The following is a 72,089-nucleotide window of genomic DNA, read 5'->3' as shown; positions in this document are numbered from 1 at the left end:
CGATAAGGTCTAACAATGTGAGTATCTGTACTGTGTACACAAAACTCTCCAGGGAAGAATGACACCAAATCTGGAAGGCATGGGTCAGCAATTTGGCAGCATTCAAATTCATCAGATAGCATTGTGTTTTTAATTTATGTTCATCACAAAGCCTTCTGAGGAAGAATTGGTCTTTTGTATGTATCTTGAGAAAAGAAAGCCTTGTTAGGGGATATATGCAGACCATTTTTTGGAAACTTTACCAGAACAGAGATTTTGGCTAATATTGTCTCTTGTCTACTTAGTTACTGGGATTCTTTCATTGAGAGTCTAGTTTTCTCACTGTGCCTTTGCAATACAATTTCTTGACCTGTAAGACAGACATGCTAACCCTGGAATACAGTAAAACTACAAATAATTCTACCTTTGGAGTCTCTTGGCAGTCTCACTCAGTTTCCTCTGGCAACCATACGATCTCATTGCCTCCATCCCTTGGGATTTTCTGAATCTTAAAAATAGGTTAACTTGTCTATAGGAGAGAAAGTTAAAGTCTTAAGTAGAAATCACACTTCTAGAAATACTTCGATAAGATAACTACAGGAAATATATGGATATAACAGTTGATCAAAGCAAAGCCACCCAGGCTGCAAAATAAATTTAGTTCATCCATCTCAAGTTTAGTTGCTGCCTTCCATTATGTTATGAAGGAGGCACTGTGGAATGGGAGAGAACTGGCAGTTTTCAAACATATGCTTGTTTGTTTTTTAATCCACAGGAATTTCTCCTCAAACTGAATCTTTATGGTAACTTGTCATGTAAAAATATCAGAGTGAAGTGCCTGGTCTAAAGCAGGAAGGAATAGCCAGGAGTTCTGCTGGCCCAGTTCTTTCCAAGACCCATAGTCCTCACACATCCCAAGGAGTCCAGAGGGCTCAGTTTGATAACAGTCAACAGAGTCAAGGAATCTGGGAGAAAAAAGTAAGTAACACAGGCTCTGCTCTTGGATTCATAACAGACTTGAGAACAGTTCTGGTTATTTTTATTTCCTTATTTAATAGAAATAACTGCCCACATATCTCTGGGAAAATAAAGAAGCCATCGTCATGGTAAAAAGGCCATGGGGATACTTTTAAGGTGCATGAAGCACCAAATAATACAACATTTAAACTAAACTCTTATATTTGGAAATCCAAAATCCCCTCATTACATAATCATTTTCAATGTCTTCATTTAAAAATCATTATTCCCTAAATTTTAAAAGAACACATACAATGTCACACACAGATTTATATCCATTTCTAAAAAGTTAACCTTTATCTTTGCTGTGAGCTAGCGGATTACAAGTCATTCATTCAAGAAATAATTATTGAGCACTTATTGTTTTTGAAACATTGTGCCAATACAGTAAAGTATAAAAGGTTGCCCTGACCCTTGGCCAAGACACAGGAAAGGAAGGGCAGGTGGTGGAGCGAATCCATTAATTTACGGCTAAGTATTATAATGAGTCCTCATTATAGTCATCACAGTTTCACCCAAAAATCTAGAAGTTAGGTACCTTTTATGGTTTTCTCTTTTTGTGTCTATGTGTGATCTCAATTGGTTTTCAGTGAAATGAGCCATCTAACTCTCCTGCTTCCTTTTTTTTTTTTTTTTTTTCTGCTAAAAAGTAGCTTAGGCTGTGAAAATCAGTAAGGGAAACTTCGCTAAAATGGAGTTGGGAGGTTTCGGCAAGGAGATCTCTTATACCTTACCACTCTTAGTCAATTGCAGACCCAACACGAAGAGGTGGACTTATACTACTTTACTATGCCTGTTAAAGAAAGAAATGGTTTCATCTGCCCCTTCCCCATAGTTCGGCCAGTGAAAAGTCACCGTGCTTCCAACTCCTAGTTTACTCCAACAGACTTTCAGTTTATAACAGCCTTTCCAACTTAACACTTCTCTCCTCAAAAAGTGTACGTTTCCTTTGCTCCCAGGACTTGTCTATAGTTTTGCCACAGGTTGTTTGTCCAGGATTGCAATTCTCTTTTTTTTTCCTAAATAAACCCATCTATTGCTGGTAAAATAAAGGGCAGTTTTTGTTTTGAACGTTGACTAACCTATTCTAACACCCACTTCTTTCTGATAAAATTATCTCCTTTTCTTCATTATTTGGTGTGTATCATATGACTATTATATTTCATGCTTTTTATTATGTCATCTCAAATACCATTAGGAAATATTCTCAACTAATACTTTACTGATTTATATTATGAAATATAATATTTAAGTAGGATGTTCCACTCTCTGTAAACAATCACTGGAAATATCACTGGCCAGGACCCAGTCTTATTCCATTTAGGCCAAGCCAATGTGAGGAAGCAGTAGGAAAAATAGTAGCATCTTCTTTCCATTAAATTTAAACTCAGGATTATAATTTCTCTAAGGGTACACAGTGGGATTTGTAAACTGAAGCCTGAATAATAGTTTTGCCTGGGTCTGGATGAAGGCATTGTTTTAACATTACAAAAGAAATCAACCAGTAAGACACATATATTTGATGCATACATAAACCACGTTGTTCCGGGAAGGCAGGTAGGAATCAGTACAAAGGGATTCTTCAGTTTAGAAGCCAGAGGCTCGCCGCTAGCATCTTCAAATCAACAGAGGGATTTGCCCATTTTTCTCTGCTAATCGTCCTTTTCTGTTAGGTGACTGGGTATGAAAATACTGGGTTGAAAAGAATTGAATCTAGAAAGTAAGCGTCCATTTTTTAAATGATTTTTTTTCCTGGATGGGACTTTATTTTTCCTCAGAAAAGTGATGGCATAGCCTGAATATATTTTCACCATTCAAGTTTCTAGTTTATTTATTCATTTATTCATTTTTTTAAGTTTCTCGTTTGAATTGCAGCATTTACCTTGATGCAGCACTGCAGAAAATCCCAAATCTGGTTGCCAACTGTAGCTTTCAGGAATTAGGAATATTTTTTCTTGGAACATTCTGACATGACAGTCAAGTCAACTTCAATTCATGGGGATAGCTCAGGTTGCTTGTGATGGAGTTGTATTTAAGGAAGGCTTAGATGTCCATGCTGGAGAAGATTGTACCTGACACAGTAGTAGTTCTGCCATATGCTGAACAATTGATGGCTTTCCCATTTCCCTATCTGCTTCAATACTCAAGACTGATTCACTATCTGATTCAAGAGGTAAAAAGCAAGAGCAGAGCATGAGGCATATTTACAAATCTTTTCATTTTTAAAGTCTAAAGTAGCATCAGCTACCCTTGAGATAAACAGTACCACCAAAATGAGTCCATATGCTTCTCACCCTGAGTAAGTTGTGTTATGTAACAGTACTCTTCCTCATTCCAAAACTCTAACTACCACTGGAGGAAGACTGTTTGCACGAAAAAGTGCAATAGATGGAGGTGGATTCCAAAGAAAGTGCAGAATCTAAAGGAGTCAGGATATAATTACTACTAATGTTGGACGTGTGTACAATAAAAAGTACACACTATTCCACGCTACCTGAAATGCTTGGCATAAAATTCAGCTTCTTACTGGTTATGCCAAAATGTGTTCCCTTCCCACCTCCTTTAAAAGTTCTGCGAAAACCAATTAGTGAGACAATGTCTTAACTTAGAAACTTCTGTCCCAGGAAGTCCATTTGAAAAGCTCCAAAAGAAGACTAGATATCAATATACGAAAATTAGAAGTAAAGAATAAGAGAAAAAAATAGGGACATTAAAATAGCCAAGCTAAAAACAACCAAAAGTTCAGACTTTTCTTGCTCTATGAACTCTAAAAGTCACGAAAGCCATCAATAAGTCAATGTTTGCAAAATGTTTACTATGGACGCTTTGAATTAGACACTGACCCATTCTAGCTCCCGATGAACCCTAAATCCAGAATATAAGATGACATTTACCCTAAGTGTCAAATGAAAGATTCATTAATTAAAGAATAACGGTGGAAGAGATGTTAAAGACCAATCAGTCCAACTTCTTCATCTTATGAAAGAGAAAACATGGGAGGTCCAGGGAGAAGTCACCTAGAAGACAAAGAGGCAGGGACTAAACTGGACTCCAAGTCTTCTGACTCTAAGCCATAAGCATGGGGCTATTTTTACATCATTGGCCAACCTTTTCCCCAAAGGAAGTAACAGTTAATTACCAAAAGCAGGGTGGCTGCAATTAATGTGGCTAAGAAATAGCTCCAATCGAACATTCTTGATGTCATAATAATAGGTCCTGTCTCTTCCAGCAAAGAGTTACTCTGGGAAGGCTTTTGATGGCTTAATACCCCATGTAAAACAGGCCTTGTGGTAAAACCAACTTACTGAGAAATATTTCCAATACCATAACATAATCGTTAAAAAACTTTAGCCAACCATCAAGTCTTAAAGGGCCCATTGTATGCTAAATACTATTCTGGTTCTTGCCTAGGGAAATAGCAGTGCCCAGGAAGTAACACCTTAAGTCCCTGGCAACCCCCCACTTCCTAAGTCCCGATACTGCCTCCTGTAGAACCAACACAGAGGAGCAGCTATGGATGCTTCTGATGAGTTCTCCCAGTTGGCTCCCCATCAATAAATCCCCACCTATCACCATGATCTACTTAAGACATAAGTTCAACATATTTTCTAGAGTGTTTTTCTAAAATGTTTGACTGTGGCACACATTAGGGAAAGCATCTTACATTGTGATCTGTTATACACATATACATTAAACTGAAACAAAATATGACGCACTAACACTTTACAAAGTGCAACACCTTCTGATATCTCCTATTCCTTTCTATTTTCTTTTCTTCCCCTTAAACGAAATATAAATTGATTTAGTGACTCTGATAGATCATAACCCATTTGAGAAACATTGAGAGAACATTCATTCATTAATTCCACATATGTTTATTGAATGCCTACCCTAGGCCAAATAGTGTTTCAAGTGCTGGAAAAAAGCATCAAATGGAACAATGAAAATTTACATTCTTTGGGGGCTTACGTTCCATTACCAGAAGACAGATAATAAACAAGTCCAAAGGTACATTATATTGTATATTAGATAATCATGAGTTCTAAGGAGAAAACTGAAATAGAGAGGGGTACTAGAAGCACTGGTGAGGTGCTTGTGGTTTGGGACAGAGTGGCAGGAGAGTCCCCATGAAGAAGGTGACATTTGCATAAAAACCTGCAGGAGGTAAGGGAACAAGTCTGCAGGTATTGAGGAAGAGCTTTCCAGGTGTAGAGAGAGACAGGTTGAACCTGAGGTCAGAGGGGTAGCAGATGCCAGCTTTGTTGGGTCATTGGAGATCACTGAATGTTTGTGTCTGTTAAGTTTGGCTTAGATGGGAAACTATTAAAGGATTTTGAGCAGGTAAGTGATATGATCTGACTTACAAGGTAACAGAATGACTCTGCCAGGTGGGACCACTGGTATTGCTGTCAAGTCATATATGTCCCCTCACAGAGCAATCACAAAGGTCCATGATTCCCAGGGCTTTGCTGGGGACTCTCATTCCTATACAGTTATGTACATCTCCTGACCTGACCATTTTCTCATCCCTCCCATCCTCCCCTGCCCTTTGGAACTCAGTTTGTCATTACCAAGATTCCCTGCCTCCAGAATCTCTTCCCCAAATATAATCTTCAGCTTCTTGCTCTAATAAAAGCTGGCCATCCGCTGATTACACTGCATTCCTGGCCCTCTCCAGTGGAGGCACCTTTGTTCTCCCACTCCTCCTGTGCTACTGGACCTGAAAGTTTTACAGGTGTTATCTATACCCCATGAGAAGTCAAAGATGTTGTTTGTCTCCCTTAAAAACACCTACTCCTTTGAATGTAGACCATGTGCTATGCAAATTTTTCCTTTTTTTTTTTTTTTTTGTATTCATTTACAGACCTCAGGATCAATTTCTTTCATTTTCAAAGTTTTAACGTGGAACTCTCCGTGTGTCAGTGGCCATCACAACTCTTGTCATAATTTTTCATGACTTCAAATTCCATAAGGAAAATCCATTCTATACTCAGGCCTCTTGGTCCTTTGAACTCATAATGTCTTCAGTTCTACACTTGTCTCCCAGCTCAAAATGATCAAATCATAGTCATTTTCATCAATCATAATCTCTTCTCAAAACCTTTACATCAAACATCTCTAGAATCCATCTCTTTCCTTTCCAGCAAACTCACATTACGACTGTGTGGCAGATTGCATTTTCCAAAGCTGGCCAGAACCAGAGCTCCCATTCCACATGTTCTTCAGCAATGTGACTCCGCCTCTCTCTCAACTCTCTGCCACTCTCTCGAGAGGTGGGGTCCCGTTACCCTGCTCTTAAATCTGGGCTAGACTTTGTGAATGGTACACAGTCAGTAGAATATGGCTGAGGCTATATTGAGGCTATGCGATTTCTGCGTCTAGGCCAGCCCTACGGTTTTTGCTTTGGTCTCTTGCAACACTTTTTCTTGGAGTCCTAAGTCTTCACATAAGAAACCTGACTGCCTTGAGAACACCATACTGGACAGGACACATTTAGATGCTATGTTCAAAATTCCCAGCTGAGATTCTCCTTCAGAATTCCAGACTTTGTACCAGCCATGTGAGCAAAGAAAGCATCTTAGAAGTGGTTGTTTTATCCCCAGCAGTTCCAGCCTTTGGACATTCAAGTTACCGTTGGCTGAGACTCTAGACTTTGAGGAGATGGGAAAAACTGACCTCACTGTGCCCTTTCCAAGGTACTAACCCACAGAATCCATGAACATAATAAAATAATGTTAAATAAATAACAAATAATAATAAAATAATAAAAAGTTGTTTTACGCTACTGTCTTGTGGTATTTGTTATACAGCAATAGATAACCAGAATAGACTCCGACCTAAAACAATTCTCTGATTTCACAAAAAATCATAATATTTGACCCTATCAGTTTTTCACTATGATGACAATGGGAAGAAATCCTCATCACCTTTACTGTTTGACTTAGTTTATGTGGGAAAGACAGTTGATACCCATTAAACAATCCATTTACCCTCCTACATTTTCTCTGAGCTAGCATATGGCCTTATGTGTAGTTCTGGTCAAGAGAATATTATGAGAAGTAACTGTATAACTTTGAGTACAAGATAGTTATAAGTAGGTGTGTTTTCTCTAACTATTCACTTTTCTGTGTCCACAGCTGGGACCACAAACTGTGAGAAGACAAGATGTTCCACCACAGAGGCATCCTAGGTCCTTGAATCTCTGTTAGAAGAGAGTTCCCAAAGAAAGCTTCCTGATCCACACTAAACTGTAGTGTAAGCAAGAAATCAATCTTTGTTGTGTTAATCCAACTAGATTTAAGACATTATTTGTTATTGCAACATGGTTTAGCTGACCCTAACAAGTAAAATTTTCAGGATCTGTCATTATAGTCTCTTTTGCACAATAAACCTTTTTTTCCCCCTCAGAGTTTGTTTTTTTTTCCCGCAATTAAATTCATATCAATGCTTACTCAATTCTTCCCCCAAGCAGCTATCTCTGGCTGGGGAGGGGTGGGGGGCACTGACTCAGCAACCACGCTGAATTGATTTCTTTTTTAAATTCATGAACATAAACTTCAAGTGGGTCCTTGTGCTTCTTAGCTGTTCACCTAACTTTTCTTCTTCAATTTGCTCTCCAGTTTCCAAAGTGACTCTTTTAAAGTCTCTTCAATTTCTTCAAATCAACACCTCCTTCCCCAAATTTATTCTCAGCTGATGACTTGCTTCATATTTTACTGACAAAGTTGAAGCCACAGAAGGGAATTTCCACATGCTCCCACCCCCGCATGTACCAGTCTATCTGGATCTGTCCATATATTTTGCCTTCTCTTCTCTTAACTGTAGATGAGCTGTCTATGCTCTTATATAAAGTCAATGACTCTAGCTGTGCTCTGAATCCAGTCCCATCTCTCCTACTCAATGATATTGTTTCTGCAATTTCTTCCTGTCTCTGCTTTACTATGAAGCTTTCTGTGCATCCCAATTAGCATACAATCATTATTTCTCTGTAATGCAAAACTCCTTGGAAAAATTATCATTACTCACTGTCTTCGCTTCTTATCCTCCAAGCTCTATTGAACCTCTTTAAATTACCCTCAGCAACTCTTGTCCAAGTCACCAATGACCTTCAAATTGCTAAATCAAACAACCAATTCTCAGTTCTCATTGGACACACTGCTTAGCAGCTTCGGGAACAGCTGATCTCTAGCTGTTCAGGAAACGCCTTCTTAACTTGGCTACTGGGACACTATTCTCTTTTGATTCTCCTACTCTCTCACCGCTTCATCCTTCTTAATGTCATTTTCTGAATCTCCATCTTCCCAATCTCTAAGCATTGGAATGTTCCAGGGCTCAGATCTCTGACTTCTATTTTTTTTATCTGTATTTATCTTTCTAGTTGATTATCAGATCCCATGGCTTTCATTATCAGCTATGCCATGATAAATTCAAAATTTATATTTCAAGCTCCAACTTACAGATTTTACTTCTGAGCCAGATCTACATACTGTTTTATAGCTAACCCTACATTTTCCCACTTGGATGCTTAATAGGTGTATCTAACCTACCAGATAGAAAAGTAAACTCTTGATCTTTTCCTCTCCAACTTATTCCTCTCATGACCTCCCTATGACAATAAAGGGCAACTGCTTTCTATTAGTTTTTTTAGTCCTTAAAGCTCAGGGTCATCCTTGACTCCTCTTTATCTTATATACTATATCCAGTCCTGCATCAAATCCTGTTTATTTTATTTTCAAATATATATCCTGAGTCCAATCCCTTTTTACCACTGTCTCTGCTCCCACGGTATTTCAAGTCACCACCATTATAGCCCATGAATTTTTGCAGTAACCTCTTACATAGTCTCCCTGTACCTATTCTTGCTCCACTGCAGACTAATTTCCATGTTATAGCTAAAGATGCCTTTAAAAAGTAAGGCAGGGGCACCTGGGTGGCTCGGTTAAGTGTCTGCCTTCATCTCAGGTCATGATCCCAGGGCCTGGGATCAAGCCCCACATCAGGATCCCTGCTCAGCGGGGAACCTACTTCTCCCTCTCCCGCTCCCCCTGCTTCTGTTTCTTCTTGCTCCCTCTCTGTCAAATAAATGAATAAAATCTTTTAAAAAACCCACATAAAACATAAGTCGGATCACACTCTCCTGTCACAAATGCTTCGGATAGCTTTTCATCTAAAGTATTAAGTACTCTAGGCATCTGGGTGGCTCAGTTGCTTGAGCACTGGACTGCTGACCTCGGCTCAGGCCATGATCTCAGGGTCATGGGATCGAGACCCTTTGGGCTCTGTGCTCAGTGTGCAGTCTGCTTGAGATTCATTCCCTCTCCTTCTGTACCCCCCCAAATAAATAAATAACCTCTTTTTAAAAAAAAAGTATTAAGTTCTCAGTGCCCTACATGACCTGGCTCTCTACCATCTCCCTACCTTCATCTCCTAATATTCACACAGTTGCCCACTGTGCTCCAGCCACATTCCTTTTATTGCTTCCTCAACTTCACCAAGAGAGGTCCTTCTAAAAGCCTTTGCACAATCTCTTTGTCAGAGATACTCTTTTCCCAGGTTGCCACATGGCTACTTCTTCACTTCACTTAGCACTCTACTTCAATTTCTTTTTTTTTTTTCTTCCCAGAAGGTCTTTTCTCTTACCCCTTAGGCTCTTTATCCCTTCTCCTGCTTTATGTTTGTACTTTATATCACTTATCTTATTTGTTTATTGTTGGACGCCTCCCCTTTGCAGGCCTACAATGTAAGATCCATGCAGGCAACCACATGATCAGTTCTGTTTGATACCCTTTACTCTGGAATCCAAAATACCTGGAACATATGGATGTTCAATAAATATTTGGATGAATTAACAAATAAATGAATATGGAGCTCAGTTTTAGCTGATGAATGAAAGTCTCATATCTGGAAATACTGGGTTCACCTGAACAAAACAAGACACGGGCATGTGTCCATTATCTTTACTCACTATCTTCACTACTTATTTTCTAAGCTCTATTGAACTTCTTTATATTATTCTCAGCACTGCCCCAAAGCAGTTCTTGTCAAAATCACCAATATCTAAAGTAAGACTCCTGGCATATAAAACAAACTCAAGATAGACTGTAAAATAATAGTGAACCATGGCTATCGATGTCTTTGGCCACTATCCACAGAAGATCAGCAAGATACACTAGGAGCCAAGTTGGTGCCTATATGTAATATTACCCCATATTTCTTCTTCCAGAAAGAGGAAGCACATTCACACAAAGCGAATGTAGTGGAAAAAAAAAAAAGGCTGACGATGAGTTATAAATTAAATTAGTGGCACCGTTACTGGTTTATGTTTGTATAGTGAAAAGATGTTAAGCTGGAGCTAAATGGGATCATTTTTGTTGTTTTAAAAAATATATTAGAAGTCTAGATTTCCCTTTCAGATCTTTCCCAGAGATAACACATATGCCTATAATCATCTCCTTTTCCAAAACTAAATCTGCAACATACAATTTGAAAGACACAAATTTACTTACAGGGACACCAGAACAAAATATAAAAATTAGTACAGGTTTTAAAAATGCAGGATATCAAGATACAGTGTATGTGCCTCTTAAATGGCACCAGGGATATTAAGTAGATGAGTGGTCAGAAAAAAGAGCAAGTAGATGCAGTCTAGAAGGGAGATAGGTGGTCAGAAAAAAGATGGCTGAAGAACAAAATACCATAAGCAATATACCTAGCTTTGGGGGTAGGTTATGATGAAGATAATTGGTTTGAATCTTGGAGCACAGCCTCAAATAAATCCTTGTGGGAAGATAGGAATAGAAATAAAAGTTCACCAGAAGAGCTGGGCTTCTTTCCCTTACACCCAACTAACTTCAGATTACGCAGACTTGACACCATGTAAACTGTAATCGAAGGACTGCTTTTAACCAATGCCATGTGTACCACTAGAAGATCTATACCTGCCAAACTCAACTTATTAATGCTCAATATCATCTTCCACCGCATCACCTTCATAGAGTTGTGCTCTGCATGCAAGGTTGTGATTTTTCTATTCCAAAGCCCCTCTCCCTGTCTCTGTCTCCCTCTCTCACACACACATGCACACGCACACACACTAAAAGTCAACAAAGGAGAATGGAGATTAGAGGTTGGAGGACAACACATACCTTAAATGACTTTATAAAGAAATGATCAAATTCTAACTTCAATTGAAAATGAAATAAATAATAATGTAGGATCTTCAAAATTTCAGATTAAAAAGTCCAAATCCTTCATTTAGTATATAAAACACTGGGACCCAGGGACTATATATAACTGCCAAAAAAAACATACAAAGTTAGTGGAAAAGCTGGGATGAAAACCCAGATTTCCTAGCCCTGTGGGATAACCCTTTCATTTCACTAGTTCTTGATCTTTGTATCTTTGTTATTACAGATCGTTTTACAAACAAAACAAAACACAACAAACAAACTCCCCCTTGATGGACCAGATATCTTATATAAGTATATATTGATAGGTTTATTGTTGTTATGTTTTCAGAACATACCAGGAATGTTCATTTCAGAATATTTTAAGGACTGAATTCTAAGAATACTGAAGAGCAACCATTCACCAGGCGTCCTAGAGTCTGCACCCACACTGTCCAAGGTTGATTTATGATCTTAAAAATCACTGAGACAGAAGAAAAGTGAGAAATGTGTGTGTTTCAGGGTCTGGGCATTTTCTTCGGTGTTATGGCTTTCAGTGTTATTCCTTAAGGAATAAAACACCACTTTGATTTTGTAGAGTCTATGTTATAATTCAGCATCACTAGAGACAATTTTTCTCCTTATTTGTATGGAATATGTAATTCTATATATTATAGAATTTTCCTGATGAATTTTTCCCCCATTTAGATTGCCACAATTTTAGAAAAGGCCCTACTAGGCTCTAAGGTATCTAATTTGTCATTTTGAACGAGCCAGTTTTATTTGTGAATCACAGTGAATGATTCTAGGAATTTTATGTTGTTATTTCAAGTCAAGAGACCAAGCTCAAAAAAACATAACAAGTATAAATGGTTCAAATCCAGACTCATTCTCATCACTGGTGCAAACAAATTTTAATATAGTTCTTTGGGAAAAAGAAAAACACTTGTTAACAAGATGAACATGCATTTGAAGGTGATATGCAAAATCCAGGAAGACTTTCAATTTCTTGAAGCCAAGGGCTGTTTCCTATTTATCATTGAATCCAGTGCACTTAAAGCTTGTTGACACTTATTGAGCATTTACTATATGCTATATAAGCTTTAGGTATATTCTATTATGCTCAAAAACCAATTCTTTGAAAGTGATAAAATTATTATCCTTGTTTTATAGAAGAGGAACCTGAGGCTTACCAAGATAAACTAACTTACTAGGGCCACAATGGACTTGGGTTTCCAGATCAAGAAGTTGGACTCCAGCAACCTACACTATAAATCCGTTTTGCTGTGTTCTCAAAGATGTTTGTTAACGTGAAAACAAAAAGGGCCCGGACCACCTAGAAGACTTTCTGACCACATACCTGCGTCTTTTTTATTTAATAATGAAACTGTAACTTACAGCTGATTTTAGCATGGGGAGTGGAAAGCAATTACTATACAGCTGAAGACTCTCCCGCTCATGTCAGTTCACCACCTACAGACCATTATTACAGCTCATCCTCCAAATCACTGCATGGAGGGAATTATAAGACATCTGACAGAACTCTTTTGTAGAACCACAGATATCACCATTATCATGGCTTTTCTGATACATTCCATCAGTCTTGTTGCTGAGCCATCACTCACGTTTCTTCCCGGACTTGATCTTCTCTTTTGCAAGAACACACACACACACACACACACACACACACACATACTTGTAGAGCATTTTCTAGACATTTATGTATGCCTGGGAGAAAACTTACAAGAAGGGATTGAGGATGCTCATTAATTATTTTCACCAGAGATGAAAGAAATTAGGGGATACGTCTTTAAGTGGTAGCAGGAAGGTTTAGTTTATATGGAGGTGGGGAAATAGAGTATATTCTCTATAAAAACTTTGAAATGAATTAATAAACCAAGATTAATGAAGTTTTTTGAGATTAGAATATACCAGTAGTTCTTTGAATTTTCATCCTATGCTATTCACTCTTCACCGTCATCAACTTGAAGATATCCGTGAATATGAACCACAAAATTTGTTCAAAGTAAGTTTTGGATCTCCATAATCCCTGACCTATAATATTTGAAGAAGCAGAGTACAGAATTCTAATATTGTGTAACTTAAAAATATCTGACAGCATTAAATTCCCCAACATAAATGGGAAGATGACTTGGTCAGACTAAAATTTCCAAAAGGCCCAATAAGGTGAAACGGACATCACCCCAAGTAAAATCCTACATAATCACACAGACACATCAGTGAAAAGTTAAAACAGATTTCTGCCTGAGAATTCAAGAAATGTACTACCTTGCCCCAAATTGGTAAGAATCCGATTACCACAAGGATGGATAGTTACCCATGGCGAAGAATGGGATTCCCAGCAGGGTGGAGTTGTACTTTCCATCGGTGATGAAGAAGATCCCTGCTGCCGTGACGATGGAGATGCACACTGTGAGCACCCCCAGGAGGCCCAGGAAGGGCTTGCTGCGCAAACAGTCCTTCATGGAGCTGGAGAGGGTGGCTGTGGTCAGGATCAGCACAAGGCTCACCAGGACCTTGCTCCTGGCCAGGATGCTGGTCTTATGAAAGTCTCTCCAGAGGCTAAAGGATGCTAAAGAGTAGAGCTGGAGGTCCTGGTGCTCCTCCTGGAGCTTCCTCATGAGCTTACAGAACTCATTCTCCCACTTCTCCCCTATGAGGTCTTGGGTGGCAGAGCCATAGGTCTGGAGGTAGTAGGTGATTTGAATGGCTCTGGCTGACTTGACCCGCTGGTCCTTGCTGTTTGGCACTTCCACTACCCCGCCCAGTTGGTGTCCAATAAAACTGTTCCTCCCATCCTTGAAGACAGAAAAAGGGGAGACTAAAGTTACTGGAGGGATGCACATTTCAAACAACAGATTCTTACTCTAAATGAAGGAACACAACGAAGGCAGATGTAGGCTCTTGCAATTGCGGAACCGATGTGGGTGGAATGGCATGGAAGGAGTTTATATTCAACCTTTAGGGTGTCATGGGATACCATGCACGATGATCAGATTTAGAAAGATGCAAAGAGGATTATGAAGCTGGACAAGATTCTCCACATGCATAGGAAAATGTACATAAATATTATTTCGATCTATCCCATCCGTATCCCCATTCCCACCGTTTCCTTCCGTAACAAACTGTTATAACTCCTGTACGCGGGATCAGGTTTGATGATTTGGTCTCAGCCAAAAGTGAAGCATGGGATGAGTTAACAACATTTTAAAACTTAAAGTAATAATTCATTTAATAAATATACACTAACATTTTCAGCGTTAACACACACACACTACACCAACACACGCACCCACAAACATCACAAACATCCATACTCTGGAGGTAAAACTGTATATTGCAGAACAAATCGAAGATACTGGGTTGTTTTTTGTTTGTTTGTTTGTTTTACAATTAATGTAATAGTGTTGAAAGGTTTTCTAAATATGATGTGAGCACCTGTTCACTCATTACAAAATTCCCTCCAAACACCCGCCTTGGTCATAGGTTGACCTTTTCCTCACAGAACACAGTGGACAAATCCCCCAAACGAAACTGATGAGATTTCAGGTGGGGTGGTCAAAAGTCATTTTTTTTTTTTTTTTTTTTTTTTTTTAGATTTTATTTATTCATTTGACAGAGACAGAGACAGCCAGCGAGAGAGGGAACACAAGCAGGGGGAGTGGGAGAGGAAGAAGCAGGCTCCCAGCAGAGGAGCCTGATGTGGGGCTCGATCCCAGAACACTGGGATCACGCCCTGAGCCGAAGGCAGACGCTTAACGACTGAGCCACCCAGGCGCCCCTAAAAGTCATTTTGATTTCAGAATTTCGCATGACACAGAGCAGCCAAGGTCATACGAGTTGGATATTTATAAGAGAAGCAATCACTTCTCTTTATGGTACACGCGAGGCGGACGATGAGTTGCTTAATTCAGAGCAGTAACTCTCAACCAGTGGGGCCTTAAGACTCAGAAAGAAATCCCTGGCAGCCATCACCGAATTTTCAACAAGTCGGGTATTTTCTTTTTTGCCACAGTTGTCATTTACTCCCATGGCAATGCTCTTCAGATATGATACTGAGGCCAATAGCAGGTTGCAAGACGGAGCATAGCATTGAAAACGTGCTGCGGGGACTGCTTAACACGCAGGCACAAAGGTAAATTTATGCTCTAACGAGAATTTGCATTTGCTACAGCAAGCAAGACTTTTATCTCACGAGGAGAGAAAAGTGTAGAGTCAGAGCAAGAAACAGTCCTTTCTGGAAGAGTAGTGTGGAAGGGCAACAAACCCAGCAGTCTGATAACTGTGGTGATTTTCACAGAACTGTGAGGCACTCTATACTCAAGGAGACACGTGTAACAGTTATGGTGAACTCGTTCAGTCCAGAAACCTATATCTGAGGTACTTGTTCCCGTGTATTTTTAACATACACCAAAGTAATTATAATACTCGAGAGCGTGTTGCAAACACAAAACGTTTCAGACATTTATAGAAAGTACAAGTGTTAGTAGGATCATTAAGAATTGTGAGGAAGAAATTTTGTAGTCACTTCACATACCCATTTTCCCCCTGCATGTTCAATAAAAGCAATTTTTCTATTTAATACAACCTGATCAACTCCAAATGAACAATATATTTCTAAATAAGAATTTAAGTTGAGTTTTTTTCCCCCTTTGCTTGGTAAATCTCCCACTTCCAAGGCATCTTTGTAAAATCTTCTTTTCCATATATATATAAAAAATTGAAATTTCAGCTGGAGGTTCCCAATGCTCTCTTTTGAAACCTGTGGGCTTCTCTCATGAGCTGCAGGTAAAAAGGTAGGAAAGCTTCAAAGAAGGAGTGGGGATCCTGTCCAAGCACTGACAGACTGGAATATGGTTTCCATTCTTTAAATAATCTCTATTCTTGCTCCTCAATTAGGCTTGTTTATTTTTGTTTTAAGCTTGGTATAATTTTTAGCTCCACCCTTGTTTCTACTTCTTTGAAATCCCGTCTGTGATGTGGACTTGTGCTTTTGATTATTTGAAAGAGAAAGTATTTTAAAAGCTATATTTATTCACTTAACAATGTGCAGTTCCATCTGTCTTTACTCATGGCTGTCATCAAAAAGATTTCCCAGGGATCTTTAGCAGCGGAACAAAGATTTATGCGTCCCTCAGGCCTCATTTGGAGATTATAGTGGATCAAAGAGGGCGCTGATAATGTGCCTGGACAAAAGTCAAAACTCTACCAAAGGCAATATATAGATTTTTAAATAACTGATCTTTATTGAGTTTGGCTAACTGCTCACCCTCCTTTTGAAGTTGTCTAATTTCCATTTCTTACAAAAATTACTTCATAAGAGATATGCTTTCATCCCATTATATTGAAATGAATGTAACAAATAGAATGAATTTCTCTGTCTTAATCTGGCATACTCCATGCACCAGAACAAAATAAACAAGGTCTTTAGATGTCCTTGAACAGGAAGCTCTGCTGAAAGGTCCACATTTTGCACAAGCCATTGGCCCAATCATCCTACTCAGTATAGATCTGAGAAATATTTCTAAGGCAAAATTCTACTATTTTGTAAAGGGTGGTAGAAGAGATTCCGAACTTTACCAATTCATGGCTGCTTCTATGTAGGAGAAACAAAGAATGAATGGAACATGTATTTTAATTATCCTCTGGGTAGAACTTCCCTGGACCTGTCAGGAGTCAGGAAGTCACGTGACCTGGGTTGCACCATGCGTCTCACACTAACTGGATAAGAAACGCTTGGCTGGTTCATTTCCCCTTGTAGGTTTCCATTTTATCATCTCTAAAATGAACAGATATGAATATATGAGTAAATGTTTACATAATATTGAAGTTATTTTTCAGCTCTATTATTCTATGAAAATACCACCTATTAAGTTACTCTGAAGAGAGCTGAATGTCAGAAATGATATCATTATAATAGAGCCATGAGTTGAGTATTTTTATGGCATAACACAATCTTACCAATGGCCAGGTAGGATATTTTTGTTTAATAGATGAGCAAACGTAGAGGCTCAGAGAAGGGAAACCTGTTAGTCAAAGTGATGAACCCAGGCTTCCAACGCGAATCTTCTAATTCCAAATCCAGAACTTTCTAGAATCCTATGGGGGTGATTTCAGGGAAGCCACTTTAGGTCCTAGTCTCCATTAAATGCTCTTTATGATTAAAACTTATTTCATGTGTAGATCCCTTTTTCCCCAATATTTTACTCTCCACTAAACCAACTGCCTACCATTTATGTTGATTCAACTTCCTCCTTTTTCAATAAAACCTCCTACATAAATTCCAAAGTCCCTTTAAGTGCAGAAATCCCATTTATGTCACCATGAAGATAAACCTTAAAAATATGACAAGATGGTAACACATCACTTCCAATACTCTCCTGTTCCAGTGTTTCACTGAATTGAACAGGCATCATTAACAGGGGATTCATCGAAGTTCCTAACTCATATCCTTGTGCCCACTTCTGCTTTTCTTCAGTCTATTTCTCCACCTTAAAGCCAGAGCTCGCTTGCACAGCTCTAAATGAGATTACACCATTTATACACTTCAAACCTACTGGCTTCCACTTACATTAGGAATAAAAGAAGAATTCCTTACCAGGTCTGCAAGGCCCGGCATGTCCCACTGATGGCTGAGCCTCAGACCTTGTCTCCCAGCACTCTTCTCCCCATGAACCTGTTCCAGCTTTCCCACCTTTCTTCCTACTGCTTGAACATACCAGGTTAATCTTCACCAGGTAGCCTTTGCAACTGCCACACCCTCTGCCTGGAATGCCTTCCTCCACTCTTCCATGGCCGCGGCTGCTTCCACCTGGGGGTTTTATCTTCAAGGGACCATTGGAACCACATGATCTAAACTAAGCGCCTCCTTCCCAGCCATCACTTCGTCACATAATGCTCTGCTGTCTTCTTCCTACAAAAGATTTCTATCTGAAGTGACCTTATTTAACCAACTAACTGCCCCTCCACTAGATTGTGTACTTGTCGAGAGTTGCCACCTTTCTTACCTTGCTTACTGGTAATTTCCCTGTGCCTAGCACACAGCCAGCTATAGAATGAACATTCCATAACATTTAATTCAGTTCGCCCTGAGGTATATATAACTAAGCTTACATTATTTTTTCAGAGACCATTTTGCTAAGAAGAGGAAAAGTAAGAGACAGCTCAAAGTGTTTGAGGACAATAAGACCTCAGATGAAGAAAGGTATATATAGAAATTAGAGGCTGGTACAGAAACACACACACACACACACACACACACACACACACACACACACATATTACTGGTTTTTTTTTTTTTTTCCGATCTCTTTACTCTAGTGTAACATTTCCCCCTAATATGTTTCCTCTTCCATTTTCATTGTATACCAAACATGTGGAGAAAGCTAGTCAGCTGAGAGGGGGACTCAGTGAGTACTTGGAAAAGGGTTCCTAGGCACTGTGGCCTGGGGACAAAGTCCCTTCAAGGAACTGAAGGAAATGAGGAAGTCTGAGGCTAGAGAGGAAGGCAGGGTCTTTTCAGTAAGAACCAGCAAAGCCTTGTTAAGGAGCTGGAGTTTAATTGTTCTGTGGTAAGAAACCACTGTGAGTTTTAAGCAGGGAACGAACGGCATGCTTTCCTATTTGGAGTGCTTGCTCATCGCACTGTGGCAGATGATTTAGGGAGTCAGGGTGACTTGAAAGGAAAGAGCTCCATTAGGAAGTCCCTGCAGCATTTCGAGTTCTTGATGCAGCTTGAAAAAAAATGTCAGCTGAGGCCGTCTGTGGTAGGTGAATGGTTCCAAGGTGAATTGCTGCATTTACAGGTCATGAGGCTGCCTCATGGCCAGGAAGCAGGGCATCATACTCTCTCTTCAGGAGCAGTGATGCCAGAAAAAAAAAAATCTTGGGTTCTTTAAGTCTTATCTCTTTTACAGTTACTATTTTGCAGCTCTTAAAAATTACCACCTGATCTGAAGCTTTACGGTGGAAAAGGAAATTAAAACTCTCAGAGACAAGATCAAAGAATAAATTCTTCAAGAGCTAGGAGAGGAAAGAGACATTAATGTCATAAACCACTGTGCAGAGAAAAGAAATATTCAATGATGCTTTGAAATTATAGGGGAGTAAGTGTCATATCTGCTCAATATATGTGCTAGGTTGCCATTAAGATACTTTCTGAGATTGCAAGATAATTTAGCTGCAGAGCTTCTGTCCAAGACAATTGTATTTCAGCTTTCATTGATGAGGCAGACACTGCAAGGATATTGGAAACTTTTAGATTGTCAGTCGTCTTTTATTGCTGAAAAGACAATCCTCCTATGTATCGTAGACGGTGACATTTCTAAAGGAATGGTAAAGTTTGTTGTTGTTTTTTGTTTAAATAAGACTTTCCCCCCTCTTTATTTCCTAACTTATATCCCTTTGTGTTATTCTCAATATCAAATATTGTAGGATAAACTACGATTAAATGAAATCACCACTATCTTGAATTTCCTCATCAGAGCTTCATGTTTAGTAGAAACAAGCAAATAATAAGAAAGCAGGTTCCTACATGGTATTTAGTTAAAGAAAAAAGAATCGAAACTTATTTTAAAAATGAAGGCTTTAGGGAGCCGTGGTGGCTCAGTCGGTTAAGTGTCTGCCTTTGGCTCTGGTCACGATCTCAGGGTCCTGGAACGGGAGCCCCACATCAGGCTCCCTGCTCAGCAGGGAGTCTGCTTCTCCCTCTCCGTCTCCCCCTACGCTCTCCCTCTCTCTCTCAAATAAATAAATAAAATCTTTTTTAAAAAATGAAGCCTTTAAAACATTAAAATGTCCTCATACAGAATATATTGAATTTCTTATGTGACATTACTCAACTAAGAGAGTGCAGTGGTGTATTTTTATTTTTTTCAAATAGGACGGTTAAAAAAATAAGCTTCATGTTGTTGAAATGAAATGCAAACTTAAGCCAACCAGACTATAAAATAAGTTTAACAATGCACTCTAGCATATCCCTTTTTAACACATGTGGCAGACTCGGTTCCAAGATTTCAGAACATTCTTTGCATCACCCTAGGTAACTCCTCCAGTCATTCTGTGAGGAAGGGCTATGTTGGAGTAGTTTCAGGTCACCAAGGAGGACACAGGCACCTCAGGAGAGGAAGTAATGTCAGGTTACACAGCTACTAAGTGGCATAGCCCATTGCTTATTCTTCTTTCTGACTCCAACAGGCATGTTCTTTTTTTTTTTTTTAAGGTTTTATTTATTTATGTGACAGAGAGACAGTCAGCGAGAGAGGGAACACAGCAGGGGAGTGGGAGAGGAAGAAGCAGGCTCATAGCAGAGGAGCCCGATGTGGGGCTCGATCCCATAACGCCGGGATCACGCCCTGAGCCGAAGGCAGATGCTTAATGACTGCGCCACCCAGGCGCCCCAACAGGCATGTTCTTAACACAACTGCACGTGTTTAAATAATTTATGAATATATTTGAAAGAAAGGAAGTATAAGATAGCAGTTATGTACATAGTCTCAAGAGTCCAACTGTCTCACTAGGAGTCCCAGTGTCAACATGGGCAAGGTGTGGAACTGTCTGGATGTCAGTCTTATTACGGGGTTAAAATAAGAATCGTAAGGCATTGTGAGGATCAAGTGTGCGAATGTATATAAAGCATTTAGAATAATGATCAGAAAGTGTTGGATATTATTCTTACTAATATGTCATAAATTAAATATTTGAATGATACTGTTTATTCACTTAGACATCTAAATTTTTCTACATTTCCCAGCAAGTATCTGTAATGAGAGAACACAGGGGACAGAATCCAGGCATCTGGCTCCACCTTCCAGTTCTGTTATTATTACAACAAGGTGACAGGGCATGCTGCTTGAGTTCTTTGGACACCAACTCCATTTCAAAAATAAAAGGCTTAGCGTATAGTATTTCTAAAGGTTTCATTAGATCTGTATTTAATGATTCATCCATGGTAAAGTCATTAGACACTGCAAAGTAGGCTAGAGAAATCTACCTTAAGGGAAAAAGCAATAAGAAGGAAGAAGAAACATATTGATGACCTACGTTCATTTCCATAGGAACAAGAAACTTTTTATCTTCTTTAAAATCTGGACCCAGTAGTTTTTCTCTCTCTCTTTGAATAATTTCCAGAGAGAATTCTTCTCAAATGGAAAAAGATAGAGAATTTGCCCAATTTTACCTAGATGTAAATCATCTCTCAGTAGCCAGATGGATTAATTTCTAATACAGTAAAATTCATTTTCTCTACAGATCTCTATTTCATGAGTATCCTGACCTCTCTATTGGTTTACTTTTCACATAATTAGATAAATACATTTAATTTCTCCTTTACTTATGCCAAATCTTTATGCAAATTTATTTTAGAAGTGTGGAAATAGAGTAAACATCTACATTACATGTGAGGCATGTAACAATGAGTTTTTGTTTTTCTGTGATTCGTTTTAGTAACCCTATATCCCCAAAATTTCAATTGAAAGCAATATTATTATTTTAAGTGAGTCTTTCACAAAGAGATCAATATAACCACTCACAGGCCATATCAAAGGACATTTATCTTTGATGCTCTTCCCCATAAAGGAAGCTGGCCATCATTCATACTGGACCATTTGTGGAATGTACAAAGGCCCTAAATACAGTGCCCCCTTCAGGAGAGGGATCGAAAGGCCTTCCACAAGAGCCTTTCCTTTGGGCAAGAAATTCTCCAAAATATACTCTAGCTTACAGCCACATGCTATACCTGAGTCATTAGCACCTCTGTATGGAAAAGCAGATCAGAGTAATAAGCTACAGAGGCAAACTTACGGTAGAGCTCAATCCCTTGATTGAGAAATCAAAATGGGAAAGAGGAAGGATCAAAAGCATAGGTAATTCAGGTAACTACATGGGGCCATTGTGTGGTGAAGTCTGGGCATACTCGAGAACGTGACATACAGATGGAAACAGTCAAGAAGGACAGAGTCATTCATTCATTGAAGACCTAGTCAGTGAACACATACTTTGCGTCAGCCAGCTCTCGAGGTTAGAATGATGAACAGTTACAGTTTCCATATTCAGAAAGCCTACGACTTTGGGGTGGAGTGAGAGATAGGGGGAAATAAATAAGCAGAAAGGCATTTAAAAATATATATGTAAGTATTAAGGGAGCAGTGAGAAGTAATCATCTAGCCTAGCAGGAACTAAGAAGACTTTCTTAAAAGGGGGATATCGTAGCTGAGACCTGAAGCATGAGTAACGATTATCCAGGTGAAGATGGGTATTGGTTGGTGGACATGGGGAAGGATGATCTTCTACGCAGAGGGAACAGCATGTGCAAAGGCCTAGAAAGGAGAATATGCATGTTGTGTTCCTGCGACTTTGAGAATGACTGGAATATACAGTGGGGAGAGGTGATGCAGAGATGAGTACTGGTAGTGAATATGGAGATTTGCTTATTCAAAAGCTCTCTTTGAGTGCAATGTGAAAAATGAACTTTCGGTGTGCCTTGGGATGGAGACAGACACTAGAGAGGGGGCACTGGATGGTTTTCTTGCCTTCGTCATAGCTTTATTTAAGGCAAGAACTACTGGATTATATGAGCATCATTTTTATTTAGTTATTTTTTTAGATTTTATGGAATGCAACCTATTCTGGAAAATAAATTTTCCTCACACCTAGGCCTTTTTCCAAAGAACATCTCTTCTGCAGTTCTCAAGACTCTTGGAGAAAAGCTTCCTTCCTAGAGGCACAGGAGTTGCTAAAAGTGATTTAGTTACTCTAATGATTCCCATAAATCTAATAAATCCAAACAATATATGTGTTGAGTGTCTGGGAAGGTAAATTGATAGTGTGTGTAGAAAACAAGATAAGGACAAATAAACAGAAGAAAAATATCTCTTCCTTGGAAGAGTGTGTACTTTCATTATAGAAAGAAAGCCTGTAAGATGGCGAGAAAATAAAGCAGCAGAGAGTATTACAACTCTGAAGACATTGCTGAAGAATGCAAATAACTGCTGAGGGCTGCAAAATTATATACATATGGCATGATCTCAACCATGCAAAAATAAATATGCACGCATAAATATTCAAAGGAAATCAACAACATTTAACATTGGCTCTTATTTGGTATAAAATTATAGGTCACATCTGCTTTCTTGGTTACTTGGGCTATTTTATATATATTTTTAAAAAACACTATTGACTCATCAACACAAATAATAAAAATAAATATGTTAAGGGAATGGCATGACGGGTAGTTAGGAATGGGAAGGATAAATTAGCTTCGACTGTTAATCAAATTGCACTTAGATAAGCAGTGAAAGAGGAGGTGGGCCAAGAATCAAGACTCCCTTGTTTCTGGGCTCAAGTCCTAAGCAGTCTGCCTTGTGGCTTCTAAGTCAACTTAAGTTATGATGGTTCATTCTTCTCCATGAAGGACTGTGGTTTTGCCCTTTGAGATGTAATGAACAGCAGTATTCTATCTAAAGCTACAGATAAATAAATAGCTTCCTGGCTGTGAGGGTAAGGTAAAGTGGTGACACTTAACTCTCCAGTTGACCCGACTTTGCTCTGGCTAACTGGCACTGGCTTTTCAAAGAAAAGATCATGAGAACTTTGGTGGCTTAGTATCACTTGTCTTCCATTGAACTTGAGTTACAAACTGACCCTCATGAGGTTCTTCTTAATTTTTGTCTTTGTATTGTTCCTTCCCATGCATTTTTTTTACTCGAAAACAGAAGCCAAATTAATTGACTAATCAAACAAAAGTTTTTTGAGTATTTGCTATACATAAAACATCACTCTAAGCAAAAGCTTTCTTTCTTTCTTGAATTATCCAGGTAATTGTAATCACAGAGGTCTAGATTATGAGGTTGGTTCCAACTTCCAGGAAATATGCCATTAATTTCTGCAGTGTGGGAATGGTATTACCATTTATGAACTTCAATTTTCTAATTTCTTCTAACTTTAATTTTTCTTTGTTTTCCAAGATTGTATAAAATTTTCATTCAATGGGATGCCTGGGTGGGTCAGTTGGTTAAGCCTCTGCCTTCAGCTCAGGTCATGATCCCGGGGTCCTGGGATCCAGTCCCGCATCAGGCTCCTTGCTCAGCAGGGAGCCTGCTTCTCCCTCTGCCTGCTCTGCACGCCGTTCCCCCTGCTCCTGCTCTCTCTCCGACAAATGAATAAAAAAAAAATCATTAAAATTAAAAAACATTTATTCAAAGGGGCCTCTACTGATAATTACTACATGCCGTCTTTTATCATTGTTACCTGTTTTACTGCTCTGTTAGCCTTCCAAGTTCAGTGAAGTTAGAAAATGAAGGTGATCTATTTCTTAAGCTAAAGGAAATGAATGAAATGAATTTGGGGCACATATTTCAAGGAAAGGTAGAGGAGTTTACATATTGGGGAAGAAAGAGAAACCTAGAGTGTAACCTTTATTTTTAGTTGTGGGCTCACCACAGCTGGGTCTTAATCCTTTGATAAAACAAAAGTGACACCTTTGCAAGTTTACTGAAGACTGAGCAGATGTTACTATCTCATCATCTTATATGAACTTCCTCCTCACCTCTTCTTTGCTCCCTCTCCTTGCTCCTCTACCTCTCCTGGCCTCTTTCCCCTGCCCTTTTTCCCCTCTCTCTCCTTCCTTCTGACCCTTTCTCTCAGTTTTCCTCTTCTTCTCCCTCCCATCACTGTCCTGCCTTTATTTGAAAGACAACTACCTCAAAGTCACGGTGAGGAATAATTATTGAACTATGTCAGTAAAATGCTAGATAAAGAATACAATGCTTTCTTAAGACCAGTTTATCTTCACTAAATTACCTTTCCTGTTTAATCCCCAAAAGGACAGACATGCTTTGAAAGTATCATGTGTGATATACATTCTAATGAGATCCATGAAATTGTTCTTTACTACTACCAAGAGATCCAGCCTTAAAGATATTAAAATAATGGAAAGCCTTTTGATAAAGCTCCGAAAGTAAGTACTCTCCTATCACGAAGCTCCACGTGGGTGAAATATTACTTCTCTTGGCATAGGAGATGACGGTGTAACGGCTCACCTTTGCAAGTGCGTTAACATTTTCTGGGTTGATGTGACATATTTTTCTCAAGTGCACGTGCTAATCTTTGTATCAAACTCTATATTCTTGGTTATCTAGCAAAGGAGCACCTGGATGCCTTTGGGAGGTAAAATTTTAAAAGCTAATAACATTTTTAAGATACTGGAGTAAAAAATTGATTCAAAACGAAAGTGTGTGTTTTTTGCTTGATAATTTCACTGCAAAAGATTATCCAAAAATCTTGAAAGATTTAGAAAATAATTTTCTGCTTGTATTTCTTGAGAGGAAAAGAACTGCTTTCCTGGTTGTCTTTAAGGCTAATATTAAATAAAAATGTCTACGTACAAATACTTGCCTGACGTAGGAAAGAAGTAACCCACTCAAGTTAAGCAAGGAAATAAGTCAGAAGCATATTAAGTTATGCATAGTAACTGTAAACTCTAGTTTTAGTAAGGAAGGTAAAATTTCATGTTATTTTATTACCTAACTCAGAAAAAGTCAATGAACACTCAACTATATGTGTTTTTATTTTATACTTGTGTGAGGTTTTTCAATTGGTAAGATTCACTATTTGACTCCACATGCCCATTTTTGGTTTGGAACATATGGTAACCTTAATAAGTTAGGTGGTAGTGAGTTACAGTGAGTAAAAACATATATGATGGATTCTCCCAAACTGTTTTGGCAACTGATTTATTTTTTATGCAATAGGGATTTTTATGCAATAGGGGAAAATACTAAGGCAGACAGTCTCATTATTATGAAAGCAATCATCACTGTAAATTTACTATTCAAAATTGGGCCAATTTTAAGCGGTCCGACCCACATTCTAGCCTTAGGGAGTTTAATTGCCTCCACTTGATAAACATGATTGCTGCTTCTTCCAGGCACACATAAATATCCCTAAAATCACCTAGCTCTGTTTCCTGGAGTTTGGAGACAATGTTTCTAATCAAAATTGCACTCCTGTTTTAGCTTGGTTTCAATTTACTTCTGAATTTATTAAAATAGTGCCAAGCTTCAGCAGCCCAATTTCTCATAATCTGACAATCAATATATTTTTTTTCTTCCACAAATCACTACCTTTCTTTCTAAAGCACAAAACTTTACCATAGAGAATTCTCTTGAACCAGTTCCTTCAAAGTGTTAAGAAATGAACTGAGATCTCTTGCCCATTCTTCAACATATATAAGGCATTCTAGAGGTATCACAGGCCACATGGCTGGCAAGAGCAGTTTGCCTTTAAGGGACTAGAAAGGTCCGTCTGTAACTAAAGGCACCTGGTGAAGGAGCCTCTCCTAGTTTCCTTATTTTATCACCTCTTTAAGTTTTATACATAAAAGGGCAGAACGCAAAAGCCAGTTGAGGTGATTTTGCGTCCACGTGGTTTCCTTTTGTGTTTGTTGACCCATTATCTTATCACCCTACTGGATTGTTCAGAGAAATATAATTTCATCAAAATAATTTACAGCAAACTTTGATTTTAATATGTTTGCTTCAGTGTAATATTTCGTGCTTGCTACAACTACATGTTCTCTCTCCAATATTCTGTAACATCTCACAGGCATCACTGATGCTGATTCGAGGATGCTAAGAACGCTGTGTCTATCACGGTGTTAATAGAAATCCAGTGTATTTCATCTCCCTCAAGGATAGCAGCTATTTTCATTCAAATGACTTGATTATATTAAAGTGAAAGGAAGGAAAAAAGCTACAGAATGAGAAATGCAAATACAAAAAGGACACACAAAGACATGGCTTCCAACTTAACACACCCAACACAGAACCAGTTTTTTAGAACACCTGCTACAAATGAAACTATTTTACAGGCAAAACATATGAAAGGCTGGTTCATTGTCCTAAAGAACATTCGCCGTCACTCTGCTTTACAGCCACACAGGTTCATTTCCTATGATTTTGCAAGTAGTCAGAGAATTTGAGGCGACTATGTCACACCTTCCTTATGAATAAGGTGAGAGGCTCTCTTTTTTACACGGCTTATGCAAAGAAAACAGTCTAACATCTTTCATTTACATGGAGGTACTTAGTGGAAGCACAATTAACTTGGTAAGTGGGTGTCTGCTTTGACTGAGAGATCAGAGCTATTTGAAGCCACTGCAATCAGTTACATAAGCAGGTATTTAGGGGAGACTTTTCAAATGCATATTGCTATGTCAAGGCACTGTTAAAAAAAAAAACAATAATAACACACACGGCAGAAACAACACTCCCTCAGAATTGGGGCTGGCAGCTGTCTGGACCACAATGGAGCTATTTACAAGGAAATACTGAGCAAGTTTCTAAAGGAATGGAATGGCACTCAGCACTGATTAGTGCAGTGCGGCCCACCCCTCCCTCCAACAGCAGTTTAAGCAATGAGTTTGTTATTTCTCAACCAGAACAGGAAAGAAGATAAACCCAAGGGAGACATCAGAAGGGTCTCATGTACCATCTGAAGGAATCTGGAAGGGTTGCCATTGAAAATCTTTAAAAAAAGAAGGAACCTGATGAGATAGAGGTTAGAAGTCCCCTCTGATGACAATATTAATAGTCTGAAATGCATGTGTGTATGTGTGTGCACATGTTGGGATTTTGCAAGTGTTGACTGACATTGATTGACGAGGAGGTTCCAATATACTTTCAGGTGAGAGAGAAAGAATCCGTAAAATGAGCAAGTGGCAACAGAGAGAAGCAAAAGAGTTAATAAAGGGATATTTAAGAAGTACAGTGGATAGGACTGGGTGAGTGACCCCATGTGAGAAATGAAGTAAAGAAGGGAGAAGTAAATGAGGACTCCCCAGTGTGGCTTAGGAGCCTGGTGTACCACAGTGGCAATCACCAACCCAAGATTCCTTGTGCGGGATTAGGGGAACTGGAATTGAGCTCCAGATTTTGAGTTTTCGGTACCTGAAAAACATCAAGTTGGAGATACTTACAAAGGAACACATTGCTTAAGACAGAGGCTAGAGATGAATACTTCAGAGGTATACACATTAAGAGCTTGATCTAAGTCCACACTTGTCCAGAGAGTGAACAATGTGGGAAGACAAGAAGCTGGGGGGGGGGGGGGTAGGAAAGAGTCCACAAGACTGAGGAAAATAGTGGCAAGAAAATTCATTAAAAGGCAAACAATGCAGAAAAATAGCAAGCTTTTTTGTAGAGTCTACATATGTTGATGAAATATTTCACCAACCCTGATGGGAAACATATATTATGGAAAGGAGGAATTATAATGGGTGGCAACCCATTTGCTGACATTTGTTTAATTATCTCAGAACAAATTTTTGTAGGACATGGGCTTACAGTACACTCAAATGTTCCAATTCATTGAAATGAAAGTGGTTCAGATCCAAAGAATAGTCTTCAGTTGGAATATTTTTTCAGTGCTTTAATAGGAAATTCCCACCAGTCAAGTGAAGTTGCATCCTGTTCAACCTTTTGAGATGAAGGATTTGCCTTTTAATGAGAAATTTGCATTTCATTATAATGATGTACCCTCTGTCCTTGACTTGGTTATTCTCTACAGAAGCAGGGACTTCTTTGGACCATGTGCGTGGCATATAGTAATGACAGCTTCCAGAAAATTTATCTCAGACATTCCAAAGAAAAAAGGCATAGGTAAAAGAAGCAAGTATTAAAACACACACACAGACACACAGGCACACGCACACACTCTCCTTTGCTGGGTGCAATATAAAGAGAATACTTAGAGGTGACCCTACAAGTTCCCTGTTTCACAGCCAGGCCTTTGTAAGACAGAACTAGTCATGAAGAGTTGTGCTAGATTAAGTCATTGAATATGCTAAGAATTATTTGTAAAAGGGAGCTTGATCGTCAAGGCCACCTGAGTCAGCAGTATATTTTAAGCAAGGAAATAGCTGCATGCGTTGGTGTGTGTAGGGGTGGGGGAGTCCCAAATTCTAACCTAATATGGCATAGCAGCACCTTGGATAGACACACGTTAAATTAAATAATAAAGAATGAAATGATCTCCTATCTGTGAAGCAATAGCACATTACATTAAGAAGAATTTAAACAACTAAACACATTTGCTGCTTATAATAAAATAATCACATGGTCAGTTTTTCCAGTTGGACCCATATGATCATTAAAGACATGATATCTCTGCGGGAACCTCGGAATTGTCTGAGACATGTCAACTTATCTGCAAGGGAGTTTCTTATGTTTCGTAAACAGAAAGTTAGAATCGACATCAAAAATTTCAAGAACCTTAAACTGGAAGAAAGTTCTTTCCTCTGAAGTCTTATGGAATTTTCTAGATTTCTCAAATAACACTTTTTTTAAAGATTTTATTTATTTCTTTTGACAGAGAGACAGCCAGTGAGAGAGGGAACACAAGCAGGGGGAGTGGGAGAGGAAGAAGCAGGCTTCCAGAAGAGGAGCCTGATGTGGGGCTCGATCCCAGAACACCGGGATCACGCCCTGGGCCGAAGGCAGACGCTTAACGACTGAGCCACCCAGGTGCCCCTCTCAAATAACACTTTTATTCACTCTATGGTATTTTCATTATTTTTGTTTCTCCCCTTCTTTATTGGAAAATCCTTGAAGGCAGAATAAAGTGTTCAATATTTTTATTTTGTTTTGTTTTGTAATTGCCTACGATAGAGCAGCTTCTTAAAAATTGTCTGTTGAAAAAAGAGTGGTATGTGCCTTACCAGTTCAATTTTTTCGTTCTGAATTGTGTATCTTTTCTGAATAGAAAAGGACAGGGTTATGAGTACATAAAGAAACCAAATGTCTAATTTACATATGGAATTCCAGAGTTTGAAATCGGCTTCTAGGCAATATAGTTAATCATCTCTCAGAGGTTATATAGCTAAACCTCCCACCAATATCATGGGAAATCTGATTTGCTGGAAACTGTGTGGATCTAGAATGTTATAATTAGGATAATCTTTTACATTTACAGTAGTCTGCCTTATCTACACGGGACACATACTCAGACCCCCAGTGGATGCCTGAAACCATAGATAACACTGACCTCTCTATATACTATGTTTTTTCCTATGCTTAAATACCTATGATAAAGCTTAATTCATAAATTAGGTACAGTAAGAGAGCGACAACAACAACTAATAATAAAATAGAACAGTTATAACAATATACTATACTAAAAGTTATGTGAATGTGCTCTGTCCCTCAAAATATCTTACTGTACCGTGCTCACCCTTCTCCTCATGATGATGTGAGAGGATAACATGCCCTCGTGATGAGATGAAGCAAGGGGAACGACACAGGCATTGTGATGTAACATCAGGCTGCTATTGACCTTTTCTCTTTTTTTAAAGATTTATTTATTTGAGAGAGAGAGCACACGTGAGCACGAGTTGGGGGGGGGTACAGAAAGAGGAGAGAACCTCAAGCAGTCTTCCTGATGAGCACAGAGCTCCACCCTGAGCTCAATCTCACAACCCTGAGATCATGACCTGAGCTGAAATCAAAGAGTTGGACATTCAACAGACTGAGCCACCCAGGTGCCCCTTCTATTGACCTTCTGATGATTTGTCAGAAGAAGGATCATCTGCTTTCAGACTGGTTGACTACAGGGACCTGAAACCATGGGATACGGAAACTGCAGTAGTGAGACCAGGGATGGGAAGTGGGGGGGTGGGGGGGGGACCACTATATGTTTGTGGACATGGCAGGAAGCTGGGAGTGAGAAGCCCAAGGGCCCCTGGAAAAATGTGATGCTTTGTATTGTTTCCATCCTTTCTGTTAATCTTTGAAGCCCACTGCTCTCTTCTGCCTGTGACTCTAAAGAAAACTAAATGACTTTATAACTTAGAAGTCCTATACCAAAGTCTCTCCTCTTCCGTCACTGATCAGCCATGTGACTGTCAGCCTCTATCCAACTTGAGCAGCAAACGTCTCAAGGAGCATTGTTCTGCTTGTACCACTTGCACAGGTGATATTGAACTTCACCCTTTTTCATCTGTAGATTTAGTGTGAAGTTAGTTTGCTCACATTGCAAACAATACCCCAGGCCATGTGCATGGCCTTTCTCCATGCCCAGGCAGCCATGGTGGGCATGAAGAAATAGTATGCTTTCCGGAAATTCTTCCTGCAGGTGTGTGGAGACTTGTAATGCTGGATCATAATGGCAGAGAAGAGCAAGACATTAAAGTAGCAGACAGATGGATGGGATCCAGGTAATTCATGTTTTTCTTTATGTCAGAATGGAGGCTGGACAAGCCCGAAGTGTATTTATATGGTTTCTGCCTTCTCTCAAATAGCTGTTCCATTGATTTCCATAGCCTTGCTTGCACCTCTTATTTGGGCCTGCAATTCTTACCATGAGGTGCTATTGTTCTGTGTTAGACAATAAAAGGAGTGGGGGCAACATTCTCCAGAAAATCACCCTTAAGAATATTAATTCTGGAGGCACCTGGGTGGCTCAGTCGTTAAGCATCTGCCTTCGGCTCAGGTCATGATCCCAGGGTCCTGGGATCAAGCCCCGCATTGGGCTCCCTGCTCAGTGGGAAGCCTGCTTCTCCCTTTCCCACTCCCCCTGCTTGTGTTCCCTCTCTTGCTGTGTCTCTCTCTGTCAAATAAATAAAATCTTAAAGGAAAAAAAAGAATATTAATTCTGGATGGGAATGATGAGTGTGGATGCTGTTTCTTTCCCACTAGCGGGTCAGCCCAGAAGAGCAATCTGTTACTTTGGAAAGCAGAGAGCACGGGCCTGAAAGACAGACCCATCAAAAAAAGGTAGGTTTTGAGGCACCCCTTGTGTCACTCTGGGCCCCCTCACGAGGGTACTACATCTTGTAGAAAATCCTGGGATACTGGATGTTGGAGAAAAAGAGGCCGCTTAAGCATACTGTACGCTTCTGACTAAAATAAGTTGTGGGATTTCCTTCGTGTGTCAGGCACAGTAGTCATTGTTTTATAAAGAAACACAAATAAAACAAAACAATAACCCCACAGGTGCATATGACCTAAAATGGCAAGTGTTTAGTAGGCAGGTTTTGACCTCAGTGATGACACTTTAGGATAAGGAGAGATGTGGAAGGACAGTCATGACCAGGTGACCACGTGTGGCTGTGAACCCAGCACCTGGGACATGGGTCTCATCAAAAGGGAGTAGAATTAAGGTCTGGACATAAAGATCATCGGTCAGCTGTACTGCATTCTCTAAAGCACTTTGAGAAAAATGAAGATGACCCAGTGATGTTTTGGCTAACATCTTATAGGACAAAGCTGAGGGTTGGAAAGCATGACGTTTTTTAAAATATATTTTTATGGTTCCAGAGAATTATAGTATTGTTCATATTTGAGTGGAGGTTTGCAATATTAAAACTACTTGATAAGTGTAACAGGGAGAGTGTTGGGATAGGAGAAAAAGGGTCTTTGGGTGAATTGTTCTCCATTCTTTGCTGTTTCTTTCACTTCTGAACGTTGGCACACTGTGCACTTTTCCAGATCTGTCAGCAGATCCATCACTCAAGCCCTCATTACTGTCGGCACCACCACCTCTTATCAGAATAAACTCCCTTTGCAGTCAATGAAAATTTTACTTTTCACTGATTCATCTCACTCCCTAAACAATGATTAGAAGACAAAACGTCGTGAAGAACTGAGTAATTATAAGATGTAGTTAAAGGTATCTGGGCAGCGAGCTACCTTATCAGAGACACGAAGCACCTTCCTTTCCAGAAGAATTGTCACACACTCTCTGCATTCACCCTCCCCGCAAAAAAGGCGAAGACCTATTTCTCAAAGAGTCAAACCACTTCTTTCTGATGCTGTATTATTCTTGTGCCCTAAAATGTGTATCAAATGCAAAATGTAACTGCTTTTTTTTCACTTTTCTTCTTCAAATCATTTTTTCTTATTATCTGTGTGGTGAATAAATCTCTTCATTTTGCAGAGAAATGTGTTGGAACATCATGATTTTTTCCTCTTACATACACCCTGAAACACTTATTTGGAAGAGGGCAACATATGATTCCACATGAACAGCTCAAACTCTACCATTTATAATAATGGAGTATGAGGATAAGTTGGGTTACTCCGAATTAGGAAATCAATCCTTCAGAAGATTCTAATATTTCATTGTGGTTTCAAAGTGTGTTCTCTGAACCAGCAGTGTCAACATCACCTGAAAACTTGGGAGAACTGCAAATTCTCTGAATCAAAAGCTTAGGTAGTAGGGCCCAGCAATGTGTGTTTTAATAAGCCCTTAGGTGAGCCCAATGAGCACTCAAGCTTGAGAACCACAGCCCTGGAAGAACTTTTATCTCCTGAGCTTGCAATGTCAGCTTGATGGTGATGAGTCAAATTTTATACCGGAAACATGGCAAGAAGTTGAATTTTTCTTTTCTTTTTTTGGCTTCCAAGAAATTAAGTATGTGTATATTAGTAGAAAAATGGATAAAAGAAGGGGATCAAGAGAGATTAAAATGGAAGGAGAAAGAGGTTGTGCTAACAAGACAGATTGAGGCTCACGGGCACCCAGGAAAAAACATCAAAGGGCTAAGATGAGGAAGTAGGAAAGCACTTAAACATGGTCCCACAGAAGAAATGTAGAAGGACTTGCACTCCAAATGCCCAGGGGCCTTTTATCATAAAGGAAGTTACACAAATTTGTGTCTTTTTTTTCCTTTTCTTCTTTTAAAAAATAATCTCAGTCTGATCAAGCTTGGGCTTAGTCAGACACACACTATGAACTTCAGAAAGGAGACTTGAAGAGTTTCAAGGAAAAAGTTGACAGAAGCTATGACATGTAACTCCATTACAGAAAAAGAAACCTCAAAGGTTTCTGGGAAAAATCTTAAAAATATCACACAGGCTATACTAATAGAAATAATTGCACTGAGGAAGGGAAAGGGGAGAATCCTTCAGGGAATGAGGTGGCAAGGAATGTTCTCCAATGAGTTTACCTTTTATAAGGAGACATCCAAATATGTAAGTAAGAAGATAGTTTAAAAGGACGTCATGGATCTATGAGAATAATGTTCAGAAGGCTAAATTTAAAATAAGGCACCAAACTCTAAGGGCAAGAAAAAAGTTCTTTTTTTGTTGCGAATATTTGACTCGTTCTGTTTTTCTTTGTTTGGACCAAGAAGATCAGACAAAAAACAGGCCCTCTGTGTTGGGCTAGTAATGTAACTCTTGGTGGCTGACCAAAAAGAAAAAAAATGGAGAATAAAGCCACTGCTAAGTTTCTGTCTTCTCTTTCCGTGAGAATGAAGGGGTAGGAAACGGGGCTGACAATGGAACAGATGATAAAACACATTATTGAATGATGCCTCTAAATTGTTTGTCTACTGACCTGGGTGAATTACTACCCACTGTTCCAACTGATGAAAAGGAGACCCGGAGCTGCCAACAGTGATGTCGATGCAGCCACAGTGAACACAGAGGGATTGTAAGCTTGGCAAGGGGCAAATGGAATTTGTGTTGAAAAAAGAAAAAAAAAAACATCTATAAAGATGGATTTTGAAAGCCCCCCCCCCCTTTTATTTTTTTCTAAAAGAGTTACAGATAGATGTATCAGAGAATGGCAGGGGACCTAGTGCCCGTGGACTCCATCAAGGCAGCCTCTGAAAAAGTCCTTACGGGCAGTGTCAGGACTCTCACTTATTCTTTCAAAATGTAAATTGCTCAAGGGGCGCCTGGGTGGCTCAGTTGTTAAGCATCTGCCTTTGGCTCAGGGAGCGATCCTGGTGTTCTGGGATTGAGCCCCATGTCGGGCTCCTCCGCTATGAGCCTGCTTCTTCCTCTCCCACTCCCCCTGCTTGTGTTCCCTCTCTCCCTGGCTGTCTCTCTCTCTGTCAAATAAATAAATAAAATCTTTAAAAACAGTAAATTGCTCAAACTACTTTGGAAGACTTTTTGGCATTATTAAGTAAAGTCGAAGATGTGCAGACTCCATGACTCTCGGATTCCTCTCCTAGCAAGGTAGCCTGGACAAAACTTGCACACATGAACCAGGAGGCATGTACACAGATGCTAACTGCTATAATGGCCTGAAAGAGCAAACAATCCCAACGCTTATGAATATTAGAATAAATAGTGAAATGAATGCTCATGCAGCAATGAAAAGGCACTAATCAAAGCTAAACATATCAACATGGATAAATCACACAAATATAAGTTTGAGTGAGATTAGCGAGGAACATATGCCATAGAATTCCATTTATATAATGCTTAAAACAGGTGAAATAATGGTATTATTTAAGAATGTATACTTAGGTAGGAAAACTACGAAGGAAAACAAGAGAAAGAGGGTATCATAGAAGTCATACTCTTAGTGGTTATTACTACTCCAGGTGAGGGGACATGGCTGGAAATAGTTGCCTCAGGAATGCTGAGCTGCTGGCAGTACTTTATGTTTTTACCCTGGTGCTGTTTACATGGTGTTTGCTTGATAATTGTACTTTAACTATACATATCTCCCATACATTCTTTCATACGTATGATCTATTACACAATTAAAATGCTAGAGAAAATGTCTCTCATGGTATTACTGCAAAAAAGATGAAGGAAATGGTTTGGAGGACGAGAGTCAATAATCCCATGAATTTGTATTATTGAGCAAGAAGCTCAGTATGTATCAGATGAGGCTTGAGAGAATTTTTCAGAGGCATGTTGCAGAGTTCTGTCTTCGACCTCGTTCATTGCTTCAATGAACGCTTCTTATCAGGGACTCATGAAACTATAAGATACGCATGTCAGATTTGAAGCTTGCATGAAAATGGGATGGGTACAGACCGGGCCATTGTTTCTCAGACTTTTGTGTACATACGAGTCACCCAGGAAGCTTGTGGAAACGTAGATCCTGACTCAGTCAGGCTGACTGAGCTTCGGCTGTTCTAGCATGCTCCGAGTGATCATGACGACGCTGTGGGTTAGCGGATGTCACTCTAAGTAGCTAGAGAACAGGCAATCTTTAAGGTCCTTTCCAAGGCTAAAACTTAATCTTGCTATGATTCTAATTCTTAATTGAGGAACTTGCATGGGTCAGTCTCATACAACTAAGACCATGCCACTCACAGGATAATCAGGATGGCTTATTTATTTAAGCAGTCTAATTTCCTCTTTTACCACATTTTCCTTACTTTTTAATTTGCTGTCTTCCATTTCTATTTACAATAACTCTATTTTCATTTGTTCTGAAGATGCAATAATGGATCCCTGATAAGTACTTCTCCTAACTTTGTCCTTATAATACACAGAGTAGCAGAAAGCATGATCTCCAGGCAATTCCTTCCCTCCCTCCCTCAGTGGCACCCATCCTGGGAGTCGGTCTTTTTTGTCTCATGGGAGTCAGGAACGAGAAGAAAAATACCAAGTGTGCCTTGCTTTCTAGTTCTCCTAAAGAGCAAGTTATAATCATCGGGTATACATTTGAGGGTCAATCGGATGGTTCTAAATTATGAACAATGACTGTTTTATGAATAACTTTATATTTTGGAAAACAGTGGGTTTAGAGTAAGGAAGAAAAAATAAAGCATATTTATTGTTTGCGCTATATGCCAGAGGAGTTGGCAGGTGCTTTCCTGGGCTTTAATTCCCTCTGCCACTCCATGAAACGGATATGTCTTTTTTTTTTTCTTTTAAGATTTTATTTATTTATTTGACAGGATAGAGACAGCCAGCGAGAGAGGGAACACAGGCAGGGGGAGTGGGAGAGGAAGAAGCAGGCTCCCAGCGGAGGAGCCTGATGTGGGGCTCGATCCCACAACACCGGGATCACGCCCTGAGCCGAAGGCAGACGCTTAACTGCTGTGCCACCCAGGCGCCTCCGGATATAAGTCTTACTCATATTTTACAGAGAGAAGTCAAGTGGCCTGCCCAGAGCAACACATCTCATAAGAGATAGAGTCAAGATTTGAATCCAATCTTCTAACTTCAGAGACAGTGTCCCTTTTGGCCCACCATCCTGTTTCACTGCTGCTCCCAGAAAGAAGCAAAATCTCATTTTGGTGAAGCATGGATGAGAGGTACCATTATTTTTAAATATCCTGAAAATTGCATCTTTAATATATATACAAATCCATGGTGATGACCATGGCAGGTATCCATTCTGAATATCATTTTTTAATGAAAATCCAAATGTCAGTTCATTACAAGTCAATGACTAGTTTCTCTGGATAACAGTGAGATGAGCTTTGTTTTAAAAAGTAGTTTCTAAGGAACTTAGCGGTGACGAGTCCAATCTCGTGAGTAAAGGCATATCTCAGAGACACTGTGGGTTTGGTTCCTGATCACTGCAATAAAGAGAATATCACAATACAGCGAGTCAAATGAACTTTTTCGTTTCCCAGCACAATAAAAGTTATGTTAGCACCATGCTGTAGTCTATTAAATGTGCGATAGTGTTATGCCCAAAGAACAACGGACGTACCTTAATTAAAATATCTTATTGCTAAAACAGGCTAACCATCATCTGACCTTCCAATAAGCCACAATCACTGATCACGGATCACCATAACAAATGCAATAATAATAAGAAAGTTTGAAATATTGTGAGAAATACCAAAATGTGACACAAAGACATCAAGTGAGCAAATACTGTCGGAAAAAATGGTGCCAACAGACTTGCTCAACAAGTGTTGCTAGAAACCTGCAATTTATTAAAAAACGCAGTGTCTATAACATGCGATACAGCGAGGCACAATAAAATGAGGTATGCCTGTCAACCGAGAGGAAACGGGTCTCTTCCAGTTATAGTTTAATCAGACTATCCATTTTCAGAATAGAGTATCAGCCCTGCTACTATCTCCTCTGGTTTCCAAAAGTGCTCACCCTCCCATACTTTGTAATGTAGGACATCAGCTCTTCAGTTCCCTATCAAAGCATGCAACTTCAAACACTCTGAAATCCAACTCTTACCAAATGTTTAGCTAAATAAAGTAACGCTTGGTGGAGACTGCATAAGGGACACACTGCCCACTGACTGTCGAATGTGTTAAAATCTCTCCTTGCTACCAGTTAGAACACAACAGGTCTACATGCCTGGCCCTCCATGGGTTAGCAGGCTCACAGAACTTCCACCATTAAAATGTTTTCATGTTATGCTCTCATTTTTCATCATAGGTTGCTGACAGCCACAGCTACATACACTTTCTCTCTGTGCTTGCCAAAAATGTCCAGTATATCAATCCTTTAAGACTCAGTGGTAGAGAAGACTGGTGAAACCATATCTTTCCTGCTGTGAAGGTCAAGCTTTTTTTAGTTGTATCTTTTGGGATCCAGAAAACTGATCTGGATTTGAAGTTTAAGTTTTAGCAACCATTCGATCACAACTGCTAACATATCTTTATTTTCTTCTTTTATTCTGTTTCTTCGATCTTTTTGAAAGCCATTTGAAATTATTTATGAATATTTTTGTAACAAGAAAAAATTCTCAGAGTGTTTGGATTGCTGGGGGGGAAAAGCAATACACTGTAAAAATAGCTTTGCTGATTGGTATAGTTTAAGATGTGCACAGAAACATTGACAGATTGACGAGAATCTTGGTGGGCAAGGTCGTAACTATGGGAACCAAACAAACCGGTCTCTCTTGAAGTTCATGCACCAAATGGTGGGGATATTAACAAGAGGCCAGAGATGTGTTGTTACCTAAGCACTTTCTTCTCTTCTTGTGGATTAACTCCAAGAAAAGAAAAAGAACAGCTGTCACTCCAACTACGGCCACCCATGTTGACCAGTTTTAAACTCAGATCCAGGCCCACAAACAGGAGATTCCCAAATGGGAGTAAGGATGGCTCCACATATAGTTTCCTATCCGGCAGAGTGCCGAGAGACAACCACGGCGAACCAGGAGCCAGATCTGTGTTTGAGGTCACTCTTCTTTAGTTTTGTGTCCTTGGAGAAATCACTTACTTCCAGGAATCTGTTATTTGATATTGAAATGAGGATGGCTGATGCAAATGCAATTCAATACAAGAGAAATATCAGCTCCCACCTAAGTCTGGGCTAACTGGCCCCTACTCCTTGTAAAACAAGTCCTTCAATGGGGGCTGAGTGGTGTGATGGAAATAACAGTTTAGCACTCTGGATTGAGAAATGGAAATTGACTAGCATGAACACGGCTGCCCTTTCCAACCAAATCACTGACCGAATCTTCTTTTTCTGATGCTGTTTGCCGGACCGCACTTTGAGGCTACTTCCCCAGGCCACTGCATTGCAGTTTCTTCCTTCCTATTTTTCTACCCTGCAGTTCTATTTTGCAGTTTCTAGGTCTTGCCTTCGTCAAAACACTAGGCAGACATCGGACACTGTGGACAGTTAATAAATATGACATCAATCAATAAAGTAATTAATCAGAAACAACTGCCAATAAGATCCAGCACCACAAACGGTTGCCTGTATTTTCTAATTTGCTTAATTTTTATCCAGGGAATAGTGGCCAGAAAGGAAGACTGCCAAATTGTTGTCTGCTCTGATTTCTGATGAATGTCAGTGGCGTTTGGTCTAGTTCCTTAGCTAACGGATCAAATATACTTGTTGAGTTTCTACTCCTGTCTACTGAACTGAGGGACAGTATTAGTGAATAAGGAGAAAATACGAGGTACTGAGGGAGCAGATACTACAGCTGGGACAAATTAGAGAAACACGAGTACATTTACAAAAGAGCCTGAAGGTATAAGCAAACCCACATATGAAAGGTATTCACTGCTAGGGAGGCATGCACGTATCTTTAATATAGATACATATGCACAAGCACTTTCTGTCTTTAAAGGTTTTTTCATTTCCAATAAATTTCCATATCAATCCTAAGTCTTCCCAGAGTGGTTTTCTAACAATTATAATTTTCTGATCCAAGCTGTTCTTCTCAGCAACTATAACAATATTAGTGATGTCCAGATGCCAATCTGAGCCATACACCTCACAGAATCGCTAGGGAAATATGATTCATTCCCTCCCATAGTATTTAATAATTCTTCTCATGCCAAGAGGCAGCATTTTCTGAAGTCCCAAGTCAGAAGACTAGGACTGGGAATGTCAGGATTTTATTTCCTCACCATGTTCATCTTAGTTCCAAAGCTCCGCCTCAAACACACTTGCCCTTTCTGTCCGTTTCTTCATTATTAGTTTCAGTCATTAGAGTGATACCTTATAGGTCTGCCATGAAGCGTGCTTTGTCATGCATGCCATGGATATGATCCCAAATCCAGTGTTACCACTCCTTAAAGTCAAATAAAAGCTTGTGCTTGCTTTTCTCACTACGTAAAATGTCTCTAAGAAATGCCACCAAAAATAGGTGCTGAGCTCATAACAATATTAAAATGAAAAAACGTGGTTCCAAATGCCAAGTATTTATAAAAGTGAGGCTGTCTGCCTCCTCGAGGGGATATATCTTCCCAGGTGCATTGCGACAGTTATATTGAATGCTTCGGGATAGAAAGAAGAGATGCTATTTAACCCCGGGGGGACAGAAGCAGAGTTTTGGGGCTTAGATCTTTATCCCAAATCTAAAGTAAAATTTAGTCTTCAATGTAGAATTAGAATGCAAAACTCATGGGTTTGAGGGGAAGGAAAGGAATAAGAAGGGGAACCTCATATTCCTGATTGAGCCTGATTGCAGGGCCCTGTAGTAGCCCTATTTTATGAGGCCTTTCTGAAAGGGAGTTTAATGCTGCTGTTTTATGTATTTTCATTAATATTTTAATTTTTGTGCTTGCATCCTGAGGCATTTTCATGAAGGCAGCAATTTTAGATATGGAAGAGGAAGAATATAACATTTTTTCTCTTTGCTGCCACAATGTTTTAACACACCACAAAGATATCCCCACCTCTCCGGGAGCTAGGCGCTTCTCATCTGTTCTTTCAGTGTGGGGATCCTTTCTAAACTGAATCCAAGTTTGTAATACAAATCTGTAATACATTTGTCTCATTTTCTTTATAGATTTGAGTCTTCCTCGTCTAAGTGCAGTTCTAGACGTTGTATTCCTTTTTTTTTTTTTTTAGATGTTCCATTCTGAAGATTGAATGAAAACACAGCTATATAACCCAAATTTGAAGTGAGGGTGTCTGATACTCAGTGGAAGAAAAATGTTATGAATTATTTTGAAAAAAAGGACTTAAAAATTACTAAACTAAGGGTTGACAAACTAAAGCCCACCAACTAAATCTGGCCCTGGCTGGTTTTTGTAAGGAAAGTTTTTTTTTTTTTTTAAAGATTTTTTTAATTTATTTATTCGACAGAGATAGAGACAGCCAGCGAGAGAGGGAACACAAGCAGGGGGAGTGGGAGAGGAAGAAGCAGGCTCATAGCGGAAGAGCCTGATGTGGGGCTCGATCCCCCAAAGGCCGCCGGTATCACGCCCTGAAGGCAGACGCTTAACCGCTGTGCCACCCAGGCGCCCCTTGTAAGGAAAGTTTTATTGGTACACAGTAGAATGCATTTGTATATGCGTTTTCTGGAGCTTCACAGAAAAGTGTACTGACACCTCGTCTACAACATGCCACACAGGAATCTGTACGCTCCAGTTTTATTTCCTCCTACATTTTATTGTGCTTAGAATTTTTTTTTATTGAAATGAGTAACTTATGAATTTTGAAAACGAACTTGGGAATTTTCAGGTTTAAAATTTCCAAATATTCTCGACACACATTCCGAATGACAAAGTCCTCAAAATCCTGTCCAACAGCATTTTATTAACTGCAATGCGGTCAAGTTTCAATGCACCCTAAGATTTGGAAGCTGCAGTTCTAAGCAGAATTTGCAATCTGAATTCATATGTTGGTATTTCTGCCTTGAAACTTGAAAAAACTACACGATTCCATAATTGCAGAATATGCCCCATTCCTTATTAAAAAATATAACGGCTACCTATTTCTCCTGACCTCTCACTATAGCCTTTCCATCTCTGCCATGGTAGTTTATTATCCGTTGTCAACTCTGCATATCATCCCTCCATCAATCGTAGGAGGAGAGGAATATCCTCAAGACCTCACAGCTCTGGTTCCAGTCAGCCCTGCATCCAAATCATCTGGAGAAAAAAGCTGCATGTCGTATCTCTAAAAATACGTTTTTGGGGTGATAAATTTTACCAACAATCTTAAGAATTTGAAAGTTTTCCTCAAGCCTAATAATTTACTGCAGTTTAATCCTTTTCCCTCTACTAACTCAGCAGAGATGAGAGCCTTCTCTTGATGTCATTTAAAAATATTTGTAATAGTAATAATATGTCTAAAATTGCGGGTCTAGATTATTTCAGCAATGGCTTCACCCACACAGGATGGATGGTTCATTTTCATTCTTTTTGTTCTTGAGATGCTAAGAGATCTTCAGTGCCCCCACTTTAGAGACCCTTACAATTTGACCATGTTTATTTTTTAAAAAGTATTCCTTCCCTGTAGAGCATAAACACTAACCTTTACTCACTGCTTATTTTGTAGAGTTCCCGAAAAGTATTTCTCATTTCAATCCTCCCAGTGACCTATAGGATAGTTCCTTTCATTATCCCCACTTTCAATGGAAGAAGCCAAGGCTTAGAGAGAGAATGTCATTTATCCCAGGATCACACAGTAAGTGACAAGGCCAGGATGACGTCCTCGAGCTGTCTGATGCCAGAGATGGGGTTGTTGCCCACTGAGTTCTACAGCCTGGAGGGCTGGGATGGAGTGTAATGTGCCTTTGTTTCTCCAGAGTTCAGCACAGGTTTCGGCATATGGGATAACCTCACTAAAATGTATGTTGAATGAATGAATGACCAAACAAAATCTGAATGAGGTCGTCAAAGTCTATGCAGAAACGTTAGCTATATCTTTAGCAGTTGCCATGTCTTAGTTTAGCTGTGACTGAGCCGGTCTGATTACTTCAGAATTGGTTTGAACACCACTCAGACATTCAAGAGAAATGGAAAGTGAGGAGCAAATACTCACATTTACAGATTAAATAGTACCAGAGAACAAGTACATATAAGTTACTTGGGAGAACAAATCTAAAACTTACCATCTCTCAGCTAATTTCCAAATCTCTTCCCTCATGATTGCTGGGTTATTGGTTCCCAGATATTCACCCACATTTAAATTTGTTTAGCTCACTCATTTCTATTGGAACTGCTCCTTTACAGAAATAAAAGAATTCCAGATGCAGGTGGCTCTGTTGGGAAGCCCTATTCCTATAAACAGTTTGGCGTGAATTTTCCCAGTCTCTTTTGAATGGAATCCAGGCAGATGAAAAGGGTTAGTCATATTCTTCATACCATGATTTCATGTTAAATTAAGCAAATATACATTTAATTGATACGATGGGTTGAATATTTTCTATTTTCTATTTCTATTTTCTTTTAATATTAGTCATAAACTAGTATTATAACTGGGGTAATGTTATTATCTTTAGGGAGCCTTATTTTAAAGGTCTCCAGCAATTTCCCCTTCCCTTCCACTGTATACCTCTGAACTTATTAATATTTATACGGGACAGCTATCTCAATTGTTCTGACTTTTATTTATTTCATTTTTTTTTAAAGATTATTTATTTATTTATTTGAGAGAGAGATAAAGAGAGAGCGAGTGAGCGAGCATGAGCAGGGCGGAGGAGCAGAGGGAGAGGGAGAACAGGTGCCTGCTGAGCAGGGAGCCAGAGGCCAGGGCTATATTCTAGGACCCCGAGATCATGACCTGAGCCGAAGGCACTTAACTCACTGACCCACCCCGGTGCCCCTGTTCTTACTTTTAAAAGGTCTTTTCACTTATCGAAATAATACATGTCTTACCAGGTAGCATCACATCTGATTTATGATATAAGTCGTCAATTTTCAAATCAAACAAGATGCACGAGAACTGAGGTTTCCTGAGGAAGACAGCTTTGAACAATAATAGAATGGAGGCTTGTTTGAATTAAGTGCTCCTGTTTAGAGTACATTAAAGCCAGCTGTGTTATTAGGAAGCTAGAGTAGCTCAGGTTATATTCCTAACTTCTGGAGAAAACATCATGGAGGGAAAAATAGTGTGGATCTTCATAAAAGCTCTCCTGGCACCACTTCCATAAACCGAATATTGCTTGGGACGTCTTGGGTTCAGTCAGAGCCTGATCATTCAGTTGTCTGGCCCATGGGTCTAATCACCAAAATGGCTTTTTTCCCTTTGTTCTCATGACATGAGGAAAGACTTTAATAAATGAACCCAAACTGAGATTTTGTTTGATAGAACTCACCCTCCCTTCCCGTCTCCCCTGTTCTAATGACTACAACGTCTTTTTCAAAAGAACATAGCTGTTACAAATCACATCTGGCCAATTTCCAGTTGGAAAATTCAATTTTTGTCTATCCATGTACCCTGAGAAGATCCCCCTGGATAAAGAACTGAACGGTCATTTAGAAATCTGTGTTGTCTTGATAACTGCAATGGTGGCACACAGACTTCTTCGATTGTCTTTTGCCTTTGTCTGTATTTACACCCAGTGAAGCTAATGCGAAACTACCGAGCCTGACCAATGGAAAAATGTGGAGTTTTGTAGCTTTGATTGCTTATCTCGTATGCAGTCAACCACTCCAGCAGCATAGATTAAAACATAAAAATTGCTGCAATCACAGAGCATTACAGATTCTCATTAGAGTCCCACAATCAAGGAACGTGGTTAAGAGGAGCATACGGGTGCAGCACACACATGTGGACCCTATCATATCTGAAGAAAAATAGTGTCCCATTAAGATGTAAAAAGGGTTTTCTGCTAAGAATGTTACCTCTTTCAGGGCACAGAAATAAAAGTGCTAAGATTACTAGTTCCCTGAAAACGTGTTAGTACTACTATGGAACCCTGTTCTAGAAGCTGTACGTTCTGGAGAATTAGTGCAGCTTTGAAAGTATTACAAAAATCTAAGACGAGCCTGGGACAGGTACTAGGACAACTTGGACTAAAATAGCTTATGCAATAAATAGCCAAGTGTGAGAACAGAACCATTAATGAGAAATATTTAACGTCAAGCAGTTGCTGAAATGTCATCTATTTTCTACAAACTGCAATGGAGCAGGTGGGCCCCCAGCTCTATGATTACCTTTTGATTTCTGGGGGAAGTATTTTTTAGAAGAGTCAAAATACTGCACTTGAAAAATGAACTACAGGCATGAGTGACTCAGGCATGACTATATGAAATGTAGAAAGGCTGATTTTTCTTAACCGAGTTTCATAGAATTCTCTCAGAGCAACCTGTCTTCCTGTGTTAGCAAAATGGGGAAAAATCAGGTGAGCAAACAGCATTCTCTCTACAGCTTCCCCTAACGCTGTGCAGGGTGGCTTCTATGATTTAGCAGGCCTTTTCCCTCTGTAGTGCCAGGGACTAGGTTTTGCAATATTACCTTGAGAATTTAGCATCTCGGCTTGGCTGTTTCTGACTCTCCAAAATGAGGAAGATGAATTATTTAACATCCAGGAAGCACCAGCTGTGCTCTCTCCTAAAGCTGAGCTTCCCCCACCAATGAGATTTACAATCGAAATAGGTTTCTAATCTAAATAGGACTACAATTTTGACAAGTGAACAAGACTAGAGAGTTTTTCCTAAGTGGAGGAGAGATATTAGTGAGCATTTCTTAGTGGTTTTCCCTGGGCACTTAGAAATTCTCCAGAGATTGTAGGCTAGTGTCTTGCCAAGTGGACAGACTACTCCTTATATGGAAGCACAACTCTGAGGCCACTGAAGAAGAGGATTTATAACGTGCAATAGGAGGGATCTAGGTTAAGTGCAAAGACAATTTTCCTGATGGCTGGTATTACAGAAGGAGAAGAGAATCTGAGATTCTCTCGATGGAGAGGAATTTTGCAACCTAGGGGACATTCAGCAATGTCTGGACACATTTGTTTTTGGTTGTCAAAACTGGGGAGAGGAGCAATATACTACTATGTCTCATGGGTAGGGGCCAAGGATACTGTGAAACATTTTATAATGCACAGGGCAGCCCCTCCCAACAAAGAATTACCAGCCCCAAGTGTCAACAGTGCCAAGGTTAAGAAACCCTGACCTAGAGAACTTACACATTGTTTGAGTTCTCTTGTAATGTTAGCATATTATAATTAACTGTTAGAGTGCTTTCTGTAATTCTAATTAGCCTACCCAGGCCAGTTCTAGGAAATAAAACAATTCTCCCTGTTTGTTTACTGAGAATAAAAATGCTGGTTTACCACCCAAATGAGTGCACTCTAAAGCCGGGTTCTTCTTCCATCCCAGGTGCTCTCCCTCTACTGCTCCAGCTGATTCCAACCTTTGCTTCTGGAACGAGCTCAAGTTCTACTTCATCCCAAAAGCCTGAGGGAAAGACAAAGGTGATCCATGGCTCCTCTGGACTCCTTTCTATAGGAAGTAGTGCTCGTATACCTCATTGGGCATGACTGCCTCATTACTTATTGTACATATATGACAAGGCAACTACGTTGTGAACTTATCCAACCAAGTCAACTAAATTGTAAATTCCTTACTGGCAGGGATACTGCTTCAGAAACCCATAATCTATTACCGGCTTGCACACAGTGAGAACTCCATAATCGTTTATTCATTATATGATGATGAATATTCAGTATCTTCATGTATTCTGAGTACCCTCAGAGTGGTAGTTATTAAATAAAATTAGAAGGACTTCGGCTGCCAGTTTTCCCAGTCTCAATTGGGGCAGGAAGAGATCATTTAAAAATTACATCAAATATGTTTCTGTTTACAATGGTTCCTAGTCTACAAAGCCAGGATGTGGACTTTGATTTCCGGTCTTCCTAAAAACTGGGTATCAGCATGACTTATTAGAAGAAGAAGAATTATTTAGGATCATTCTATGTCGTTAATAGAAAAAGGAATAATGGAATATCATAATAAAGAGAAATAGTTTTATAATAGAGAAGTGTCATGATATTAGTCAGGTTTATTAGGGCTTCAGAGGAGTATTCCAAGAAAAGTGGCAGAAATTCAATCAATTTAGTGAGGCGCACATAAATTGAACTTAATCAGACTGCCTAAATTGCTTTGGAAAAAATGCTGTAGGGAATAGACTTTTATTAGTTCTGGGTGAGGATGAATTTGATGATACAGCGAATCCTTTTCCACTTGTAATCTTGAGTTTCCCATGAAAACCATCAGGAATAACTTTAGAAATATTATGTGAGGCCGAACTAACGACTGAAGGACCTATACGGTCAATGTGTGGTCAGTGGTGTAGGAGGAACAATGCAGTAAGAATACTGGCTCCACTCCAGTCTGAGTGGACTTCGACAATTACTCAGTCTCTGTCGGTGCACAACCCCATCACGTGCTAGAACTGCTCCCAGGGACTTACAACAGACACGCCTTGGGCCATCCTGGCCTCCAAAACATTCAGTTCTCCAGAGATGAAAGAGACTTCCTGACCCTGCGGTCTTACTATCTCTGAATTAAAACAAACAACAACAATAAAAACCAAGAGAACTGAAATCGTTGCTGGATAAGTAAAGCTAAGTGTTGCTATAGGACAGTCAGATAAAAATATCTAGGTTTTCTATTTATGAAGATTGGATTCACGGGGCAATTATTTAATGCTGCACTTCACTTTGCTAGTACAAAGAATCCTGATGAAAAAGGAAAAAGGCACAGTTCCATTTTATGTTTCTCAACAAGGAGACCTGGAGTCCTACAATTTCTATATAAACATTAACTCTCAGAAGCACACATCGAACATTCTTCGATCAGTGAAAGTGTGAGGTATCTTTTGCAGATTGTATTTACCCATTCTGCTCTGGAAAGATTCAACGTGACCTTTTGTTAATGATATAAAAGTGACTAATTTGTTTAATGGGAATAAAAATGCTGATTTACCACCCCAGTGGGCACTAAGTCAGAGATGTTTATCAAATCAGGTATCACCTAAAACAAAGGTAGGAATTAACTCCTTATTCTTTGTAATTATTAAAAATGCTCAGCATTTTCGCTGTGGTTGCTTCACAATTCCAACATCTTAGTTGTCGTTGCTTCACGATTTCTACAAGATGTCTTGTATTTGCATATATGCTTCACTTTTGCTGGTTAAATAATCTCACGATGATCTTGACAGTTATTATGCATCGGGGAGGAAAGACCTGAAGATGGGATGATTTTGGGGATCATGGAAAGTTCCACTATTCCACAATCTTCTGGCCAGGTCTTATTTGTGATTAATAACCCTCATGCTTTTTCATTTTGATATTTCTTGGTCCATACCCATAAAATTTTCCTGCTTTGTATTCATTTTTTAAGTCTATAACATTATTGGGATTTTATGCTGACTTCATAACCTTCAGAGTAACTGATCATAGCAAAATATTTCCTTCCTTACGGAGAGCAGCTTTCCACTGACCTCAATTTTAATGAATACGCTTTGAAAAGAAAACATTTATTACCAATTGAAACAAGCATCTCTGAAAGACTTCTCCCACCAGTAAAGAGTAATTTTTCTTTTCTTTTCTTTTCTTTCTTTCTTTCTTTCTTTCTTTCTTTCTTTCTTTCTTTTTTTCTTTTTTTTTGTAATAGAGCACCTGAGCAGGCTGAATCTGATATAACCCCAACGCTGGATTATTCAAAGCTCTGGATCATTTTGGACTTTAAGATTCAAGTTACCGCACTGTACTGATTACTTCCCACTTAGTTGTCTTCCTTCTTCACTAGACTAGGTTTCTGGAAAAAAGGATCTGTAACTTATCTGTAACGCCCCAGCCTAGTGCAGTTTCTGAAACAATGTAAAGACAGAATACATCTCTATTAAGAAAGGCTATTCATTGAGATCTGGCAGATACAGAGAGAAGGAAGTTTGGATCGCGGAAGATACTTGTGTATCTTTATAAAGAATGGAACATTATGTGTTTAAGACCCAGGAGACACGTCAACTTCCCCAACTTAAAAGTCTGCTGAAAACAAAAAGGCAGTGAGGTGGAGAATGAAGTCTACGTATAAGAGATTATGCAGCCAGAGAGGAAAAGGCCAGGAGAATATAATGACTATTTCCAAGGTCACAGGTAGACGATAGTTCAAACAAACAAACAAACAAACAAACAAACAAAACAACAACAAAAGATCATTACGATCAGAGTTCTCCTTCTTCCCTGAAGGAAGAACAAATAAAAATACCTCTTTTAAAGATATATGTGGAATAATTTTCTTTGAGAGGGACATTAAGTAGTGAATAGGTTACTGGAAGAATTTATATAAACAAGGCTTTCTGAAATGTGGAGATTAGATAACCTTCTAAAATTTCTCTTAATGAAGGCATATGAAAATATATGCACACAATACGATGCCTACGTCAGATTCCTTTACACATGCATGCTACAATTATTGGATGTTCTTTAGAACAGTGAATAAAAGAGAAATCGATTCCCTATCGTATAGGCCTCTGCCAAACATGAGTATGGATTCAACTTTCTCGAATGTTTTTGGTTTCTGCCAAAGATAAAGTATTTAATATAAAGATAGGAGTGGGGTACCAAATGTTTGACTTTCTTTTTGTGACACATAATTTCAAGTTTTCAGGGGCCAGGGGCACACATCGCATCATTCATATGGGCGAGGAAAACATCCTTTTCACCTCATTCAGTCAAGTGATTTATAATTGCCATCTAAAAATAATAAGAGAGGGAGTATGTGATTTGTGAATCCACTAGGCTGCTAACGGAAAAGCTCTCTACTGACCGAAGAAGGGCACTTACATTGTTATGGCTCCTATGTAGTTGGAACTGCTTTAAATATTCATTGCACTTTAATGAACATGCTTTTCCTTTAATTAGACATGGTGTTTATACTGTTTTAATCTGGACTGATTTGCCACACGGATCTCGGAAAGTCGGGATCTGTTTATGAATGAGTTAGAAGTCTCGAGCTTGTTAAAACTAGTAGTTAACCTTCTCAGAACTCTTATGTCTAGAAAAGAAGTACAATATTATTTTCACAAGTGAAAAGATTGGGATTTAGCTGAAGGTTAAGTAAAATTTGGCTAAGCTAAGGCTGGGAATATTCTTGAAATTCTTTAATATCATGCTTTTAATACTCAAAATGTGACAATTAAAAGATCATTAATTCACTTGATCTTTCATTCATTCAACACATAGTTATCTCCTACTATGCACTTATCAAAAGGATGGGCTAACAATCTATAGCATTAATGAATTAGTTACAAGGTAGCAAACAATGACCACCTCATGACGTGAAGGCATTTTGGTTATCCTGGTGAAAATCAAGAAGCTAATAACAGCTTAATAAAAAGTGGAAGTTTATTTCAAGTCCTAGTATTATACTTCTTTGAACTCTCATGATTTATTATATTTGGCTCTATCACCCTAATAATATTTATCATGTGCCTACAGGTTTTCTTCATTAGTCTCCGTACAAAAATGTATTAAGTAAGCATGCCTTTTGAAGTGTCAAGGGATATATTTTCCCAATGACTAGCAATCCAGGACATCTTTGGAGCATAACAAATTGATTAAGACATCATATTTCTGGGCAGTCAACACGAGATTAAGGAATTATTGGAGAGGATGAAGTTGTTTGTTTAGCTAAAGAGCTTTCACGGAGGCAGTTTACCTGGTGGGGAAATGGTACTGTGATTTCAAGGCAAATGCTCTCTCCTTTGGGACCTCAGACAAGGCTTGAGGTTGGGCTTCAGGAGAAACAGCATTTCCCCCTTATCCTTTCATCCTTTGCAAAGTTGCTGGGTAGGATGGCGGGATCTTTCTAGTCTAAGGTCCTTCAGTGCTTCTCAATCTGGTTATCCACTGCAATCATACAAAGACTTTGAAAACACCAACGCTCAGGCCCTTTCCCCAGAGATTCTAATTCAATGTCTGGGGAGGGGCTCTAGGGCATCATAAAATTGGAAAGTTCCTGAATTGTTTCTTTTGAGAAGCACTGAACTATAGCAAGTGGAAAGCAGTAAAAATTACTTCATAACAGGGTGAGCCACAAGCTACTCTTAGACGCTTAATCTTGGATGTGGTCCTCAACAAAGTAATTTACAGCATTTTGGAGTTGGTCTATAAATAGATCAGGTCCTTCTAATTTTTATCCAGGGTCTTTTCTTGGCACACCTGCTCCCCTGGAACTTGTTGACCTATATTTGTATCTTGCTTTCGTAAGTGCCTATGCTTACAAAAGAGACATTTTAAATCACGTAAGAAAATACTCTTTTCCTACAGCTTCTGTTTGCAAGCCAGAATATGTTGCTTTCTTCCTTATGCCTATGAAAGATAGTGAAAATCAGTTCCCAAAACACTGCCCCAGAAACACTTTAAAGATAACAATAAATGAACAATTAAGTAAATTATGTCACAGTCACTTGCCAAACTTTTGAGCAACCGGTAAAATTATAATTATGAAAATGCTTATGAAAAAATGAAAATAAACAGGATCAAAAAAGACATATACTGTATATAACAACTGTGTATTTTATAGTTAAAGACTAGAAATAAATCGTTTTAGAATTGGTTAGTAGGATTGTGAGAGATTTTTCACTTGGTTTCCTAATATTTCCTTGGTATTGTTATGCTGTTGGTTTGATATAAAAAATAGCTATAATTTATTAAGAAACTACCAAGTGCCAGAAATTTTGAAAATCTATAGAATGGATATTAATAATACGATTTTTTAACAGAAAAACTGAAGGACAAGCACATTAAGTAACATGTCTGAGTCATAGAGCTAGTAAATGACAAAATTGAATTCAAAGATTTGTCTGTTTCCTTTTTATTACCCTCTTCATCCTTATTTAAAAATTTTAAAAGAGGGACTTAATCAGTAAGAGCCCCACCTCCTATCTCAATGCATTAAGAAATAGGACACACTTCAATAAAAACATTTGTTGCTTTAGGCTATATGTTTAACACCATTAATATATTTTCTGGATACTAAGCTGAAGCAAAGATGAGAAGTGAGGATCTCTTATCAATTTAGTTATCAATTAACCAAAATATTCTTCTGTCAGGAAAAAGTTAAGTAGGATAATATCAGTTTATAAATAACTTTTTGAGAAAAGTTAACTAAAAATATGAAGTTGGGCATTGTTTAGTAAGAGACATACTGATAAGATGTGATTTTAATTAAAAAAAAAAAGTCTAAAATGTCTCAGCCTAGAAAGGATCCAGTTCCTTAAATATAATCCCCAAAGTAAAAAAAAAAAAATGGCCAGAAAGAATGAAATGATAATAAAAGTCAAGTTGCTAATACTGATTTTATGTGCCATTCCCTTAGAGAGATATGCTCCATCTATGAAAAGGGGTCATTAAACTAGTTCAGACCCTGAGCTTCTCAGCCCCCTGGGAGCTCTAGCAGGGTGTGTGTCTGTCTCTGGGGGCACTTACTGGTGCCCCACCATCTCTGTCCTCATGTTCCATTACTCAGGCTCTGCCTCCTCCGCCCAGGAATTGGCCCTAAAGAGATTATCCCACCAACTGCCCTGTGCAGGAAGACCTGGTTCGTGGGAAGAGAGAAATGAAAAGCTAGAATTTCCTCGCATTTTTTAAAAGCTAGAAATATGAACCAGATAAGATCAGTGCCCTTAAAAGTCTTATAATCTTGAAGGAAAGTAAGACAGATTCTAAATAGCACATATACTCCTTCGTGCTATTGTATGCACGTTTAATACCATGATTCATCTTTGTTTCTAATGCGACATTTCATAGGGGTAACCTATCCTGTCTAGGGTTCAAATTTTGGTTTGCTGATATTCCCATGCTACAAATTTTCACTAATCCACACCCATCATTTACTTTCTTTAATTTTTTCTCTTGTGTATAAATATTCTTAATCTTCTCATACATGAAGTATAAAACAAAAGACATTTCTGCTAAATGGAATCTTTATCCAGTGTAGTGTTCAGGTAAGTTTCTTTTATTCATTCGATTTTCATTTCACTAGCAAATGAACACTTGGAACTATTAAAACGATAAATGTAATTTGAGTTTCCTGTGGGCAGAATGCACAAATAAGGTCGTAGTAAGAAGAACTTAAATTTCACTTGCTTGTGTCCTCACCTTGAGACGGGAGCTCTGGCCCCTGAAAACTTTGCCCATGCATCTCTGGGAGTCCTTCTGCTATCTTTACTACATCCCAAATAGACTTTTCCTGGTCTTCTCCAGCCCCCTGGTTGATTGCCACTATCGTGAGTTAGCACTGGTGCTGGTCCCTGGGACTGTCTCAAGTCAGTGCTGTGGTCTTCAGATGGGATTCTGTGAATTTTCATACTACCGGGCTGCCAGATAAAATACCGGACACCCAGTTAAATCCGAATATCCAATTAGTAAAGAAAGCAATATATATATAGGACACACTTATACTAAAAAAAAATTGTCCTTTGTTTATCCAAAATTCAAATTTAACTTGGTGCCTTGTATTTTTATTTGCTAAACCTGGCAACCCTACCAGGTGCCCAAGCCATGTCATCATCCCTGCAGTCTCTGCTGAGCTAAAGTCACATGTATGCTGTGTACAGGTGGGGAAAATGTCTCTCTCTCCCTCTTCTGATGGCCTTTAGCCCAAAGCTACATTGCTCATGCCTTGTACATCTCAGGACCACTCACAGAAACAGCTTTCAGTGTCTTTCTGTGGCCGTCTATCTTTAGGGTTTAGACACAGCCTAAGAATGTCGGACTCACCAGGGTGGACTTTTTTCCCCTGTTCTCTTAGAATTTCCCCCCAAGGGCTTGCCCTACAGATCTCCTTATTGACTAGCTCCTCCCAAGCAAGTCGATTTCTATAGTGAAGGCTACGAGCTCTACTGGCCCATGAGGAAGAGACAGTTTTATTTTAGCAAAGACTCGTGACAAACCTGTAATGACAGTTAGACTGTGATTAAGGGAACTGCCTTCAAAGTACCTCTAAAGTGTGTGCAAGTGTTTTCTACCTTTAGAAGCACTTAGAGAAATTCCATGGAAAAAGTGGCTTTGGGGGTCTCAGCTTGTAAGAAGTATGGGTGAGTCTGAGAGTGTGAAAGAAATTCCAAGCAAAAAGAACAGTATAAATGGAGGTAAGAAAACAGGAAAGTTCAGGGTGGGCTTACTTTGGTTTGGTGACAGCACATGATGTACTGTAACCTGAAGCTACAGGGAAAGTTGAGGGCCTGGCCAAGGAAAGTTCTCCATGGCCACGGTCAAGAATTTGTAATTTCTTCTCTGGGCAATGGGAAACACCTGCAGGATTTGGTTAGAAGAAAATATAATCAAGAGATGCATATAGTCTTGTTACACAGGCTATGTTCCAAGTGAGAAATTATAAGAGAAAGATTAGATTATCACACAAATAGGTAATGTGTAATGAAGGCCCAAGAAGGAGGGAGGAGAAAGAAAAGGGGAAAAAAAAGTGAAAAGGAGACATTGGTCTGAAACTGTGGTAATCCATTTTAATCAGCAGAGGAGGGTTTTTGTTTGTTTGTTTGTTGTTTGTTTATTTTAAAATTCCCAATGCCCATGCCTTTTCCAGACTTATTAAGTCAGAATCTCTGGGGATGAGACCTACATATCAGTATTTTGAAGGCCCCCCTCATGATTCCTACACTCAGGCAAGATTGAACGCCATTATTGTAGAACGAACGTTCTCCCACTTCAGTAGGATTCAGTCAACCTACAGGGCTTGTTGGGTGGCACTCTTAAAGTTTCGGCAGATCTGGAATGAGGTCTGAGGATTCGTATTTCTAACATGTTTCCAGGTGGTGTGGACGCTATGGGTTCCAAGGACCATGCCAGGAGAATTCCTGGTGTCAGGACCCAGTAATTAGCTATTACTGTGTATATATGTCTTGGCTGGTTGGGGGGTAGGGGAAAAAAGAGTTAATTATGTGACATTCTGAGCCTGATTAAATGACAGAATAGAGATGCCATTCAAAGAGTCATAGATGTAGAAGAAAATAGATGTTTGGCTTGAATGAGAAGATTGGGAGAATAGACAATGAAAAGGGGCCATTATAAATATGGGAGCAGTAAGAAGAAATAGCCAGTAAGGAGTAAGGAACCGTCAGAAACGTAGGAGGAGAACCAGAACGACACAAATGCCACCAGGGGAGAGAGTGGTCAAGGCTAGCTCTACTAAGAATATCACAAAAATGTAACCTCCGAGCTACTTCCAAACCCAGTGAACACAGAAACCAAGGACCCACACTTTCTTTATCTGCTCCTTACTACCCTTAGCAAAGAGAGGTCACAATCAGAATGATAACCCTGGAGGCAGCTTAAGGTCTTTAGTGCAAAAAACACAGGGATCTGTATCCCTCATACTGTACCTACTAAGGAAATAAGGATACTACCATATGACAGAAAGCTTTTTCAGCTTTGAGGGTTGAAACAAAAAGGGCTTTTCACCCAATCTGGATAAGGGCCGAGTATCAGTGCTCAAGGAGTTCAGCCACCAGCAGCTGTTAAGAATTTACAATGAACCGGGTGCTGTTCTACTGCTGTATACCTTTCCTGCTCACTATATGGACCGGTGGCATCAGCATCGCTTGCTAGAAATGCAGACTGTCACCCACACCAGACCTCAGAAACAGAATCTGTATTTTTAACGAGATCCCCAGGTACCAACTAGAGTTTGAGACGCTCTGCTTTTAGGTATCATGAACTCATTTAACCTACTCAATGCTAAGAGGTAGGGACTATGAGGAGGGGGCTGAGTTACAAAGAGGTGAAAATATTTGTACAGAGTCAGAGAGCTAATGGGGCAGAGCAAAGATCGACATCCAGACAATCTAGATCCGTAGACCTGGATCTAACTTGTGTTACACCGACCCTCAAGGAAGTCTTACAATGGCCCTCAGCATCCTCCCCATCATTGCTGGAAACTTCCATCCACAGTGGCTCTCATCCGATGCTTCTAAGATACACGTCCTCCCTTTTGCACTCTGTGTCTACCATCCAACCCACGCATGTTAACCTCCTCACACCTTATTTTTTGGCTCACAATTGCCTCCTCAAGAAAACCATTTCTAACACCCCAAGAATTGGTATTCCACTCATTCTACTCTCATAGCACCATGTGTTTTTTCCTCCATCATAATCTGTAGTTACGCATTTATGTGACTTTTGTCTTTTTTACGAGGCTCAAGCTCCTGGAGGGCAAATGCACATCTGTTTTGTACCCCACAGAATATTCAGTGCCCAATACAGAGCCTGGCACATAGCCGACACAATCGTTACCTGAATGAGTGTGCACAGCAATGGCTTTTGAATCAAATGTGCATCTTGCCCATATTAGCATGACCTGCAGTGACAATCAGAACCGAACATTCTCCCTCCATGTAATTAAGAAACCTGGTGAGGTGAAAGCACAGACCTGAACATTTAAAGGTAAGTATAAACTTTGAGGCTGAACCTGAACCATCCAGGCAAGTCTCCATCTGACACGAACATTCAGGACCTCCCAAAGCTATGAGAACCCTTTGAACATATTTCCGCTTTCCAGAATCCAGAGCCTGTACTCTGCCTTCAGCCTTTGAGACACAGCAGAGGAAAGTCAGAGCGGCCCAGGTGAGGCCTCTCCTCATTGGGAGGGTAGCTCTGGAGGGAAAACATGGGCTGTTCTAACACAAATCCTATAACTAAACAGAGTCCATTCATTCTGAGCGCGGCTCATCAGGTACCTTTCACAGGCCCTGAATTCCCTCGAATGACAGAGAATAAGCCTTGATTTCCGTGAATGGCTCTGCCATAATCATCCTGTCTGAGAAAAGCATGGAATGCAAGGCCACTTTAAAAATATGCTTCACTGTAATTTCGTGTTTCATTTTCCCAAATACTCTTGCTCCTATGGATAGTTCCTATACCTTGTGTTCTCATATTATATTAACATAATTAGGCTAACTAGGCCTTAATGTTGCTACTCTTGTGAAATAACTGCAGAGGGGCTTGAGAAAAATGCTGCTGATGCTTTTTTTTAAAGAGACGGTTAGATTTAATTTCAACATTTTTGGAAAATATTGAACGACAGTAATCAGCTTTAAGCTTAGCCAGGTGACAGGCCCGACTACAGATGATAGGGACGAGGGTTTCTCTGTGTGGAATAGCTGCTCGCTAATTCTCCAGGCGTTTCTTCAATGTCTCTATCACGTGACTCAATGATATGGCTACAGGCTCAATTACTCAATTTTCTTATGGGTATTTTTGGTCTGAATTGACATATGTTACTTCAAGCTGAGCCATGAATGAGGAATACGTAGGTCAATCTTGTGTCTTAGCCCTGAGCTTCTCAAACTCTCAAATGCATACGAGGCATCCTGGGGCCTTGTGAAAATGCAGATTCCAGTCAGGTGTGACCTGAGGAGTTTTCATTTTTAATAAGCTCCCAGGTGACACTGATGCTGCTGGTCCATACGCAACACTTTGGGCAGCAAGGTCTTAGAAAACAAAAGGAAATTGATTTTGTGGTTTACAATGCAACTTGGCACCCTTGTAAGCCAGAAGCATTACCTAAATGTTGCTGTGTGCCAGGGCTGTGATGAATGTAACCCCATCCACCAGCATGAGGGCAGAAACAATCCAGAGAAATGAGTCACTCCCAGGGCTCCACCCTGGAGAAGGGGCCCCGGGGTGATCTGTTTGATTCAGGGAAGAAACAGACCTGCTGTCCAATCTACAGCTGTCTTATACAAATCGAGAACCTTGGAATTTCCAGACTTCCTCTTTAAAAATATTTATACTGAGCACATAGAGAAGTGTTTGGAAGTATCTAGAATAGGTTTGAGCATATGCTGATCACTCTAAAATTGAATTAAAAGCAATGTGGTTCAGTAATGATGTAATAGCTATCGGGTTAAAATGGAAAATACTCTCCAAACACAATGTAAAAGCAAAATATAATAGCTTGTTTCAGTTAAATAATGTGTATCATAGAAAAGATTAAGAAAACAACCGTTAGAGCTAATTATTGCTTAAAGTGGCAGGAGAGGCAAAGGAGTGGTTCATTTTGTGGGGCGAGTGGCCTTAGTTCCTCCTGTGCTTCTGCCATGTGGGATAACAAAATTATGAAAATTATTTAGTTTAGTTAAAAATAGGTTTATTGTTAACGCCAAGGGGAAGGAGATAGACCCCCATATCAAGCAAGTCTTTTGCCCATTTGAATGCTCAGTGTTGGAGGAGGTCATCAAGAGGACATAACCGCCAGTTGACCCACGAGCTGGACCTGGGCAATCAGAGGCTCCTCACTCCCTTCCCTGGCCATGGAATGTATGTTCTGTCTACTGTTCTCATAGTGGGAGACGTTTTCAAGGATGAGGCCCTGAGATAGCAATGTGTTGTTGAGACCATCTGGACGGTGTATGTGACTGAATCCAGTTAGGCCTCTATATAGATTTTTAAGATTCTTGCGGGCAGGTATAGAGGTCTACTCATCTTGGGGCTGCCCAAGACAAGTCTCATAGGTAAGTTCTCTTGCTCATTACACCTGCCACCTTCCAATCTAGAGTGGCCTACTTCTTTCGTTGGTCTCTCCTTGCCCTCTTTGTGTGATGACCAGTTTCTAAACCAGCACTCAGAAAAATTTAATTAACTAATCCTGACATGATGGCTATGAAATAGATGTACAATAATTTCATTAGGATATTATGATAAACATCCTTCAATAGCATAGTTCACATCTAACCAAACACATCTACTTCATTCCACAGGAAAAAAATATTCTGGTGTATATTCCCAAATCCACTGGGATGATATTTACCTACTACACAGTGGAATGTTACAGAAGAATCCTAGAACTTGAGGCCCAGACTGATGATGGGACTTGTCCATTGTCACACAAATCTTGAAAGAACTGGGTTTAGAACTTAGATATCCTGAACATGTTTCAATTTAGTCTGCATTGTATTATCCCCTACTATCTAATCAATCATTTTTCCTGATGCCAATTTAAGACAAAAACAGCCAAGCTTGTCTGGCACAAAATCCTCTGTCTGAAATCCTGGGGCCACCTTATAGGTTTCCCACTTGCCATTGATCCTGGAGCCTCACCATGGTTTGCTCTGAGTTGATGTGAAATGCTATTAAAGATGAAACCATGTGCCAGTGAGAAATTTGCTGAAAAACTTGTAGCAGGTTCCACAGTAGGCAGAAGGTAGGAGCATGTCCAGACTAGGAGTTTCATTCCCTTAGGGATGAATAAGAGAAGTGAGGTTTCATTTCACCCTCTTATGGACTGGTGACTCTGAGGGAGCCGGGGCACTATTGTGAAAGATCAGCAGTGGTCTTTTAATGTGGATTTGAGATGGCTTGGGAATTCCGGCACCAGATTTGTCTTAGTACAAAGGCCTGTTGCTACAAGAAATGGCACAGGGTATGACAGGACCTAGTATAGTATTGTGATTAAGAATATGAACTTTGGTACAGGCAGACCTGGATTTAAATCCCAGCTCCCACGTGTACTACCTTGGGGACCTTGCAGAAGCCATTTAACCTCCTGGTCTTTAGTTTCTTTACCTATCAAATGAGAATAAAAATATTCCCCTGACTCATAAACTTGTAAAAATAACACGGTGTGTATAAAGCACCAGAAACGCACAGTACGCAATGTGAACATTCAATAAGGTAGCAGTGTTTTCCCCTATTAAGGGAGAGAATCAGGAAAGTAAGCTTAAATCAAAACGTCCTCTGAGATAAGATCCTGACACGGATGTCTTGCAAGATTTTAGGACAAATTAAGGAAAGAGGTCTATAGAATGACCTTTCTTGGAAATTTCTACAAATAATGCCGGTCCTCACTCTCCATGTTGGCTTAAGTTGCCCTTCCACTGAGATTGGAACTAAATAGTCAAAGGCAACATCTTCCAAACCTGGACATGTACCCAAAGAAACACTGCTCCTCATTCAGAAATAGGGAAAGTCTTTTTTTTGCTCCTGTTCTTAAGTGTGGCGTATCGAAGCACGGACACTTCAGTTAAACATCGGTTCATAGGTGTGATATTAATGAAATTTAATGGGAGGACAGGCTGCAGGGGAATCAAATCTGCTTCATGTCTTCCTCGCCATTTGCTATGGACTGCATTTGTCCAATTCTCCTTTACCTGTGCGTTTCACTGGGGTAAAAATAAAGACCTGGGGACATGGAAATTGTTACTTTCTTAGAATTAGTCAGATGGAAAAGTGAGGTCATGGTGGCCTACACTGAGAAATACCACCTGCAAACACCTGAGCCACTTGAATAATCATGGAAACATTCCTTGGAGTCCAGAGCAGCCCTTGCTTAAGGATTTTGAGTGCCTGATTCATTTTATCCAAGAGCCTGGTTTCAGCAATATGTTATGTATTTCATTTAAAAATTCAGTCTGGCCACATTGTATTAACTTTACAATATGTAGGTCTACCAAGTGGAGAACAAAAGGCCTCTAAACCAAAAACACTTTATAGAAATCTGGAGAATGTAGAGAATACCTTTAAAAATAAAAGCATGCCACGGAAGTTTGAAAAGTGGTGATAATTTTGTGATATCACAGTACAAGTGTACAAATTAATAGGCTAATCAAGGATATGGGTACTATCTACAAAAGACAGGATTAGGTTGGAGTAAGGGAACGTAAATCGTACGCATGGAAGGAATATAAGACATGACCTTTGTGCCTAATTGGGGATATAATAATGGATATAATAATATAAAGATTTTACTGACAGGTACACTTATAGAGCTCATATTACAGAGGTGTAGGAATTATAGATTTTGGCATCTTCACAGTTTTTGAAAATGTGTGTATGTTTCATTTCTTCTGTAGTATCCTAAGCTGACTCCTGCTTTTTTCATACTAGCTTTATTTGTTTGAGCCGCTGTTTGGAATTCCGTGCCAGCCAACTTTCTATGTCCCTGCTTCTCTGGATCACCTTGTCAAGATAATCATGTTTATCAGAAGTCCTAAAGCCTTCTGTGCTCGGGACTACCTGGGTGCCTTAATAATAGTTGGAAGATGCCCTTCCAACTGTCAAAATGGTTTCTGGCCACTTCTTTCTGTCAATCAGTGTTTACGCATCCACAGAGGATCTCCAAGAACTGACCTACTGCTACTTTCATGTCAAGAGATTGCCAACTCCTACTCACATTATCCAGCCAGTGCTATTTATTTTGCATTTTTTCCACAACCCTGCTTCCCTGGCCCATCAGTAGCATCTTCCGCCATGAAAATTTTCCATATTGAGTTGGGAAGGGCGGTGACCCAAGTATGACAGAGGAAAGCAAAATGAATTACAGAGCCATAAAATGTAAGTGTAAAATCTCCCCTCAAATCGCCTACGCCAGAGGTTCTCAAACTTTACCATGCGTCAACATGGCAGGGACACATGCAAATCAAAATCATTTGAGAATCACTGACACATGCAAATCATTTGAGAATCACTGACACATGCAAATCAAAATCATTTCCAAATAACATGTAATCCAAACAAAAGGCCACTTCGTTTTGCTCTGTGACAAGGAGTTCTTAACCTAGAAGTCCTTGGAGACACTGTGATAAGATTCTAGGTGTCCATGGTACTACACAAATTATATTTTATATTTCATTAGCATGGGTGAGATTACCTCTGGATGCTTGAGAGGGGACACTGTTCTTAAAAGAGACTCAAAGGATTCCTTTTCTCAAACAGCTTCTACAACTCCCACTGATGCCATGCGGAGAGCGTCCAGCCAGCACACTGGACGAGGCACTGGCATTAGAATGTAGCAGAATAGGGTCTACAGTTTACAGAGCCAATGTCTAATTCTCCTGTTCTTCTTATGGTTAATGGAATAATTTTACTATTACTACACTGACCTTTGTAATCAATTACTCCATTCTTCTATGATCACCCGCTGACTCCTACCAAGGTGTAGATCTACCAACCAGCCAAAAAGTTTAGATGGAGCACCAGTTATAGGCCTAGTGTGATGTGGGCTCAATGAGGAAGCCAGAAAGTGCAGAGTCCCTGCTCACAGATAACTCTGGGTGAAGATACTGACGTGTATTACTTTTAAGTCCCATGAGAATAAGAACCTTGCTTTTCTTACACCAAATTCTGTCTTGTGGGCCTAGAAGATCCCCTACTAAATCATGGGAGCACAACCAATTATTAAATGAGTGAATCTGAGATCTCAGGGGTTTATACTGTAAATGTCATAATGATATTTCCAGGTTAACAAAATATTCACAGTGGCTGATTGGACAAAGCTTTTACACCTGGAGAGTACTGCTGAATAAAGAAATAAGGGACCCAACTAATCATGCATATGAAGAATCTGCAAACTCGCCTCCATAGGGAAAACAAATTGAAGCTTAAGTATGAAACAGTTTCAAACCTCTCTTTACACCAGACGTTTGGCCTAGCTAAGAACTCAGGTAAAAGAGTATAGACGAGGAGATCACCTCTCCACTGCATCCTTTTCTGTAGCAAGTCATAATGCTGATGGCAAAAGATGCAGGTAACAAAAAGCACGCTGCCCAACCACATAAAGTCATCAGGCTTCCTTCACTAAGTGTGAAGCAGGCAAGCCCTTACCTAGATTTCAAGCTGATGAATCATCTGTCTAGGTTCAGCAAACCCCAAGGGACTACTCAGCTTTGTAAAACTGAAACCCTATCAGCCTCTGGATGCATTTAAACAAGGACAACATGTTAAGAGGAGGCAGGTTATGAGGCCTTCTGAGGAATCCCTAGTTTCTAAGTGCATTAAGTCCTCCTTTGATGTACAAAAGACAGTCTTTTAATTGAAAAACCAAACAAAACAAAACCTGAGAAAGTTTTTTAAAAATCATGTAGGGATGATGACTATATCAAATCCATAAACAGAAGTATTAATGATTTCCTATATTAGGCCATCCATTTACCCAAACTGAGGTCCTTCCTATTCCATTATCTCCACGGAAGCACACGCATAGCCTTATATCCATTAGAAGGAAGAAAATTCCTCCTTCTTGGGAAACACCTGTCTTGGGAGTTCTCGGTTCTGAGCATGCACAGGGTCGAGCATACAAATGGTGCAGTGACTCTTTTGGAAGTCACATTTGTCCCTGAAACTTCAGTCACCTGGAGACTGCATGCCTCATTGCCTGCAGCAGCTCAATCCTGACAGTGTAGAATGAGTTTAGAAATCTCATTTGAGGAACAAAATTTGAATTGAGAGTTTAAACAGCACAATATATTTAATGCTGAAATAATCTTTTTTTTTTTTTTTTGCAATTTTTGCTGACTGTAGATTTCTTTCTTTCTTTCTTTCTTTCTTTCTTTCTTTCTTTCTTTCTTTCTTTCTTTCTTTCTGCTATTATAAGGATCTTGGTTTGGTTTGGATTTTGTCATAGAAAAGGAAGATACCAGGACTCAGTAAACTAGTACATCAGTTAGCTGCATATCCCCATTTTTACACATAGAAAATTTCCGCTTCTTTTGCTATGCCAACACACTTACACATAATTCCTGGAATCTCTACTACATTCACATCCACTGCTTTCAGACACACACTCACAAGGCACCAAAACACAAAATCTCTGCATGTCAAAATCAAGCCAGGCTGAAGATGTGAATAGGGGGATACGGCACCAGGTGGATGTGTAATCAGTAATAAGAAATACATCGAGCCCCATAATGAAAAGAAATCCCCCAAACTGTTCAGGATTCCCCCTCCCCCTTCCATTCACTGATTTATTAACCCTGAACAAAGATGTAATTGCAGGGTCTCAGAAACAACTTTTTTCCATTTTTTTTTTCATTTTTGGCATTTGTTTTGTTTGGCTTTGAATTTCTTAATATCTAGTCATACCATTCATTGCCTGTTTTCTTCACTTGGTTGCCCATCTTTCCCCCCCAAGAAATGAAAGAAGCATTAGCTTCTGAGTCTTAAGGATGAGACCTCTGCATTTTCTTTGCTTGTTTAGGGCAAGAAATGAAGTGCTGCCTCTTTAATTGGCAGAAGCATGCAGGAGGAGCATACCTTTAATTTAGTGTTGGGATACCTCACTTGCACCCTGGCTGTTGTCTTATTGGAGACGGCAGCCTGCCTGAGATCCTCTAGCACTGAAATAATATCATCCAGCACGCATTTCTTATCCTGATTTTTCAACACACACAGATGGGAAAAAGTATAATTATAGCCCTTGTGGTTCACCTTCATTTCCAGCACGGCTCGGTGGGTCTGCAGGATCCCCTCAGCCTGGAGCAAAATATTGTCCCCGGGTGGGGAGAGGAGGATCACCCTGCCATACCTCCCAGGAGTGTGTAAGTCCGAATAGAGCTGGCTTTTGGACTGGTCCAGGGGGAAAAGGCTGCTGGCCAGGCTGCGCTCGATCTTGGCCAGGCTGTGGCTGGGAGCGACCAGGCGCTCCAGGTCGCCCTCGGGCTGGAAGCGGTTGAGCGCGCTGAGGCCGAAGGTGATGGTCAGGACTGCGGGCACGGTGAGGAAAAAGACCGGGTGCCGGCTCACGCACAAGCCCAGCCTGTGGCAGAACGACTGGAGCCCTCTGCGAAGCACCTGCCGCAGCATCCTCCACCAGATCCAGCTCGCAGGCGCTCCCGGCCGTCTTAAAAAGCACATGTGACATGTGTAAGCGCCGGGCTACCCCCCACTCCCCCATCCCACCCCATCCGGGCCAGCCCCCTTCCCCACACCGCCTCCTCCCCGCCGCCTCCGCGTTCACCCCCAACCACTCCGCTGGTCTTTCCCCGGCCCCACCTCCATGCGCTCCTACTACTCTTTCAAACACTGCAGCAAGTTGCAGCAAGGCGGGCAAATATCGACAGCGCGCGTGGGGGCCCGCGGCGGGCGCTGCGGGGGCACCGCGGGGCCCACCCCTCCCCGGCCTCCCCGCGCCCTCGCTGCCTCCAGCGCCCCTCTCACCGCATGAGCAGCGTTCCCTCGGTCTAGCCCTTCATCTCGGTGCTGCAGTCCCCCGGCCTCCCTCGCTGGAGGTGGTTCCGTGCGGAGCGTCCCACAGATGTGGATTTCCTCTCCGTCCTGATGGGGTTCGGTGCCTAACTGGAACCATGTGCCTCGGTGTTGTAAGAAGCAGACATGTGCCCCAGAAGGGGCGGGAGGGGGGGCGGGGAGGAGAGAGACTAGAAGGGAGGGAGCGGTGGGGGGGGGCAGCTAAGCTTTTCTTTTTTTAAGATGCTGGCAGTTATTTTTAGAGTTTTGTTTTCCCTCTTCCCTCCTCGCTGGAGTGAATGGAAGAGGAAACGGGTGAAGGTATTGCTGGCCCATTGGAGCAATGGCAATTAGAGCCTGGGGTGGGGGGCTGGGCGTGGAGGGAGGGAGCTCGAGAACTCCTGGAGGCAAGCAGCGTTTTTGCCCCTCCAGTTTCCCTGTGCCCTCGAATTCTGCTTTTCCGCTGGAGAAAAGGGAGCAGAGAGGATGATGCTGCATTTTTAACATACCACAAAGCATGCAAGGGATTTCCTTGCAACACCTTCCACGCTGTCATTCCACAGACTAGCAGGCTGCAGCCCAGGGCTGCCAGAGACCCCATCTGTTGGTGGTGCGTTGGGGCTCTAGGGAACCTTTCCTAGCTGAGGTGATTGGAGAGGAGGCATTTACCAATAGCAGTCGCCCAGGGCTTGGTGTGTATGTGTGTGTGTGTGTGTGTGTGTGTGTCCTGTGCATTGGTAGTGAAGATCCACAGGCAATGTGTGGTTTCCCATTAAATACTACGTTCACTTTCTGTGCTTGTGAAGTTTAGGACAAAAAGTTCTTAAAGCTGGTTTCAGTTGCCGTCCTCCACTCTCCCTTCCATCAGGTTTACTCTGCTAGGAAGTGGACCAAGAGGCTATCTCATTTTCTCTTGTGAGTGGAATTCCAGAAACAAACATTTTGGGACACCCATCATACAATTTTTGCCTGAATAAAAAGGACTAGTTGGCTAGGGGGAAACACATTGGAGTCATTTGATGTGTAAAACAGTGAGTCTACTTCACCACAGAGGAATGAAAATTCCCACCAGGTACAATTCAGCCCTCAGTACCCACCACTGTGAAGGTGAGAAACTCTCACCTGCAGATCCCATCAACTTCCAAAGCTTTAATATTAATGCGTGTGTGTGTGTGTGTGTGTGTGTGTATGCGTGTGTTTTATTTTTTACTGATGGGACCTTTCACGAGGCCCAGTGTTCTGGAAAGAATATGAAGTCTTGAAAACAAGTTCTAAATTTGGTTGTGAACTGGAGACCTGCCTTCCAAAGCTTTTGTTCTTTTTTCATTGACTTCATAGAGAAGATTGAGTTTCAAGAGATGATTCATTCATACTTTCTTAATCATCGTGAAAGGACCTGTTCTTCCTCACATTCTTAGAGATGTGCCCATCTATGCATACAAACAAGCTGAAGGGCTCATCCTCTTCACGATGCCTTTTATTGTTGCTAGTGGAATCAGTTTTTCATTTAGGAGACCAATGAGATTGCAGAGAGCTCAAAATCAGGGCAAGGTAGCTCAAAATATTAAGCAAGAGTAATAGTTTAAAGGTAGTGTTATATAGAAGGTTAAAGAAAAATTCCAGCCTTTTAAACTGAAAGTGACGTTGATGACCATTCAGTTTGCATCCCCACTGTGGGCAAGAATGGCTTCTATAATATTCTTGATGGCTCTCCACACAGCCCATGCTTCTATATGGGATTTCTTTTCTATTCTACTCTATTATTCTATTCTATTCTATTCTATTCTATTCTATTCTATTCTATTCTATTCCATTCCATTTATTCGATGCTTTTCTTAAAAAATGTTTTATTTATTTATTTGAGAGAGAGCATGAGTGGGAGGGGCAGAGGGAGAGGGAGAAGCAGACACTCCAATGGGCAGGGAGTCTGACAACATGGGGCTCAATTCCAGGACCCTGAGATCATGAACTGATGTGAGGGCAGATGCTTAACTGGCCCACCCAGGCGCCTCTCAATGCTTTTATATCAGTATGGCCTCATGGATATTTATAAATACTTCTATTGCGTTTGGTTTATAATTCAATACCACTTCATTTACTTTATTGCTCAAATTGTTCCAACTCTGTCCATTGGCTTCTGTCTCCCTTTGACGTATCCCATTATTATTATTGGGTCCTTTTTTTAAAAAAAAGCATTCCGTACTTTCTTGCACTGTAAGATATTCCAGGCTTGTTTTGTACCTTTCCTGCCCCAGTATCAGCCATTTCTCTAAGAAGCCCTGGTTTGTTTTATTAGACAATGGTATTAGGAACAAAAATTTGGTGCTAAATGGGCAACTTGCTATTGTGGTGTTATCACTTCTAAGCCTTCTCAACTGACAACAAGGAAATACATGGTTGTACAGCTCTTCCTTAACTTATGCTGCGGTTATGTCCTAATAAACCCACAGTAAGTTGAAAATATTGTAAGTTCAAAAATGCATTTAATACGCCTAGCCTACCAAAATTACAGCTTAGTCTAGCCTTCCTTGAGATGTTGAGAACACTTACATTAACCTACAGTTGGACAAAGTCATTTAACATGAAGCCTATTTTTATTTTTTTAGACAGAGTGAGTGCACATGTGTACGGAGGGCAGGGGCACAGAGTGAGGGGGTGAGAGAGAATCTTAAGCAGGGTCCATACAGAGCCTGGCCACAGGCTTGATCTCACAACCCTGAGATCATGACTTGAGCCGACGTCAAGAGTGGGGCTCTCAACCGACTGAGCTACCCAGGCGCCCCCACATAAAGCCTATTTTATAATGCAGTGTTGAATATCGCATGTAAATTGATTGACTGGGGTGCTGAAAGTGAACAACAGCATGGTAGTAAGGGCATCGGTTGTTAACCTTCCTGATCGCTTGGCTGACTGGGAGCTGGGGCTCACTGCCGTTGCCCAGCCTCCCCAGAGATGGTCTGACTGCATATGGCTAGCAAAATTCAAAGTCTGGTTTCTACTGAATGCTTGCACAGCGTCATGAAGTTGGTTGAAAAATCATATGTTGAGCCGTTGTGAATTGGAGACTGTCTACATACTAATCTGTGCATATGTGTATCTATAAATAGTTCTTTATATGGCTGTCTATATCTATATTAAGCTAAACATGAGTTTATACTTATGTCCTCTGACTTTAGTCTATTGCCACATGGATCATTGAAGCCTCTTTCCCATGCTTGCCACTCACTTCAACAGTGACAAACTAGCATAGTAGGTGATGTTTAAATTGCTTTTCTATAATGAAAACATATTTTTATTGGAGACAAATAAGGGAAAGAAGAATAGCATGGTTCCTTAATTTTGATACTGTAAAAAGCTAATGTCAAATCTATTATGGATTCATTAGAAAGATAAAGTATACGCTTAAGAGAAGGGAAATGTTGGCAAATCCTGGATTAACCTATAGGAAGTTAATTTGCACTAAAATATCACTGGATATCAATCGCATGATAATTCTAGCAAACCTGATTTAAACTCAAGTTTACTATAAAGCTGAAAACAGTGCATTTAGAGGCCAGTTAGCACACAAAACTCCTTGCTGTTTGGTTCATACAGGATGTGTTTTTTTCTAGTATGTGTTGGTCAACATCAGTTTTCAAGACTTGGAACCGAGTTGAAATTTATCCACTTAGCCTTTTGCAGGATAGGACACCAGAAGAACATGAATTTGCACACAGAATAGCTGAGTTCCAGGCCAGTTACACAAGTTACTTCCTGGGTGTTTTGGGCAAGACACCTGACTCTCTGATCCTGTTTCCTTATTTATGAACTCGGGTTATGTTCTTTACCCACTTGTCAATTCATTCATATCACCATTCACCAAAACGCTAATTCTTGCTGTATTAACTAATGCTGTGATGCTGGCGAGTGCAACAAATTAACCTCTAAATATTGGCAGCATAACACAATGCAAGTTTCTATCTTGTTCAAGGTGAACGGCCCATTATGGATCTTCCTGCTTAGCAGGAAAAGGTAGATCTCGGTTCCACAAGTCATTCATCAACCTTTAACTTCTGGCTTCCAAGGACATTCCTGAGGTCATTTCCCAGCCAGCCAGCTGCAAGAGGGAAACAGCCTAGAGGAGCCCACTGGGGAGGTGTTTTTGGCTCAGTCTGGGATGGCATACATCACTTCCTCTTACATCCTCAGGTTAGAATTTCATCGCAAGAGAGGCTGAATAATGCAGTTTCACGCAGAACTCATTCTACCACAGCCATATCAAGCCATGCTGGCTTTGGGGCTTCAAGAAACTGTTCTTTGTACTTCTTCTGTGGTAGCTTTAAGGAGTTCGCATCGCACCACCCGTACCTCTCAGCTGGGCCTGTTGTATCTAGGAAGGGCACATTGGACAGATGCAGTTTTAAAGGCCATCTTGGTCTTGATCGTTTTGTATGTTTCCAGCTGCAACTGGTTTACACAGTAAGGACGTGTCTTATCTAACACAACACAATGTTCGGAAGAATGGTAGTTATGGAGCTTGTTAATTTAGAGGTTCAGGGGTGTCATTAAGAACCTAGGTCCTCTTCCTCATTTTGCTTTGCCCATCCCCAGAGCATGAGCCCATTTGCCCACGGACCACACAACCAGGCAGAACAAGATCCCCGGGGAAGAAGAAGCTGCCTCTTTCTGTGCATTTCTTCTAAGAGTGAAGAAGCCTTCCCCAGAAGACCCCCAGTGCATTTCCTCTTAAGTCTTATTTCTCATGCCCATGTCTAAATCAATCACTGGTGAGAGGAACGGTAACGCGGTAATTGGCTTAGACCAATCTGGACTCACTGTGGAGCTGGGAATGGAGCCAGCCTTCTCTCTGAGAACATTGTCATGTGGGAATTTATGTGGGGTTTACTTTGTTAGTTTGTTTTGTTTTGCTTTGAACAAAAGTTTCTTTAGGAAGAAGCATAATGTGATGGCAGGGATGTTTGGATGTTGGGCAGCTGACATTAACCTTGGGTGTTGAGTTTTTCTGCTTGGAGCAAATTGGTTTCCGGAGACCATACTTTCTGAATGGAAAATAGACTCATTATCTGACAAAGGAATTGTTTTTCTGATTTGTAATCCATTTATGTTAATAGCTTTATAATATGACACAGAGGAAGTCCAATGATATTTGATATTTTAAAAGTTACCTTTATTTCCATGGGGTACAAATATTCTTCTTTGGGAAAATCCGCTATCTCTGCTCACCATTTCTGTATGGGTAGGCAATGACAGACTGGTAATTGCTGAGGAGTTTATGCAAATATCTTGATTTAATAAAAGCTGTAAGAAGTTTATTTAGGATTTGCTTTAATTGATAACCAAAAATTCATCGTATATGACTGTGCATCAAATGTGGTTTAGAGGTTCAGTCTTCTTGTCATGTGGTTGCACCTTGCATGCTTAAAACAGAAAACAAACACTATTCTCATTCCGATCATAAAATATCCACACTGTGTATCCAAAAAAAGGAACAAAAGTGTAGGCATTCATTATTATACCATTTATAAATAAATCCTCAGTACCAAATTTTTGCCAGAACTAATATTTTCCTATGGTGGAATTTAAGATTAAGTTCTGGAGAAGATTTCAAACAATCAAGGTTCTGCTTTTGTCTTAACTTTTACTTAGGTTCTCCTCTTGCTTCACCTCTGTGTCACTTTGGTTCAATCATTCCATGTCAATGTGCCTTAGATTTACATCTGTAAACTCATGCAGAGTAATAAAATTGGACTCAGTGATCATTACATTGCCCTTCTGCTATGATTCCATAATGTTCTGGAAGTTGAGTTCATGGGGTAAATTTGTCAGGTTTGCTACACTTTAACAAGGGCAAACTTCCATTCCCTGCTGGAGTCCCTGCCTTGCTTTCCCATTTACTCTTTGCATAATATCAAACAGAGAGTCACTGAGGGTTGGGAGTGGCCCAGCACACGGGAGAATGCAAGCTTTGGTGTTGGTCTGGGAAAAGATAGAGAGGCTGGAAAAATACTTGGAATATTGTGGCTACGGGGAAATAGCTGGACTGAAGATGAAAAACTGACTGCCAAAATACAGTTCGGTGCAGACATTTATTAGACAATGCACAAAGATGACATGTTGCTTTGTACACATTCCATTTTCAATCACTTAAATAAAACTTTTCTAATTTGGGAAGAAGTAGATCATACTTTTTAAAAAGATTTTATTTATTTACTTGTCAGAGAGAGAGAGAGAGAGCACAAGCAGGGGGAGCAGCAGGCAGAGGGAGAAGCAGGCTCCCTGCTGAGCAAGGAGCCTGATCTCAGGACCCTGGGATCATGACCTGAGCCAAAGACAGATGCTTAACCAACTGAGCCACCCAGGCAAGCCCTGATCATACTTTTTTTTTTTTTTTATAATCTTTTAATTTTTTTCTTAAATCCAAATATAATACAGATCAGTCAGTTGGCTCCATAAAAAAACCCTAAAGGATTTACCCCAGTTTTGTTCCTTCCCTTTTGTCTTCCCTTCTTGCCTTCCTTCCAGTAGTAATTCTTTTTTTTTTTTTTTTTCTCAAATATTCCTAGCAAGGCCTTCTTGAAATTCCTCTGAAAAACATCTCTCTTTCTTCTGGTTGAACTCAGTAGTATGCTCCTCTCATATTGTTTGTTATAAACTTACACGTTTTCCAAAATTATGGTGCTCATAATCAGATCGAGTTGGTGGTGACCGAGCTGGGATTTTGGTGCTGTTACTGCACCCAGAGAGAAACCTTGTCCTAAAGGACAAGTTGCTCATTAATAACCAGGTCTGACTGTGAAAATGCATTCTATTTCCTGACAAGGCAGCTCTCCCATCAGATCCTGGAAAATAAAGAATTTTATGAAGCCAGTCGTTGAGTGAAAGTGAGCATCAGATTCCTATGGAAGAGCTACTCTAATGGGAAAGCAATAGGGATGTCACCCTGTGTCACAACTCCACATTTACTGCTGTATCATCAGATGCCAACATTGATATCATGACAGACAGCAAGAGAAGATAACACTCCCTAGCTCTGGTAACAGCAGTCTTTGCCCCTTAGGGTCAGAAAGAAAGAGATATATAAGTACCAAGAAGAGGACTTGGGGAGGAGGCAGAAGGGTCACA

The 72,089-nt window shown here is 40.0% G+C and overlaps 1 protein-coding gene across 1 annotated transcript; it reads right to left on the bottom strand.

Annotated features, from left to right (window-relative positions):
• Positions 1-12,665: 12,665 nt before the first annotated feature.
• LOC123797339 (patched domain-containing protein 4) lies at positions 12,666-64,637 on the bottom strand. Its single transcript, XM_045805149.2, has 2 exons — positions 64,212-64,637; positions 12,666-13,981 (listed from the first exon to the last, which is right to left on the bottom strand). The coding sequence occupies exons 1-2, from the start codon at positions 64,635-64,637 to the stop codon at positions 13,478-13,480; spliced, it is 930 nt and encodes a 309-aa protein (XP_045661105.2). The 3' UTR covers positions 12,666-13,477.
• Positions 64,638-72,089: the final 7,452 nt, after the last annotated feature.

The sequence above is a fragment of the Ursus americanus genome, chromosome 29 (assembly GCF_024610735.1).
Source record: "Ursus americanus isolate L20-20 chromosome 29, mUrsAme1.1.p, whole genome shotgun sequence".
NCBI classification, from domain to species: domain Eukaryota; kingdom Metazoa; phylum Chordata; class Mammalia; order Carnivora; family Ursidae; genus Ursus; species Ursus americanus.
Note: the sequence above shows the minus strand (reverse complement) of the source record. Positions and strands in the feature narration are given on the sequence as shown.

Excerpts from the sequence above, each read along its gene's own strand:
- LOC123797339 (XM_045805149.2), bottom strand. The coding sequence starts at position 64,637 with ATGTGCTTTTTAAGACGGCCGGGAGCGCCTGCGAGCTGGATCTGGTGG. Across the intron at positions 13,982-64,211 it reads GAGCCGTGCTGGAAATGAAG|GATGGGAGGAACAGTTTTAT; the intron begins GTGAACCACAAG and ends TCTGTCTTCAAG.